Raw genomic sequence first — 72,089 nt, 5'->3', positions numbered from 1 at the left:
TTATGAGATGGCTTTTGTTTATGTATCCGTGTCTCTCATGACTAGCACCCCCTACTCTCTCCCTCTTCTATCTATCTCTATAAATGTTTCATTCTCTCAATTACTGCTTAATTAAAACCCCCTTCAACTCTCTTTCTCTCCCCCTTAGTCTCTCTTCGTTCATTACCCCATCTCTCTTTCTCTCTACACACACATCTTCTTTTATCTCTCCCTCTATCTCCCCTAGGATCTCTCTCTCTCTCTCTCTCTCTCTCTCTCTCTCTCTCTCTCTCTCTCTCTTTGTGTCGCTCCCTCCCCCCTCTTCATGTATGTCTCTCGCTCTTCTCCCTATCTCTTCCCCTATATCTCCCATCTCCATCCTTGTCTCTATATCCCTTTCCTTCTAATGTATCCCCCTCACTCTCTCTCACCTTTCCATCTCTCTCTCCCTCCTCCAACTGTCTCTCTCTCACCTTTCCATCTCTCACTCCCCATCCAACTCTATCTCTATCTCCCTCTATATTTACTTCTTTCTCTCCCCTATGAGTTCCTCTATCTCTCTCTATCATTCTATAACCTCCTCTCCCCAATCTTTTATTTCTCTATCCATCTCTCCCTCCCTCATCTCGTGCTTCACAAAAAATACTCGCCAACTCTCTCTCTCTCTCTCTCTCTCTCTCTCTCTCTCGCTCGCTCTCTCTCTCTCCTACTCTATATTTATTTCCCTCATTCTCTATCTCTCTATGACTCCCTCCCCCTCTCTCATCCCCCCCAACCCCTTGTGTCATCTTTGTATCTCTCACTTGTCCTCTCTCTCCCCACATAACTCTCACTTACACAGTTTCTCAGTCTGCTCCCTCTCTTTCTCTCTTCCTCCTTCACAAAAACACTAAATTTTTTTCTCTCTTTCTCCCTATGTCTCCAACAACTATCTCTCTATGTCTCCCTTCCCCACCCTCTTTCCTTATATCTCTCACTTTTCAAATCTCACTCTCTCTTTCTCCCCTCTCTTTTCCCCTCACTCACCAACTCATTCCTCGACCCTCCCCTCTCTCTTTGTCTATCTATCTCTATTGGGCCCTCTATCATTCCCTTCACCTCCCCCTCCACCTCCAATCTCACCTCAACTATTTCCCATGCATTGGTCCCTATCTAAAGGAATTCACATACATTCCTACCACTACAAATGTACATACATTTTTTTGTCCTAGAGACACAATTTTAGTTTTAGAAATGAGCACACTTTTTTAGTGCTAGGAGGCACCACACACACAACTTTTTTTTTCTAGTTGGAATGGGAAAATGACATGCACGATGAGTTTGATGCTTTGAATATAGGATTGGTACCATAATCATGATGATTTGAGATACAAATACATGAAAAAATAAATTAAAAAAATGTATTATATTTCTATCTTTGATGTTCTTTTTCTATAGGCTCGACAAACTTTTTGTCCACAAAATACATACACATATAAAGTTCTGGTATGGGGAGGGGAGAGAAGCCTATGGGATATATTATCACAAAACCTGTACTAGGGGCTGCAACCAAGCAAGATTTCATGTAACTGTTTCAGACCAGACTTTAGATTAGGAATTAGCCTTCCTAATCAGAGAGGGCTCTCTCACAGGCTTTTGATAGAGAATTAATCACAACAACAGAGGGCTAACTCTTCACACACTTATGAAAATATAGCTGGTTGGACACACATCAAATTGGTCTTCATTGGGCTATGGAGTCTCTCACATTTAATAGACAAAATCACAGTCATCTCATGGAAGTCAAGGCTCTCTGCATCAGATGTTCAAACATATTTTACCTAAACCAAAGCTTGCTAAACATACAGGAAGTCAGAGCATTAAAAATGAATTCTGAGTGATGTTCAGACGTGCTTCACCAAAACCCACAGCTTGCCAAACACACAGGAAGTCAGAGCATATAATATGAATTCTGAGTGATTGTGCTATAACAAGGCTGTAAAAAGAACATTAAGAAACTAAACCACTATCACACTTGAACAACATAATCCATAGAGAATCTTGAGAAGAAACAACCTGTTTTATCATTACTGTCACAGTCTTTACATAGGCTCAAAAAACTCTGTTTTTGTATATAGTATCCAACCCTTATTACCTCCTAGTTTTCACCATATATAGGAATACATTCCTCCTCTCTAGAAGGAGCTCGAAAGCCCTATTAACTACTCCTACATGCTACTAACTAATGCATTAATTACAAACATGCTGGGCTGTAATTACATAAAGTCCTAATCAAACTAAAACACTAATTCTTTTCTCCTCGCAGGCTTGATGCTTTCTTGAATGCTGTGACAGCTGTCCTCCTTTAGTTAAGTTGAGATGGTTGAGCTTACAGATGCGATGAATGCTGACTCGGGATGCTTGAAAGCGCTGATGGCTCATTTAATGACCAGAAGGTGTGCTCCTATTTATCGGTTTCTGTCTCCCAACATTCTCCTAAAATATAGCAGCCTGCTCCCAAATCTTTTAATAACCCCAAGTATGGAATGATGCCAGGTTTCTGATGTGTTGTAGGTGGTATTTGATAGACAGCTGTTCCTCTTCCTCAACTCCCGCTCACCGTGTCAAACTAGCTGCTCACAGTATCACACTAGCTGCCCTGCGCTTTAAATCATCACCTACAGCAGTTTCGTAGCGCGCTACGAAACTGCTGTGTGATTTAAAAAACACAGTCCTCCTTTAAATTTCTCACAAAATTGAATAGCTGATGTTGCCAATCTTCGGTTTCACCTTTGCTATGCTGAGATTCAGAATCACATTCCCTGTAACATGAACCTTCATCAGATGAACCAACTGCAATTGATGAGACCACCATGATTTTACCATCTCACTGACTCAACACAGTCCATCAAGCAAAGGATGTAGTCCATTGTTTTCTTTGTTCATCAAAACATGGAAGGTAAGATGCCTGATACTTTTGCTACAGAGCGCAGAACTAGCAGCATTCTTATCAAAAATGTGATAAATGTAATCTCATGTAGCGCAAGTCTTCTGAGAGCCATGGTTCTTGGAATATTTACAATCTCCCTCTGAATTTGACTTGTGCTTTGGTAATTCTCTAAACTCCAAAACTTCTGTGGCTGGAAATCACCAACATCTTCAGCGATCTTATCCAAGGAAATGTCCTTCAAAAAGGACATGGCATCACCTAGCATGTAAACTTTGAGCTCAAATTCTGATGAGGCCTTGCTTACAGCCTGAGAAGTTTCTTGAGAAGAAGATGAGAAAATCTCCTCTTTGCGGTCTGAACACATTGTAGACTTTTAGGTTTCATCAAAGGCCGATGATGAAGTTTTACCACCCTAACCCTGTTCATGTCATCAACTAGAAGCAATTCTGCTTTCCCCAGGAATACACTGCATCCATATTATACTTGTTCTCCCAGAAAACAATTCCAACATAATTTCAACACCTGTTCAATCTATATTCCGGAATGATTCATCAAACCTGTATATTAAAACCTTGGATACTTGTGCGAATAGGATTACTCCCACGCAGAAATGATCCTAGCTTTGGGGACATGTACAAGTTTAGCCAATTACATACTCTGTCATGGATAAAAATTAGTAACTCAACAGATCTCAGAAATGCCGCCTTTTTAATATCTTCTGTCTCAGGATCACAGCACACTATTTCAAATGGATCCGAAAAAGACGGGACAATGCAATGCATGGAATTTGAAATTAATTCATCTAAATCTTTCTTTGACAGCGCATACTCCCTACAGAGAACATCTGTCACAAGATTTCCGGGAGTTTCAGTTCCTTTAACAGCAATAATCATACACGGCAAATGGCGCAACACCACAGCAAAATTTGCGGCTTCTCTTTTCGTTTGATAAACACGTCCTTTTCACAGTGTGTCAAGAGGTCGATTCACAAATTTCAAATACACCTCAGCACAACCCCGCCGCCAACTGTCACCTTGTAATTCAGGTCTCCTGTTACGGTTTCAAGTGGTCAACATGCCTTGCTGATATAGCCACGCACATGGAAATATAATTGAGTTAACATTCCATAAGAACATTCTGGTGTATACATTTAATCAAACAATAGGCATGCGTTCTCCAAAGACGCCACACCTCCTTGAATTTCAATCATTAGGATCCATCATAAACTCTAATAATCCCGAAGACAAATCTTCCAAAATTGATTCAACCTTCATATTGATAAGGTTCTGGCTTTTAGCTTCCTCGACCTTCGACATGAACACTTTCAGAACTGCCTTCTTCATATCTGCCTTCGTCTTCTCCATATGATGCTTGTAATCTAACTTCAGATTGTCGACCTTGTGGCAATCAAATTTTATAGAAACCACTTGACACTTGGCATTTAATCACTTAGGACTGCGTGTGTTTTCTGCAGCATCAACCATATGAAGCTGGTGATCTCCACCATTCAATTGTGGGCCCACCCTCTCTTTCTCTACTGGCCGGCCATCGATCTAGTAGCCAAAAGCCCTGGTGTAGCACCTGTATTTTCACAAACTGATGCCCACCACATCAGGATATTCGCAATGCGCCATTTCGAGCTTTCAATAAATCGCTTTATCATGGCAATAAAAGCAATATCGCCCTAATTACATTAAGAACCAGATTAGAACATGATTGCAGAAATGTATAATGAAGGACTTTCCCACTTGTCACCAAACCAATTCTTGAAAAGTTTGCCAAGACCAATTGGGTTATCATCAAACATACTGCAGCACCCAGTATTAGCAATTGCTATCAAACCAAACAGGAATTCCTGATCATCTTAGAGAATATGCTCACCCACAGCCCTTATTTTCTGGAACTCTAATGCTCTAAAATCTTTCTATGGGTGCAGAGGCTACAGATTGACGAAGAAGCCCTCACACGCTTGTATCTTACTTTAGAGCCCTGTCATTCGGGAAGCATTCCCTTTGTAAAACCTCAAGGATTGAACTCAATGACTAGAAGCCACTATGATGAAATGAAAGAATCTGGACAATTATCCTCGAGTGACCAAACCACTACAAGCAAAGAGGTAGTAGATGGACTGTCAACCTCATAGAAGATACCAATTTTAACAAATAGGTATCATTTCTTTTTGCTGCTATAATGTGATAAAATTATGTACATTTTTTAGAACAATCATTACAAAGAGGCCTGCTGTAATGGGTGTAGGGTAGGATTTATCAGCTATTGGCCACAAGTTTGAATCCCAATTAAAGCACACTGCAGCATCTGACAGTGGAATGCTATCAAACCTGAACCCCAGATCATCATAGGCAATATTCTCACCGCAGTTACCTTGTTCTACTCAGTCATAATAATCTTCTCATCGTGGCTTAGGAAGTCCACCATCTATACTAATAACATCAACAGGTCCATTATTTGAAATACAAGCAGTCTCTGTTTCACCCAGATTTTGCATGTCATAATTAGCTTCTGGGACAATCTTAAAGCCAGCAAACATTGAAGCGGCTTCAACTGCATTCCTTACATTGCCTTTCTCATCAAATGTGCAGCCTTCCAAGAGGCCACGAATTCTATGATTCTGAATATTAAAATAATGCCAAACTGGATTTAACTCGGGCTCCAACTTCAATAACAGTATGATGGTGTTCTCAAGCTAAGATACATCAGATGCAACAGGCCGAGGCTCGTACTGCATTCAAGGGTGCGCAGTCCTTCCCTTAAATATCTGTCATTTCCTAATTTCGCAGCGCAGCCATTGTAAGGTCAGTGTTTTCGCTACGAAATCACTAAAACATATGGCGCTGTGAAACTGTTAACAAGTTTATGCGCTGCGAAAACACCTTGTCTTTTAGATATGCTAAAAAAATTTGACAACAGACTTTTTAGTGATAACAGGATACACATCACAAAGGCCAAGTGTCCCAAGTAAAACCAAGGCTCACAAAACCGACGTAAAGGTGCATGATGATCTCATTGATGAGGTAAATTCCTCTATCTTAGATTGTTTGCCATGTCTAATCCACCATGGGAGTGTTAGCCTCCTGCTACAACAGGTTAATCATCTTTCATGATCGACATTTTTACATGCCAAATATGTCATACTTTGCTTGATGCAATGCTCCATATTTGCTACAGATGGCCAGAGAAGTATCCATGAGAGTGTGCAAGTCTAAATGCCACTGCTGTGTATCATTTTTGATGAGTTTTTCAGCTAAGGGAGGTCCATACAGCTTAATCTTGGTCTCCCTAGGTTTCAATTTCCTGTTGTATAATATAGAGAATGAAAATCTGTCCAAACAGCTTAATCTTGGCAGATTTGTAGATAGGTAGAGAAACAAGGGTGCTCAACAGCTTAATCTGAGCCCCTGGATGCAATAAGTATAGAGTTAGATAGGAGGACAGCAAGAAGAAAAGAACAAAAAGCTAGGTATGCTAGTTCAAGTAAACCCAAACCAAAAAGAAGAGAAAATGCTAGGTGAATAGGCCGGGTAGCTAGCTTTGTGGTTGCAGAATCATGACTTTTGATCCATTTCAGATTTTCAAGTGTCATATCTATTCATATCACAAGTTTGAGGCAGTTTTCCATTTGAAGGACTTCAAGCGAGGCATGTCTGACTTCCCCTTCCTCCTCTGTCCCAAAGTCACTCACTAACTTCCCCTAAAGAGGTCAAGATCTGCTTGATACCTTTTAGATTCATCATGTTCCATATCATCTGCCTTGGTGAAGATCTGCTTCACTAAAGGAATGTTCACACTTCTTATATCAACCATTTTCCCCCATTGATAGCCTAAGACTTCATTCTTAGTGCTTTTTCTCATCATTATCATATTAACTACTAACTTTATTATGTAACTCCCTATCTCTTTTCCCTTTCCCTACTAAAACCATCTCTATAACTCCCCTATATACTTATCCCCTCCCCTTGGTTGAAAAATAACCATATACATCCTTGGGAATTGCTAAGTTTATCTGAAACTCAGCAAGAACCCTCATTGACCCCTTTGACCATCTTCCAAATGCATAAGGACTCATTCCTTTGCATAGTTTCCCTTCATATGTATAAAAATAATCTCTTTGGCCTTGGTTTGCCTTTATAAGGCATGAAACCCTCTTTGGCCACTAAACCCCTCTCAAAACCACATCACTTTACCCGTAAGTGCCTTGGGACTCCTTCCAAGGCATAAGAATACAAAAACCATGAAAAACCTTCAAAAAAAGATAAAATCCTCCCTTTTTTGGCTATCGGACCCCTTCTGATGCCTTAGAATCCATGCCAAACTATAAAGGAACCCCTCCGAATTCATTTGCCTTGCCTTTTCATAAAAAGTGTGCTCCGATGAGATAAAGGTCTGTTGATCCCCCTCCGATGCGATATTGCTATCGGGAGGGGGCAGTGGCATATATAAGTGAAAATGGCTAAGTCTCAAGGCATGGGGTATAGTTCCGATGGGCCGGACTCGAAAACATATAAAGTGGACCGGTAATAGAATATCGGGTCCGTGCAGTTCGGCGATTCCATATGTGTCGCCCTCTGGTCCCTCCGACTGCCGATTCGCCGACGGATCCAGGACCGTTGGATTGGGCCCCAGATCTGACGGCCCAGATCTTGTCGCGCGGCCCCCCACTTCGCATCGCCCCATATACTGCTCCGATTTGGCGAAGCCGATGATTTATCAAATGCAGTGTTAGAGGGTTTTCGAGTCCGCGGACCCATTCCACTGTTAAAACCGCCAATTTGGGTTCCGCCGATGGGTCAGACCCAAAATAAAATAAAGAGGGCATGTATAACTTATCGGGTCCGATGGGTTTCAGCATTTATTTGTTGTGGCAACCCCATGACCCTACCGATAGCGAATTGCCGAATTAATCTCAGCCGCCCATTGAGGCCCACAGATCAACGACCCATATTTAATCGCATCACTCCTATATGGCTCTGACTAGCGGAGCCGAAAAGTAATAAAGCGCGGCATAAAGGGTCCACGCTGTGTGCTCCTATATCCCGGAGCCAAAAAATATTAAAGGGCAGTTTTAAAGGTTTTCGGGTCCACATATTGATTTTGTTAAAATCCGCCGATATGAAATCGCCGACGGACCAGACCCGATCTCCATAAAGAAAGGGCATATAAGCTTTTCGGGTCCACCAGGTTCATCGCTATTCGGAGGTTTTATGTTTTGGGACCAATGGTCCGCCCCGATGCGAGTTAGCACCAGCCGTTGGATCTGCCTTCACGCGATCCAACGGCCAGGATTTAATCTCCGCTACAGTGCCGCTCCTGCCTATGTTTTTCACGAATTTTACATAGAAATTGGTCTTTTTTCTGTGTAAAAGAAAAGGCGGCATTTGTTCATATTTTCACATATATGCCCGCGCCCGACTCCCGATATAAGCTTTCCGAGATCGCTCCAAGGCCCAGTTTTGGTTCAGATAGCCAGTCACGGCCTCGGCACAGTTGGAAACACTTTTTCCTCCTGTTTGCACCATTTTTCAAAAAGTTTAAGGCTAGTTTTGATCGGCCAAGCGCCGATTGCACCCAAAGGCCACAGAGGACATTAGCAGCAGTTATTTTTGCATTAAAAGGAAGAAAGGGGGCGATGGGACAGTCTAAAGAGTATCAGCGGTGAGAAAAGGCCCAGATTCAGTGCCAAAGTGTATCAGGATGCGGCAAAGAGTATCAGTCCAGTTTTTCAAAGCAGATGAAAGCAAAGCAAGCCCAGCAAAGTCAACAAAGCATCATTCGGCCATTAAGGCTCACCAACACTCCTTTTGTTGCTTTAAAGCCACCTAAAGGCATAGATGAAGGCTTTCAAGGCAGAGTTATTGCAGAAACATTGTTCCCAGTCATATTTTTGGAGCAGCGCTGCTTCCTTAAATGCACAGTTATCACACAGAGGACAGCGCGTGGCTCAAGGAACTCTTTTGATCCATTTTTGAGGCAGCTACCCTAGCGCAGCACTTAGATAAATGTTTTAAGCATTTACTTCAAGATAAAATAGATTAAAGCACTCATTTTCCTCAGATCTGCCTAAGATCTGCTGTAATAGATATTTTGAGATGCCAGTTACCCTAGCGCAGCCGTTAGATAGATATTTCTGCCATTTACTTCTGTACAAATTAGGTTAAAGGCATTTATTTGAGGAGATCTATCTCAGATCTGATGTTTTTAAATATTTTCTATTTAAACCACCCTCTACACTATTTTAAGGGTTGGTTGGTCGATAACTTCCTCTAGACTTGCATTGTTTTTTCTGAGAGTCTCTATAATCAAAGATCGCTGGAATGTTTGGGAGATGAACTGACTGTTGTGTTTTAATGTCTGAAGAGTGACTATGGAATCCTAACGCTTCTATATAGCCCAATAAGTGTTTCTTATCTCTTTTTACAGTTTATATGTTTTATGCCATCATGGTTTCACTATCTAAATAGCAGAAAGAAAGAATAGTTCAGAGCTCACTTAGTTGTATTCTGTTCTCAATTTCTGTGATCTATCTATGTTTTCCTCTGAATTAGTCCTAAATATGAATACTGATTTTCTCATATTTACACTAGTTCCTTGATATATGAATTTTGTTTAGGAATCCTTGATTGCTCCTATATAAATGTTCATTCACCTTCCCTTTGTTAGCATAATGAGAGCTACTTAGTTGCCTTTCATTCACTGACCTTCTTTCCATCTTTATTCTAGCTAGATATTGTTTTATGTGTAGCTATCCTGCTCTGTATTCCTCTTGTGACCAAGAAAACGCAACAGCAAGCCTAATACACGACTCCATGCCCAATGGTTTGAACTTCTCACACTATGCATCCCAACTCTGTTTGAAAGAATCCTCCATCCCACCAAAATCAAAACAAAACCCAAGAAAATCATAACTAGCCTAAAATCAACCCAAAACAAAGCTAAATTATAAAGAGAGAGCCCTCTCTGATTGTAGGTAGGCTAGGACCTGCAGTCCAAAGATTGGTTTGTGGTTACCTCGGTCGTATCCTTTAAGGAGCTTTAAGGACAACCTGAGTGATAACATAATGGCGACTCGACTGGGGGACATCCTTAGATAATTTCACAAATCAAGGTGGAAAGATCCACTGGAAAGGAACCAGACCTTCAAAAGTTTCTTTCCAACCCTTATATTCTTAGAAAAATCCCCAAAAAACAGGCTAGAAGCTGGCTCCCAAAAAGAATTCACGTTATACAAGGTCAAATCTAGACCCAAATCCCCCAGCAGCTTTTGAAAATCCCAATATAATCCCAAGGAACCTGAGGAAGCTAGAGTGAAGAGAGGATTTTGCTGATAATAGTCCTGAACCAGTTCACCCACGCTGTGGCCCAACCCCTGTCAAAGTTTTATTTCGTTCAAGCCCTAGTTCCCCTTGTTCTTCATCCACCTCTCAAAGCACTCCTTCCACACCTCCATTCACTGCACATACTACCACTACTACTCCTATTATCCCAGTTGTTCCTATTGTCCCTCTTATCCCTATGAATATGGCTAACGGATATGCACCTTTACAGCTGCCTGCAAATCCCGGGGCTATGCCTCAGGATTACCAAACTAAAATCACATATTTTGATGGCACAAGTGCTTGCACAGCCCTTCAACATACAAAGAAAATGCAGGATTACTTTGAAAGCTATGAGATTGACGATGATGGTGTGAGAATGAAGATTTTTGTCCAAATTTTGAAAGGCGATGTCAGGACTTGGTTTAGAGCACTCCCAGCCAATTCCATAGCAGACCCAGAAGCATTATACCAGTCATTTATCAACAGATGGGAGAAAAATAAAGATCCCTTGCACATACTAGCTGAATACGATAGAATCAAAAGAGGTCCACAAGAAACAGTCTTGGACTATTGTGCAAGGTTCCATAGCGTTTATAATGCTATCCCACAAAACTTAAGGCCCCCACCTGACCTTGCCTTATATAAATTCCTTGATGGATTCAACCCAGATATGGCCTACCAATTAAAATAAAGAGCCCCTAACAACCTTGCGGACATGCAAAATGTGGCTATCACTGTGGAGGCAAATTTAATTGCCAAAAGAAACAGAGCTAGAACTGAGAGAAGAACCACCTTCAAGGAAGAGCCCTCAGCCTTAGATCAAAATCTAGATGCTATTATCAATGGCATGCACAGGCTGGGAGATAGAGTAGAGAGTGTTGAGAGGAAATCATCATGGGAAGGGCAACAGCCCAATACCATAAGGAACCCAAATTTCAGAAAAACTCAAAATCCAAACGCTGGTAGATCTAGTCCAGACTGTGATATAAGGCCTCCTTTCCAAGAAAATTATATAGAAGCATCCACATCTAGTAATGCCATAGAGGACACTCACATGAACTTGGTGGATTTGAAGGGTGAGCAACAAATTTTCCTAACTCAACAAGACCAAGATGACCATGAGATAAATCAATTTCAGACTAAGTCTGGTGAGTCTTTTGACTTTAAACAAGGTTATGATTCAACTGTTTATGAAGTCCACAAACAGTATAAGCTGAGGACAAGAACCATAGATGTGCCCGAAAAAGTTAAACCAAAGGAGGGCAAACAACCCAACCAGATTAGAGGCAAGGCTATTATAACAGAAACAACTGATATAACTGTCCCAAACCCGCACCAAGTGACTGTAGAGGACATAACAGACATACAGCCTTCTGTTGATCAGCCTCTGCCACCTTCTTCCTCGAAAGAGAACTTGAACAGCACTCCTAAAAGCCTTCCCAAAATAGAAATACCACAAGGTATCACTCACCATAACACTGATAATCAAGAGGAAAACGCAGAAAATACACTTGAAAAGGGGAAATCTGCTATTGCCAACACAAATATTCCATTGGAGAAACCATTCAACTTAGAAGCAGAAATAAGCAAACTTAAGATTTCCATCCCTTTATCTGAACTTGCAAAGCATGATGTGTATAGGCAACAAATCCAAAGATCACTGCAAATTCTAGAGGTCAGGGATGATGTGAATGTTTTAGATGATACACCTGAGTTGCTTTTTTGTCCAGAAGTTGATGGCAAATCAGCACATGGAGCTGTTCTACCCTTTTATGTCAGTTTTCACATTCATCACAAAGTCTTGCACAACGCTATGTTTGACTCAGGTGCCTCACACAATATTATGCCCAAAGCTGTAATGGAGAAACTAAACCTTGATATCACAAGACCCTACAAAGATATATTCTCCTTTGACTCAAGTCAAGTCAAGTGTTTAGGCTTAATCAAAGACTTATGTGTCTCCTTAGTCCAATTTCCCAACAAGACAATCCTAATGGACGTGGTGGTTGCTGACATTCCACCAAAGTATGGCATGCTGTTGTCAAGATCTTGGGGGGAAAAACTCCAAGGATCTCTCCAATTAGACCTCTCCTATGCCACTATTTTAGTCTTTGGGCAACCAAAGAGACTGTATATAGAAACACTGATGAAGTATGTGGTAAGTAGTGAGGAAAAGCCCCAGAATTTCCCTATCTATTCAATCCATTCTGATATGGATTCTTTTATTTTGTTTAATGATGAAACAAGTCCTCCAACTAATCAGAGGCCTTTGCCTTTAGAACAAGAAACATGCATCAATCAAGAATCGGTTGCTCATACCCAGGAAACTGTCAAAACAGTCAGCGCAACCAGCATACAAGAAGAACCACATGAAGCACAAAACCTAGGTCTACCCAATCCTAAAATGACTGAAACTCTTAATGTCAACCACAAGCAAGAAATCACATGGTATTTAGAGTTTGATGGTTCTGTTAATAAGCTAGGAGCAGGGGCAGGAATATGGATTCACAATACACATAATAGCCATGCAGAGGGTCATGCTTACAGACTTAACTTTAGATGTACCAAGAACATGGCAGAGTATGAAGCTCTTCTTTTAGGCCTTAAACTACTCAAAGCTCTAGGAGCTGCAAAGGTGTCCATTCTAGGTGACTCCGATTTAATAATACAACAAATGAAGGGCAACTTCGTTACCAATGATAGAAGGCTAAGAGCTTATAGGACTGCTGCCAATGCAATACTTGATACCTTCACTGAATCCAAACTTGCTAAGATTTCTACAAGCAATAACATGCATGCTCACAGCCTAGCTACTTTTGCTAGCACTTGCAAGCTTCCTTTTGAGTCCAATCACCACTTTACTGTTGAGATAAAGCACAGGCCTGTTGTCCCTAACAATGTTAAAGATTGGCAAGTGTTTGAGGATGATGCTCAAATCAACAATTTTCTTACCTTACAGCATGAGTTTTCAGGCCTAAACATTGATATGGATGCTATGGATGATCCACTGCAAGCAATAAACCAAATCCAGCAAACTGTAATAGCTGAAACAGCTAGAAAATTGCTACAGCCAACCACCTTTGATGAAGAAAACATAGAAGAGTTGAAACAGATGCATTTGGAGGAAATAGCCAAAATAGAGGCCGAAATCATTGATCTAAAGGACAATTTTCTCCCGGTTGGCCTCACTCCACTAGAAGACATGTTTGACGCAAATGATGTCCCCAGAAAACCAAAATTGCAACCCATAAACATTGAGATAGAAGAACATAACATTGGGACAACAGAGAACCCGAAAATGATCAAACTGTCCAAAAATTTACCAGCTGATCAAAAGCCCAAGTACGTGGATTTGTTCAAAGAATTCCAAGATGTATTTGCTTGGAGTTATGAGGACTTGAAGTCCTATGACACCTCAATTATTCAACATACCATTCCCTTAAAGCCAAATCAAAAGCCCTTCAAACAGAAACTGAGGAGAATCAATCATGTGCTTCTCCCTTTGATTGAGACAGAAGTGCAAAGAATGTTTGAAGCAGGTATCATAGCACCCATTAGATTTTCTGAATGGGTATCCAATCTTGTTCCCACAAGAAAGAAAACAGGTGAGATTAGGCTTTGTGTAGATTTGAGAAACTTAAACCAAGTCTCCCTTAAAGACCACTACCCATTGCCCAAAATGGACCACATCCTACAAAGAGTAGTGGGGTCATCTAGAATCTCTTTGCTAGATGGCTTTTCAGGTTTTAATCAAATACTGGTTCACCCGGATGACCAAGACAAGACAGCCTTTACCACACCGTGGGGAACATTTAAGTATGTTAAAATGCCTTTCGGCCTAAAGAACGCAGGTGCCACCTTTCAAAGAGCCATGGACATTACTTTTTCCAAGGAAATCCATGATTTCTTGGTTGTCTATCTTGATGATCTTACCCCTTTCTCCAAATCTGATCAAGAGCACCTAAGACATTTGAGACAAGTGTTCCTAACATGTAGGAAATATGGCATTTCCTTGAACCCCAAGAAGTCTTTATTTGGCCTTGAAGAAGGAAAATTACTTGGACATATCATTTCAAAAGACGGGATTAGAATTGATCCGCAAAGGATCCAAGCCATTCTCCAAATCCCATATCCAAGAAACATAAAATAGCTGCAAGCATTCCTAGGAAAGATCAATTTCCTAAGGAGATTTATCCCAAATCTAGCCAAGCTGATAAGACTGTTGAGCAACATTTTAAAGAAGGATGACCAAGGAAATGAAAAGAAAATTGCTTTTTTCAGTCGAGCCTTAAGAGATGCACCCCTGAAGTACCAAATCATGGAGAAGCAGGCCTATGCCCTTGTTAAAGCAATCAAAGACTTCAGAATATACATTTTATATTCACACGTGATTGCCTATGTCCCAAATGTTGTTGTGAAAGACATATTAACCCAAGAAGGATTAGAAGGCAAAAGAGGCAAGTGGATTGCTAACATTCTTGAGTATGACATATAAATAAAACCAAACAAGCTAATAAAGGGACAAGGTTTAGCCAAACTGATGTCCGAAACAAAATTTCAAGTGTTAGACATCAACCAACTGGACAATGAACAGGAGCTGGCGACTCCACAGATCAGTGACACCTTTCTGCAATCCCCATGGTATGCTGATATTTGCTTTGTATTGTTAAACCTGTGTGCTCCCCCAGGATTGTCCGGGACCAAGAAGAGATTTTTAAGAATGAAGGTTGTGAAATTTTGTGTCTTAGATGGTGCTTTATTTTGGAAGAATCATGAAGGCATATTGCTTAATTGTTTGACCATGAATGAAACTAATAATGTCATGAAAGAATTCCATGCAGGGGACTGTGGAGGACATCTATATTGGAAGTCCACTGATGATAAAATTTTAAGGGTTGGTTTCTATTGGCCCTCTTTGTTTGCAGATGTAAAGAAGTTTTCTATCTCATGTCACAAATGCCAAATCTTTGAGGGCAAAAGAAAGCTGCTCCCCTTTCCTCTGAAACCCATCTCAACCGAAAAGCCTTTTCAACAATGGGGTCTTGACTTCATTGGAGAAATCCATCCCTCTTCCTCAGGCCAGCATAAGTGGATTCTAACTGCCACCGACTATTTCACCAAGTGGATTGAAGCCATTCCATGCAGGCAGGCCAATGACACCACCATTATCCAATTCCTTGAGTGCAATATCCTTTCTAGATTTGACTGCCCTGAGAAGATCATCACTGGCAATGCTGCTGCTTTCAAATCCAAAAAGATGATCAATTTTTTCCATAAATTCCATATCACTTTCGGCCATTCCACAGCCTATTACCCTCAAGGTAATGGCTTAGCCGAGTCATCTAACAAGAGCCTGATCAGTATTATCAAGAAGATCTTAGAAGAAAACAAGAAGAACTGGCATAGAAAGCTCACAAATGCCCTATGGGCAGACAGATTGTCAACCAAGAAATCCATTGGGGTGAGCCCTTATGAGCTAGTATATGGCATGGAGGCCAGATTTCCTTCATCACTGGGCATTCCTATTATCAAGCTGCTGCAAGAGATTCAAGCTGAGCCAAATGATATACAAAGGAGGATAAACCAAACAATTCATTTGCAGCAGATAAGAGAGCAAGTATATGACAGAGCTCGAATTATGCAAGAGAAGCTCAAAAGGATGTTTGATAAGAGGACTAACGCTGAGAATTTCTGTGTTGGCAACAAAGTTCTAAGGTGGGACTCATGAAGAGAAGACAAGGGAAAACACGCAAAATTTGATTTCCTTTGGAGAGGGCCATTCGTTATTTCTGTTGTTCAGGGAAATAACACATATTTCCTCAAATCTGTAGAGGGCAGCACTGCTAAAGAAGGCCCTATAAATGGCCGCATGCTGAAGCATTATCATGATCCCTTTTGTTGAACATAACACAACTTTGTAAATATCTCTTTGTACATTGATATTTGTATATATCAACACTTTTGTTTTTATTTTGTATAAACAGTCTGATTGTTAGAGGAGCAGCAACAAAGTTTGTGAAGACATAGCCGATGCAAGTCCTCTATTTTTAATCTCTGTCTCTGCAGTAATCTCAACAAAACAGCAAGAGTAGCGCTATCATATCACAGTGATTTATGTTAAAGAGAAGTTGTTTGCAGCTTGTAGTCTTCAAGTCAACAGTATCAAAAATAAAGGAGGATTTGTAGTTTATTTTAGCACCCTTTCAAAGACAAGAAAAGAAGAGCTCCAGTTTTATTCTCTTTTTTGTGTTTATTTCAGAAGGCAGTGCTCAAGCAAAAGTGTATGTAATATCAAGCACGCAGAAGAAAGCAGGCGATGCTTTATTTTTCACAGTGTTTCAGATAAGGGGGAGTGCTGCATTCAGAAGTTAAAGTTCTAGTCATTCAGAAATTAGCACAGAAGAAATTTTCAATTAACAGCAACTACAAAGAATCAAGGCATTCTGACCTGCTGTTCTTGGCTTGTCACAAGGAAAAGCCATCTCCAAGTGGAGCCACTGTTAGCCTCCTGCTACAGCAGGTTAATCATCTTTCATGATCGACATTTTTACATGCCAAATATGTCATACTTTGCTTGCTGCAATGCTCCATATTTGCTACAGATGGCCAGAGAAGTATCCATGAGAGTGTGCTAGTCTAAATGCCACTGCTGTGTATCATTTTTGATGAGTTGATCCATTTTTGATGAGCTTTTTAGCTAAGGGAGGTCCAAACAGCTTAATCTTGGTCTCCCTAGGTTTCAATTTCCTATTGTAGAATATAGAGAATGAACATTTGTCCAAACATCTTAATCTTGGCAGATTTGTAGATAGGTAGAGAAACAAGGGTGCTCAACAGCTTAATCTGAGCCCCTGGATGCAATAAGTATAGAGTTAGATAGGAGGACAGCAAGAAGAAAATAACAAAAAGCTGGGTATGCTAGTTCAAGTGCACCCAAACCAAAAAGAAGAGAAAATTCTAGGTGAATAGGCCGGGTAGGTAGCTTTGTGGTTGCAGAATCATGACTTGTGATCCATTTCAGATTTTCAAGTGTCATATCTATTCATATCACAAGTTTGAGGCAGTTTTCCATTTGAAGGACTTCAAGCGAGGCATGTCTGACTTCCCCTTCCTCCTCTATCCCAAAGTCACTCACTAACTTCCCCTAAAGAGGTCAAGATCTGCTTGATACCTTTTAGATTCATCATGTTCCATATCATCTGCCTTGGTGAAGATCTGCTTCACTAAAGGAATGTTCACAATTCTTCTATCAGTCATTTTCCCCCATTGATAGCCTAAGACTTCATTCTTAGCACTTTTTCTCATCATTATCATATTAACTACTAACTTTATTATGTAACTCCCTATCTCTTTTCCCTTCCCCTACTAAAACCATCTCTATAACTCCCCTATATACTTATCCCCTCCCCTTGGTTGAAAAATAACCATATACATCCTCGGGAATTGCTAAGTTTATCTGAAACTCAGCAAGAACCCTCATTGACCCCTCTGACCATCTTCCAAATGCATAAGGACTCATTCCTTTGCATAGTTTCCCTTCATATGTATAAAAATCATCTCTTTGGCCTTGGTTTGCCTTTATAAGGCATGAAACCCTCTTTGGCCACTAAACCCCTCTCAAAACCACATCACTTTACCCTTAAGTGCCTTGGGACTCCTTCCAAGGCATAAGCATACAAAAACCATGCAAAAACCATGAAAAACCTTCAAAAAAGGATAAAATCCTCCCTTTTTTGGCTATCGAACCCCTTCCGATGCCTTAGAATCCATGCCAAACTATAAAGGAACCCCTTCGAATTCATTTGCCTTGCCTTTTCATAAAAAGCGTGCTCCGATGAGATAAAGGTCTGTTTGATCCCCCTCCGATGCGATATCACTATCGAGAGGGGGCAGTGGCATATATAAGCGAAAATCGCTAAGTCTCAAGGCATGGGGTATAGTTCTGATGGGCCAGACCTGAAAACATATAAAGTGGACCGGTAATAGAATATCGGGTCCGCGCAGTTCAGCGATTCCATATGTGCCGCCCTATGGTCCCTCCGACTGCCGATTCGCCGACGGATCCAGGACCGTTGGATCGGGCCCTAGATCTGACGGCCCAGATCTTGTCGCGCAGGCCCCCACTTTGCATCGCCCCATATACTGCTCCGATTTGGCGGAGCCGATGAATTATCAAATGCAGTGTTAAAGGGTTTTCGGGTCCGCGGACCCATTCCACTATTAAAACCGCCGATGGGTCGGACCCAAAATAAAATAAAGAGGGCCTGTATAACTTATCGGGTCCGATGGGTTTCGGTGTTTATTTGTGGCAACCCCATGACCCTGCCGATAGCGAATTGCCGAGTTAATCTTAGGCGCCCATTTAGGCCCACAGATCAACGACCCATATTTAATCGCATCACTCCTATATGGCTCCGACCATCGGAGCCGAAAAGTAATAAAGCGCGGCATAAAGGCATATCGGGTCCGAAAGGGTCCACGCTGTGTGCTCCTATATCCCAGAGCCAAAAAATATTAAAGGGCAGTTTTAAAGGTTTTCAGGTCCGCATATTGATTTTGTTAAAATCTGCTGATATGAAATCACCGACGGACCGGACCCGATCTCCATAAAGAAAGGGCATATAAGCATTTCGGGTCCGCCAGGTTCATCGCTATTCAGAGGTTTTATGTGTTGGGACCAATGGTCCGCCCCGATGCGACTTAGCGCCAGTCGTTGGATCTGCCTTCATGCGATCCAACGGCCAGGATTTAATCTCTGCTACAGTGCCGCTCCCGCCTATGTTTTTCACGAATTTTACATAGAAATTGGTCTTTTTTTCTGTGTAAAAGAAAAGGCGGCATTTGTTCATATTTTCACATATATGCCCGCGCCCCACTCCCGATAGCGCAATTCATGCATCCCTAAGCTTTCCGAGATCGCTCCAAGGCCCAGTTTTGCTTCAGATAGCCAGCGTCGGCCTCGGCACAGTTGGCAACACTTTTTCCTCCTGTTTGCACCATTTTTCAAAAAGTTTAAGGCTAGTTTTGGTCGGCCAAGCGCCGATTGCACCCAAAGGCCACGGAGGACATTAGCAACAGTTATTTTTGCATTAAAAGGCAGAAAGGGGGCGATGGGACAGTCTAAAGAGTATCAGCGGTGAGAAAAGGCCCAGATTCAGTGCCAAAGTGTATCAGGATGCGACAAAGAGTATCAGTCCAGTTTTTCAAAGCAGATGAAAGCAAAGCAAGCCCAGCAAAGTCAACAAAGCATCATTCGGCCATTAAGGCTCACCAACACTTCTTTTGTTGCTTTAAAGCCACCTAAAGGCATAGATGAAGGCTTTCAAGGCAGAGTTATTGCAGAGACATTGTTCCCAGTCATATTTTTGGAGCAGCGTTGCTTCCTTAAATGCACAGTTATCACACAGAGGACAGCGCGTGGCTCAAGGAACTCTTTTGATCCATTTTTGAGGCAGCTGCCCCAGCGCAGCACTTAGATAAATGTTTTAAGCATTTACTTCAATATAAAATATATTAAAGCACTCATTTTCCTAAGATTTGCCTAAGATCTGCTGTAATAGATATTTTGAGATGCCAATTACCCCAGCGCAGCTGTTAGATAGATATTTCTGCCATTTACTTCTGTACAAATTAGGTTAAAGGCATTTATTTGAGGAGATCTATCTCAGATTTGATGTTTGTAAATATTTTCTATTTAAACCACCCTTTGCACTGCTTTAAGGGTTGGTTGGTCGATAATTTCCTCTAGACTTGCATTGTTTTTTCTGAGAGTCTCTATAATCAAAGATCGCTGGAATGTTTGGGAGATGAACTGACTGTTGTGTTTTAATGTCCAAAGAGTGACTATGGAATCCTAACGCTTCTACATAGCCCAATAAGTGTTTCTTATCTCTGTTTATAGTTTATATGTTTTATGCCATCATGTTTTCACTATCTAAATAGCAGAAAGAAAGAATAGTTCAGAGCTCACTTAGTTGTATTCTGTTCTCAATTTCTGTGATTTATCTATGTTTTCCTCTGAATTAGTCCTGAATATGAATACTGATTTACTCATATTTACACTAGTTCCTTCATATATGAATGTTGTTTAGGAATCCTTGATTGCTCCTATATAAATGTTCATTCACCTTCCCTTTGTTAACATAATGAGAGCTACTTAGTTTCCTTTCATTCACTGACCTTCGTTCCATCTTTATTCTAGCTAGATATTGTTTTATGTGTAGCTATCATGCTATGTATTCCTCTTGTGACCAAGAAAACGCAACAACAAGCCTAATCCACGACTCCATGCCCAATGGTTTGAACTTCTCACACTATGCATCCCAACTCTATTTGAAAGAATCCTCCATCCCACCAAAATCAAAACAAAACCCAAGAAAATCATAACTAGCCTAAAATCAACCCAAAACAAAGCTAAATTATAAATAGAGAGCCCTCTCTGATTGCAGGTAGGCTAGGACCTGCAGTCCAAAGATTGGTTTGTGGTTACCTCGGCCGTATCCTTTAAGGAGCTTTAAGGACAACCTGAGTGATAACAGGGAGGAGGTCTCCATATCCGCAAAGGGAGAAGGAATAATCTGAGCGATGATCCGGAAGCGTATGAACACACAATAAGTGAAGGATGCGAATTTAATAGGGAGTCATCTTTAGTGCGACTTTTTGAATTTTCCGCTGCCGGAATCTGGCAGTAAAATTTGTGGTAAGATCTTGATTTGTGTTATTTAAACTAAATTTTTTCACTGTATATATGGATTCAACACCCCGAAAAACCTCTAGGACACTTCTATTGTGCAGAGTTTACTCATCAAATTTGTGATTTCAATGAATTATTGCTGGATTTTAGAGAAATTAGGCCTAAAAAATCCACCAAAAAAACTTCCAAAAAATTACACCAAAAACAACTCAATTTAATAAAAGGTGCCCTCACGAAGTGATCCTTTGTACTGTAATCTAATACATGCCACGGAGTTGCCATCCAAGGGTAAGGAGAGGGCCCGGTTCAAATATCACGAACCGCCAAGGGTTTTGGCATGGGAGGGGCACACGCGTGTCTTAAAAACATGTTGATTAATAATGATATGGTTAACCATGTTTCCCGAGAAAAGGTTATCTCTGTTGTTTGAAAGCGGTCAACGACAAAATACCCCCATCAAGGAGATCTTCTTGTAATTAAATAACCGATGGTTAAGGAACCTTTACATTTTAATCTTTGCATCTCTAGCTTGTTTGTGGTTGCTTTTCGTATACTTTGAAAATGGTAATTAACTTAAAAACAATGTATGGATACGTCCAAATCTCTATTACAAAGTTTTTCATTAATGTATTGCGAAGTTGTATACAACGACTAAATATCATACAACCCGTTACAATGTTTTTCACTAATGTATTGTGAAGCACTGTGTGCAATAGCTAAATATTATACAAGCCATTACAATCTTCCACACCATATTTATTATCTAATATTAAATTTACTTTGCATTTCTAGTTTTAATATTTAAGGTATATTTATATAACAATATATAATATTTTGTTTTGTTAATAAATAATATATTTTTATAATTTAAATTTAAATTAAAAATATTATTAAAATTAAAAAATTTATTATAAATATATGAATTAATTTTGTTTTATATTTATAATTTCTTATTATTATAAGATCAATAATTTAATAAATAATATTAAAGTATGTTCATTGCTTTTATTTATAAAAATTGTTTAATATATAAATGATGAAAAATAATCCTTTTAACCTATATCATGCACATTTATCAATATAATTATACTACTAATATATATTATTACTTGAAATCACAACGTTACACTTTGACATCACAATTTCCAAAATATTATAATAAATATCAATAACCAAAGAGAAACAATATGACAGTTCTACATTTTTTTTTTCAAAAACATATATGAAATTAATCATACACTTTGTCACTATGTATCTAGACATTGTAATCACAAGCTCCAAAACATTATTTTAATAATTCCTAAAGATTTACTTTTAACTTTTTTTTTGCACTCCACTAGCGTTCTAGGGTGTATAGATATGGTTGGTTCTAAAATGATATAGTTATCAAGCTATTTACGGTTGTTATTTTTTAATAGTAATTTAGATTAAATTAATTAATTATTATTATAATTTAAAAATATATTTAATAGTTTTCAAATAAGATATACTAATAATAAATGAATTAGTAAATGTGAGAGAAACACACTCAATTTAATTTTCTAATCTAATAACAATAAATTAAATATCTCATAAAAAAATTAAAATAGAATAAAAAAATACACTATAAAATCACATTTTATAAAATATAAAAATACAAATATATGGTGTTTCATGATATAAAAATGTAGAAATTTATAAAACTAATATATTAAAGTTATTAATTTAATCTAAACATCTAAGACAAAATTCATTAAGTGAAACTACCATATAACACATTCATTCATAGGATATATTGAAAATTACTTATAAAAAGTTTGTTGCTAGTTTTCTTCGCAATATATATTTTCAATTTAAAAACATCTCATTTTTACTACATATCTTACATATCTATTTTTTCCATGGCATTTTTAATACTTTTTTTATTTCTATCCCTAATAACTCTTAAAAGATACAAAAATAACTAAAAAATAAGAAACCATGTTGTTAAGTGATATGCCACTATAATAAGATAGCATTGGGTTCAAGAGCATGATGTTATATTACTTTTATCCCTCTCTTTAGCTTAATACACGGTCACACATTACTTAAAAAGAGGCTCAACTATACGGATATCTATTTGCAGATTTAGAACCATGAGGTGCCTCAAATTGTAAGTTTTCATTTTTTAGATGTAGGGTATGATAGACACTGCAAAAAATGTTATCTATCCTTATATCTATGAAGACTATATTTGTACCTTAGTTAAGTTATCTATTTGATAGATCATTCAAGTTTTCTTATCATTCAAATTCAAAGGCACCTTTATTAGGAGAGCTATAAGAGATTATAATCATATAGCTCAATATATCCTAAGGTCATTCTTGTTGTCCTTCGGGTATAAGCCCTTTTTTCCTTCTACTTTATCACTTTATTATGTTTCCTCATCTATTAATATACACACTATTTTCCCGAACAACCAAAACATACATTATGTTGTAAGAGAGACATATAGATCTTTATGGGTTAGTCTGAAAATATAAGGAATGCATTAGAATAAATCAAAGATGGATTTAATTGATATTAGAAATTTTTAAGGTTTATCTTAAAACTTAGTAGTTCCAATTAATCCTCAATTTCAATATATAAATTTTCCTCATACTTTTATTATTCCCTTGCAAAGTGCCAATCAACTTTGTAACTTAGCCTTTACTACAGAGTTGATCTTTTCTTACATGGTCCAAGTAAAATATCTTATAGTGGACAAGAAGTTCGATGTCCATATTGACAATAAAATTCTCCAATGCAATGATATTAAGTATATTTACATTGATATATGTCATAGATTGACTAACCTAGCCCATAAAAACAATTGCATTATAAATCCAATAAAAAATTATATTATAAATCCAAAAGGGTAAAGAAAGAAAATTTGCACATATCACTAATGACAAATTAGTAATCTCAATTCCTTTTCTAATCTACACTAAGTCATGGGACTTCATTAATTCTATTCTCACCTAGCATTCCTTCATTGGACACTTATTGGATGGTAACAATGAACTACCATTCCTCAGATGTGAGCTAGTAGATGTAGAGGTTGTAATAATAAATTCCACCACAAAGACATTGAAACCATTCCACAACAAAGACAATGAAACCTTGTGATTGCGTCAAGAGGCACATTCTACAACCCACTATGACCCAGATATGTAAGCATGTCACACCCTAAAAAAATAATAAAAGTAATTTTCGCTAATGTCGGTCAATCTTAAATTATATATAATTTTTTAATCATATTAATAGAATAAGATTAATTATTAAAATATAACTATGTATTTGAATGGATAGTAAATTAGCTCATGCTTTTAATAGTTCCTTTGTCATAGATGTGATTTTGAATGAATCAAAAATTTACCTTTAACAATTTTTTTACCACATTAAAATTCCACATTAAGTAAAATTTTAAACATTTTTACTCTTTACTAAAGTCAATGTCATTTCTTAAATTAAAGGAAAAATGTTACTCCAAAATATTTTAGTATTTCTTTTAATTAAACATTTGTAAAATGGATCTTTAAAAGGAAAATCCATATCCTAGGGATATATTAAAAACTTTAGAGACATAAATATTTCCATATCATAGTTGTAATATTTGAAAATATTAATTTGATGTAGTTTTATTATAAATTTTATTATTGTGCCATGTAAAAAACATCATTAAATCTAATATTGATATTAAAATATTACTATTATATTTAATATTAATATTATTATATTATTATATTATTATATTAGTATGAATAAATTTAATAACTTTTGATTAATTCAATATTAAATTTAATATAATATTCAATTTGTTATATTATAACATATATTAATATATCATGATATACATTAACTCTAGATATATATGGAGGGAAGAACAAAGACATAGAGTGATAAAGGTGGAGAGATAGGGGAAGTGACAAAGGAGATGAGGCGATACAATGAAGGAGAGGAAAGAGGAGGAATGAAGAGAGAGAGAAAGAAGAGTGAGTGTTGGCTTGAAGGGGGCCTGACCCAGGTTCAACATTATTTAGCCAAACAAATCCCTACACTACTGCCCCTTTCGGCATCAGCCCACGGAACGTGGACTGAAGTCTCCCCTGAAGCAGTATGGGGGAATACTAGAACCAAGCTTCTGCACCCTTGAGATGGTTGTGATGTCATTGATCTCTTCTATCCCTGCCTTCACGCAGGTGATCTCACTCTAGGTCTTGTCAGGCAAACCCTCTGTTCCAGCCTTTAATAACTTCGCGAAAGTATATGATCAACCTTTACGCAACCCTAATATGGGGCTTAGGTACTTTCGCGCTGTTATGGCAGCAAGTCGCGCAGATTCCTTAATTATTCTAAGTATTTCACTTATCTTATTAACTGATCTTAGTTAGCTTCGCGTAAATAGATGTTCTTACTTACGTTCACTTAACCAACTCATTTACATATATTTGTGCATCATATAAGCATTATAAGTGAATTTCATACCCAATATAATAAGATGGATAAACAGGAAGTAAAGACACAAGAATTGTAGAATACTTCTCTTTATTGATAATTCTGGATAATTACAGACTCGACCCGCCCAACGCACTCAACTGTAGGGGTCCGCTCACTCAGCTGCGGACTTCTACTCTAGGCCTTTTCACACTCAACTGCAAAGCCTCTACCTACACTACGACCCAAGACTTAGACTTCCTGCTCTAGACAATGACTTTTTTACATGTCTAATGTGTCTAACTACTTAGATTTTCGCTCTATTTATACAATCCCATGGTCCGCAGACCATGGGTAGATATTTTATAGCCGACATTATATTTTAAAATAAGGGTGGACAACCCTATGACTCTTTAACATTTATGCGCTCTGCAACCACAAAATGCGGAGTTTTTACACTTGGATTACAAAATTTTCTCAAAATATAGGCTTTTAGCCCCAAAACTCTCCTTGGGGGATCCCACGCCCAACAAGCCCCCAACAAAAACATCATGGCTCGCCCTCGAGTCATTATGCAAATGCGGAGACCTTAGCGCGAAGACCTCCCAACTTCGTTTAGATGTTCACAACCTCGGCAACGCACTAAGTGGCTGCCTGCTGGACTTCCTCCACTCTCTGCTCGGTGACTGTCGTTGAACTACCGCCTTGAAACTTCTACTGAGTTGCCTATAGTGTCGCGAGATTCCGTTCAATGGAGGTTGTGATCGTATATGGCTCATCTATCCATGGTTGTAGGCACGCTTTGAAGATCGCTTCTTTGTGCCGAGCAGCATCCACCTGCTCCTTAAGCGCATTTGCCTCTTGCATCCATGTGAGCCTCTATGTAAGGGAAACCGTCTGCATGGCCCCTTTGACCTTGTCATACCTTTGTTGTAGCTCATGTGCCTCTGTTTCCTGGCACTCCAAATTCGAGCCGTCCTGCAGGGTGGCCAGGGTCTCGAATGACTATTCGAAAAGTTGCATGCAATCTACTACTGCATTATCGACTACTGTTATTGCTGTTGCAACAATGGTGGCACATTGTTCCCTGACTTCTGGAAGAGTTGAAGGCGAGCCCTCAACTGCAATTCTACGATCTATAGATTTAGCTCCAGCTGAATCCTAGCCATCTCTGCTTGAGCGTCGCGCACCCCTGTGGCTAACTTGCGGACGCGTCTCTCAACTGGTTCTTTTTCCTGAAAGTCCAACTCCAATAACATTTGGCAGGCTTCCTCCACTACCTGTATGAGCTTCTTGTGCTTCTCTACTGCCTCATTGCACTGCAGGTCCAACTGCTCGATGTTGATGCACTGCTCACTCATCACCCAAAGAGCGTGACTCTCTCGGGCCCTAAGTTCCATGGTGACTCCATCCTGCAAGAGGTGGAGTGTCTCTCGAGGGAGCATGACCATATTCAATCACACCCCTTTCAGGCTGCTGACTGTGGGCCTATCGACCTCATTCTATGTAGTAAGTGCCCCATCTGGTAACACTATCAGGTTGGTCACCTTTGTGCACAACATCTCGGCGGCAGCTGAAGTGCCGATCGCGAGGCTGAGGGACACTGTACCATCCTATGGATTACGAGCCTACAACTCCTGCAGCTCTGTCCAGAGAGCTCCTAATACCAATTTTTTCTTCTCTTCAAACTATTGGAAGGCCTTCGCAGTGACATCCCTCACCATTTCTCCAATGTCGTGCAAATCCCCCTCAGTGCGGGTGATTGGGTTGAATGATGTCTTTGAGGCCTTGGTTTTCTTCTGTGGCACTGTCTTTTCTTGCGGGCATTGACGCTTGAGTTGGTTGGACGTTGTCTGCGGGTCCGTGCCACCTTGTTCTGTTGGCTCCACTATTTCTACTTTAGTCCTGGGTGAAGTTGACTTCTTTCCTTCGCGCTCTTCTCCCCATGTTTTCTGTTGTTCTGTCAGTTTCACGGCATCGCGCACTGCCTGGGCCTTAGCCTTCGCTTCCTCTTTTCTACGCTTCTTAGCCAACTATGCCATTCATAGTTTTGTTTCTTCCTTCTTACGCTGCATGGCGGACTTGTCTGTTTCCACTGTGGAGCCTATTGCAGCGTGCCACTCCGGCAGCCAAGACTCGAGGACTGCAAAAATAACATGATCAGTCACTAGATATGGTAAGTTATGCCATGTCTTTATAGGGTCCCTCCGTGCCCTGATAAAGACATGGTGTAAATCACCTTTGAACTCTGCAGAGCTTTTCAAACTGGCGTAGACTGTGGGCGACAACCATGGCTTGTGATTGATCCCCATCTAGATACTCATCTCCATCAAGACGTAAAAGATATTGCTTTATTTTATGTGTTGTTCATCCTTGGTCGCCCACAACGAAGCGTACTTCATTGCTTCTAGAAGGTTTGGTGCGATCGAAGGGAATTGGTTGTCCTCAGGTAGCTCCCATGCCACTAGCACAATCAAGAGCAAGAGCCACGTGTAGTGGAATGTCTTGCCCTGCTCCTCTACCTCATGACAGTTAACAAGGAACTCGTCGCATAAATAATTTGCCTAGTTGAACTGGACTCCCTAAGCACATTGGGCTGATAATGCAATCACAAGCGCAGGTAGCTCATCCGTGTGACACTTCTGCACCACCTTACCTACTAATATTTGTGTTGCTACCTTGACTACAGGGTTGTTAATGCTAGAGATAAAATATCCCCACTTCTTCTTTTCCAACTTGAATTTCGCCTTCATAGCCTTTGCGAGGGCCAACTCACCACCTTTTCCTTATGATATATTGGCTAGATTCTCCCCTGAGTAGGGCAGTCATGTGATGTGATGAATCAAGTGGTCTATGATGGAAATGGGCTCCTCCAGCCACAAACACCCATCATGCATCAAGCAGAGCAGTTGCCTAATGACGAAGATGGTTACTAGGGCACGGTGGTAATGTGGTACCCATAGAAGTTTGAGTAACCCAGATTTCTCTACACCCTTGAGCCATCTCCGTGGCTCTAATTCAATCGTTCCAGCAACTATATCAAATCTTTGGCACATTAACTCCTCAGTTGCTAAATGCAGGAACTTCTCGTGATCCGTGAGGTCCCAATCTTTGAATTTTAGTATAGGAACCCACTCGAAGCAAGGTTGCTCAAAAATAGTTTTGTCTAGGAGAAACGGAGTATGCAGGGAGCTCTTGCTCTCATCTATGTCCTTGGGCACCTTGGCTTCGCCCTTGAGTGGTGGAACATATTTTGGTAAGCTAGTAATAGGGTCCGCACTCTGGGTTTCAACTTCCATTTCCACGTCCTCCTCATCCACTAGGATTTCTTCAGATTCTTCCTCGTCAGCCTCCAGATTAATGGCCTTCCCCTTTTCCTGCAAAGTGAGCTTGGTCCTTTGTGGGTTTCTTGGTGAGACATGCACCGGGATCATAGTCTGTTTATCCTTCTTTGGTCTCGGTGTCCTGGGTGATTTAGGGACTTCAACTACCGCTCCGGCATTGGGGCTTCTACTACCGCAATTTCCTATACGGCTTCCTCAGGTGTCGACATCATTCTAGTTAGGAGGTCCTGCGTCTCCTTCGACAATCTCTCAAACACTGAACTTGCTCTCAAAGCCTCAAAATTCGCAAGGTCCATACACACCTAATAGCGCAACAACTGAATTTTCAAAATGCCAAGTGTTTTTCATTGGACAACCACTTGTAATTTATAGGGCCTTTTGAATTCAAATCTGACTGTTCCCCCCACATTTGACCCATTAATGCTAGATTGGCGACATATTTTCAAAAATCTAACCCATAAATTTCGCCTTAAATGCCTGTTGCCTGCTCCATTTGGACTCAATCTGACCATCAAATTGTGAACAGTGACTTTAACGGTCACTTTCTGGTAGACATGTGCATTATTTCCACATGTAACATAGCTGCCTTCACTTTTTCGCAGACACTGTGACACTTCCCTACTTCGCGTAGTCATGGAATCGCGCAACTCCCTATCTCGGGCAATGTATTTTATAGTCACGCGCCTCCTTTCAACTACCTGGAGCGCTAAGACTGTGCTTCCTTACATTACTCAGATGGTTGGGTCACCAGTGTATGGCTTCAATTTACAGTCATTCACCTTTCCTGGGAAGGGATCTCCATTCAACTTAACCAATTAGACCGCGCCACCATCAGTAATCACCTTAACAACATAAGGCCCCATCCAATGCATTCGAAATTTCCCTGGAAATTTGTCAAACTTATTATCATACAACAGCACTAAGTCATTCACCTTAAAGGTGTGCAACCTAATACGTCGATCATGCCATGCTTTTTCGTGCTACTTTTGGACCTGTTGATGAAATCCAACCAAAAATCTCTCTTCTTCAAACTCATCCAACTATGTGAGCCTCCCTTATAGGGCTCCATGATTTGTCATACCTATGATCCCCACTATGTACAAACTAGGCATAATTTACTCCATGGGCATCACCGATTCAACACCGTATACCAACCTAAAGGGTCTCTATCTCGTTAACTTTTTTCACGTCGTCCGATAAGCCCATAGTACTGTAGGTATGTGTAGGTCCCAATCACTTCGCTGAGCATTGCAAACCTTCGTCAGCACATTTTCAAGCACTTTGTTGAATGCCTCCACTATCCCGTTAGCTTGTGGGTGATAAGGAGTGATTTTCTGGTGATATACCTAAATTTCTTCTGTCAACACACTAATCGTTTCATTCAGAAAGTACGTACCCTAATCACTCATCAAAATATTTTCACATCCAAATCAGGTCAATACATGCTCAAGTAGAAATTTTGTAGCCGTTGTGCCTATGCAATGTTTCACAGGTTGCGCCTCCACCCATCGTGTCAAATACTCCATCGTAGTGATGATATATCTCGCCTTGGTCTTCCCTTGTGGCTGAATGGGTCCTACAAAATCTATTCTCCACTTCTCAAAAGGTTGCAACGTTATTTGTGGATTCAAAGGCATTTCATCCGTCCACAATGGCCTGCCTATTCGCTGACATACATCACATGCCCTGCAATATGCTTTTGAATCTTGATGAAGAGTTAGCCACCACAATATTATGCATAGAATCTTATGCGTGGTTGCTCTCCCTCCATAATGTCCTCCCGCGACGCCCCCATGAGCGTCTGAGGATGCCACTTCTCTCAAACTCTGGTACATATCTTCCCAATATCTTATCAGTCCCCATTTTGTATAGATGCCCAACAATGATAGAGAAATCTATCGCGTGCACCACTAATTCCTTCTTTTGCTAGACAAAGTATCCTTCCGGTGCGGTTCCTATTGCTAGGAAGTGTATTATATCCTAAAAATGTCCATCCACGACATGCACTACAAATAGCTTCGCATCACGTAATCCTTCCTCCAAATTAGTGGGTTCCTCCCCTGTCTCGATGCGTGACAGGTGGTCAGGTCCTGCATTCAATCGTCTAGGCTTCACAACAACTTCAAACTCATACTCTTGGAACAATAAGAGCCATCTGCAGATTCACCTCCCCAATACAGGCTTATTAACCAGGCACTTTAGTGCGGAGTGATCTATATACATTTTAAAATGGCCTCCTAGTAAGTAGTGCTAGTACTTCTGGAGCACATACACCATAGCTAGCCCATCACGTTCAGTGGTAGAATATTTCTTCTCTCCTTTGGATAATCTATGGCTCGCAAATGCGATAAGGTGGTCCAAGCCTTCGCCTTCCTCCTATGTTAGTACTGCCCCCAGTGCTATACATGACACATCGACATGTACATGAAACTCTTTCTTCCATTTTGGGAAGATTAAAATCAGCGCGGTAACCATCTTATCTTTTAATATATATAATATTTTCTTACAGTCATCGTTCCAGCAGAATGTAACTTCCTTCTTCAATAGTTTTTCCATCGGTGCAGTGATTTGGGCGTAGCCTTTGATAGACTTTCTGTAATATCCCATATGTCCCATAGTAGCGCGCAACTGTTTCACACTCCTCGACGCTTCCAAGTTTAGTATCACCGCGATCTTCATGGGGTCTACCATCAGTCTTTGTCTGCAAACCACATGCCCCAATAGATTTCCAAAAGGAATGCAAAATAAACACTTCTTGAGGTTGAGCACAATCTAGTATCTTCGACAGGTATCCAACATTAAGAACAAGCTCACTCCATGGTGCTTAACCAACCCAAATTCGGTCCAGTCATCAAAATATACCTCCAGGAACTTATGAGTAAATTCCTTGAATGTCGAAACAACCAATCGTGAAAAGATTGCATGCACATTCTTTAATCCAAACAGCATTATGATGTATTCAAAACAACCCCACTCAGTTGCGAATGTTGTCTTGCTCCTATCCTCTGGCGCGATTTTGATTTGGTGGTACCCAGAGAACCCATCAGTGAAGGAATATGCTTCCTGGCCACCTACATTGTCCAACACTTCATTCCTGAACGGAGTCGGGAAATGATCATGCACACACGCATCATTTAGTTTTCTAAGATCCATGCATATCCTTCTCTCATCCTTCTGCTTCTTCTCTTGCACCACCATTGGTCTTACCTAATCAGATTCTTCCATAGGCTTAATGATGTCTACCGCTAGCATCTTGTCCAGCTCTAAGTGGACCTTTTCCTTGTATTTTGGACTGAGGCAGTAAGGTCTCTGCTTAACTAGCTTCGCATTGGGCTTTAACGTGATCTTCATCACTCTTAGGTCTCCGATTAGTCCTTTCATATATTTAAACTTGGTCAGGAATAAGTCCTGGTATTCACGGAGTAATTCAGTGACCATATCCACTGTCGTGTCATCCTAGCAGTCTCCAATCTTCGTGAATTTGGGTTTTGCCTCCGTACCAATGTTCACTCGTCTTGTTTTCACCAGTGCAGTTATATTAGGGTTCTCAATCTGTGGTCCTTGAACCTCACAGTGGCCTTCTATTTCTGGAATGTTAATCTTCTGTAGATCCTCATCCTCATCTTCAGCAGTTACATTATAACATTCAAGCGTGTGACTCAGCTAAGCATCCCATTCAAGCTGAATTAGGTCTAAAGGATCCCATGGTATCCTAAAGATGGTTGTTTTCACCTCTTGTAGCGCTTCATCAATACTATCAAACATGTCCTCAAAACTGAATGTCATCCCGAATCGTTCGCGTAGGATATCCTAGTCCCCTGTCCCATGGTGGATCTCTGTTTCCATATACAAATTCATTTGGATAACATGCAAGGTATGATAGAACAGGTGCACCCACTCAAGATGGGGATTTTCTCCATAATCCCGCGTCAATATGGCTAGATGCACGCGAATCATTATTCCCATCATACTTGTCTGTCGTCGCATCTTAGGCTTCCCAAATTGTGTTCTCATCATTCTCCTAAATTCACGCCAATCATCAAATCTTCCTTTGTGCATAACCCACCATCTTGCGTGCGTAGCGCGTAGTGCCCAGTCCAAGGCTTGGAAGCGCTACTTTTCTAGTACCTCCATTTCAAATGCATCCAAAAGGATATCTAACTCATTCAGTTCATCATAATTAGGCAGATTTCTTACCTATGACGACACATAGTGCAGCGACTGGGTCATCATGTTGCAATTCAGCATAGTTACTTCATGTAACTGATTCTGCCAACGTTCTATTTCTTCATCGGATTCCGAGGTGTAGGAACTCTCATGATCCCATGTAATTTGTCCATTCGTGGTGGGATTCACCTAGTCTTGGCCTTGTGCTATTATCTTATAGATGCAGTCTAGATCATCATCACTCTCATAATCGCGGACTGGTTCTGTATAATGCAATCCTTCAGCAGGATCTAGGGGTATTATTATGCACAATGATTTATTCTCAAAGATCATCTTGCACTTCTTCAGATTGATTACCCCATTCATATTAGTAGCCCAGCCAATTCCCAGGAGCACAGGGTAGGGATTTCTATCATCCACTATCTCTATTACTTCAAAATGTGCTAGCCCACTAGCTCCTTCAATGCCCATGGTCACCCACAACAGCCACCCCATGGGGATGATTTTCTGCTGATTCTTCATCCTTAGCTAGATCAAGGACCATTGCAGCGCAGGTCTCCCCATTCGCTCCCATGTCTGTTTTGGTAGGACATTCGCGTCCGACACCAAATCCAGAATGACTTGATCCATTTTGTATTCTCTGATCTGCGCAGTGAGTCTCATTTCATGCCCCATCCTTGTCTTATGATTACCGATCTTCGGACTACACGTGGTCCACCTGGCGTGGTCCCAACACATCTATTAATGAGTTCTTGTAACCCTTTCATAGCCTTACTACCGCATAGTAACTTCATACGAGTTTCCAGGAAAGTTGTGAGCATAGAGGGGTCCATTTCTAGCTCAGGCTTATCCTTGCTTCCTGAGGTGGAGACCTCAACGAAGCTCTTCTTAGCTTCCATGAAGGTTTCATGAGAGCTCTCCAAATCAAACTAAACCTCTTTTTTCAAAGCTTTGCAAACCCATGTACTATTTTCTGGCTGTTTTCCCTTGTCATCCCTTGTCGTGATCCCACTCCCGAGCACTATATTTACATTTGGATTTTCCTTGTGTGGCTCAAACCTCATCATCTGAAGGTTCTGAATCAATGGAGGTGGTAGTGTCCCTTTGTCTTATATCCTAGCTATCAGCATAGGACAGTCTTCTGTTTCATGATCAAACAACGTGCAATACTTGCACGATAGATGCGTTGGATTAGTGCAATCGCATGCATAGTGTCCTAGTCCTCCATAATTGTAGCAAATCAACTGTCTACGACCTCTACTAGGTCCTCCTTCACCTTGGCCTCGTCCGTGCCTCTGAAATCCGGTTCGTGCCATTCCTGCATTTTAGTCAAGGGGTCGCATTTCGACCCGAACCCTGTAGGTGGGACTTCTATCCATCATCAATTCATAGCTCCATCATGTCTTACCAACCTACAAAAGTTGTAGAACAATTGTTGCGCTGCTTGTACATACTTCTGTAGCAAGTGACATTTATACATGGCATGTTTTCCGGCTACCTGATAGATAGCGCACCATAATACAGGCCCCATGCTAGGTCTTGCTTGAGCTTCCAACCTTAAAGGCATCAGTCCTCCCCTTGCAAGGTAATTTTCAAAGACTGTGCACTGGTATTTGTCATGAACTTGACTCTTGCATTTCAATCACCATACCTCCTCGCGTACCTCTGGTTGAACCATTCTGTCCTGCTTCAGACTTTGCATCTCTAGGCACAGGTTTTGTAGCTGCGTGAACTCCTAGATTAGGATATTGCATCGGAGTCTCATGTAGTCTCCTAAGGCCTTGGCTTGAGTTGTTATCTTCTGTTGCGACAATGCGCTCCTTAAGTGGGGTAGTAGCGAAGTCACAAACCACTCACGATGTTGTCCATCTGTCAAATTCATATTCGCTTTGCAAATTTGACACTTCAATCTTTGATCCAATTCCCAAGGTGTCTCGCCTAGTCGCATCGCGATCTCTTTGAATCCCACGATCGACTGCGCCTTAGATTTAGGCCTTCTAAATTCCTTATTTAGTGTTGCCTAGATGTCTGCTACTCCAACATTCGTGTTATGGTTAGAGTACTTAATATACCAGGTTAGCGCGTGATCTTGCGGAGCACTAAATAGTGTTGCCTTATTTATGTGATCATCTGTAACACCTTTAGCTTCCCATACAACCCTCACAACAAACCAGAATTGGTCTAGGTCCTCATTTCCCAAGCCTTTGAACAAAGGAAACTTCATTGTATTTTCCATACTCAACTGCAGTGGAGGTGGAGGTGGTACGGGCGAAGTTGGAGGTGATGGCGGTGAAGTTGGAGGTGGAGTGTGTGGAGGTGGTATTCATGGGAATCCTTGTTTTATTAATTGAATAGAGCTTCGTGGAGAGACCTTCGCTATTGCTTCTTCGTCCCTTCATGGAGAGACCTTCGCTATTGCTTCTTCGTCCCTTCGTGGAGGTGAAATCAAGTGGATATACTATGGACCCTTATTTCCTTCGTTTCTGTAAATTTTTCTATTTCACATAGTCCCAAACCTTAAGGTAGCTACATAACCCGTTTTTTGCACAACAACATTTTAATCCAAGTATTCAAAGTTTTTACATACTTACCTCATGGTTCTTTGAAAAGCATTGCTCTGCCTCGCTATAGTTAACTGAGGTGTCAACCACAAATTCAATAACAAATCCTCCTATGATGCGATTGAGCCAATGATCAACAACACGCACAATCTTATCCTCTGATGCTTCCAACCTTTGCACTAGCTCTGGGGTCCACACAATATTACCATCAATTTCCCACCTCCATTGGCTATCTGCTAGTTTCACGATCCACTAGTATAGCTCAAATGGAAAGGAGGTGAAAAATATTTCGTGGATCTCCATATACAAGTACATGTCCAGCCAGTGTTCTTTTGTTAGTCATGGATTTTTGTTTTCTTGTGCCGTGAACTCATGGATCCTTCTGCCCTTCTGTGGATCTTTCTTATTTGGATTCCAGTGATACGACATCACACATCTCTTATGCATATTCTGGTCCTAACAGCGGAACCATTTGTTGGCTTGAAGGGGGCCTGAATAAGGTTTAACGTTATTTAGCCAAACAAATCCCTACACTACTGGCCCTTTCGGCATCAACCCATGGAGCGTGGACTGAAGTCTCACCTGAAGTAGTATGGGGGGATGCTGGAACCAAGTTTCCACACCCTTGAGATGGTTGTGATGTCATTGATCTCTTCTATCCCTACCTTCGCGCAGGTGATCTCGCTCTAGGGCTTGTCGGACAAACCCTCTATTCCAGCCTTTAATACCTTCACAAAAGTATATGATCAACCTTCACGCAACCCTAATCTGGGGCTTAGGTACTTTTGCGCTGCTATGGCAGTGAGTTGTGCAAATTCCTTAATTATCCTAAGTGTTTCACTTATCTTATTAACCGATCTTAGTTAGCTTCATGTAAACAGATGTTCTTACTTGCATTCACTTAACCAACACATTTACATATATTCGTGCATCATATAAGCATTATAAGTGAATTTCATACCCAATATAACAAGATGCATAAACATGAAGTAAAGACACAAGAATTGTAGAATACTTCTCTTTATTGATAATTCTAGATAACTACAGACTCGACCGGCCCTGTGCACTCAGCTGCAGGGGTTCGCGTACTCAGCTGTAGGGGTCCGCGCACTCAACTATGGACTTCTACTCTAGGCCTTTGCGCACTCAGCTGCAGAGACTCTACCTACGCTATGACCCAAGGCTTAGACTTCCTGCTCTAGACAATGATTTTCTTACATGTCCGATGTGTCTAACTACTTAGAGCTTCGCTCTATTTATACAATCCCATGGTTTGCGGACCATGGGTAGATCTTTTACAATTGACATTACATTTTAAAATAAGGGCAGACAACCCTATGACTCTTTAACATCTATGCGCACCGTGACCAAAAAATGTGGTTTCTTTACACTTGGATTACAAAATTTGCTCAAAATATGGGCTTTTAGCGCTAAAACTCTCATTTGGGGATCTTGCGCCCAACAGTGAAATAGGGAGATAAGGGTAAGAGAGAGAGGGGGGGAGACACAAAGATGGAGGGGGGAGAGATAGTGACAAGGTTGGAGGGCAGATAGAGAGGGAGAGAGAGGGGGAGAGAGATAGTGACAAGGTTAGAGGGCAGAGAGAGAGAGAGAGAGAGAGAGAGAGAGAGAGAGAGAGATGGGGGGATAGAGAGGGAGGTAGGAGAGAATGGGAGAAAGGAGGAGAGAGGGAGGGACAAAGAGATGGAGTTGGAGGGGGAGGGAAGGAGTGAAGAAGAAAGACATTGAGAGAGGAAAGTGGAGAGAGAGATATGGAGCGACAAGGGAGATATGGAGAGAGTGTGTGTATGTTTCGAGGTGAGATAGAGAGACAAAGACGGAGAGGTGGAAGGGGAGAGATAAGGAGTAAGGGGAGAGGGAGGGAGATAGTGACAAATTTAGAGGGAGAAGAGAGAGAAGGGGGGTGGGTAAGGGGAAGATAGAGTGAGGTGGGAGAGAAAGTGACAAAGAGGAAGGAAGAGAGAGAGGACATGAGAAAGAGGAGAGAGGGAGTTGGAGAGGGAGAGACAAGTAGGTAAGAAGAAATACATAAAGACAGAAAAGCGGAGAGAGGGAGAGAGGGAGTGATAAGGTAGAGAGAGAGATAGAGAGGAAGAGAGGAGAGTAGGAGGGAATATAAATAGAACAGGGAGAGAGGGAGAGGGAGAGTAAGAGGGAGGGAGGGATAGTGTTATAGACATTTTTGTGCCTTACAGCATTGAGCATGAAATGTCCATAATCTAAGGGATCCAAAGTCCCTAAACATGTTGTTCCTACCCCTAGAGGAACAAGGCCAACTAACCACAGCAATTCACAGAAGTTCTCCACCTGAAACTGCTCAAAAACAAGTCAATTCAGGATCATGTCAACAGCTCCACTGACCATCTGCGCTGAATGTCAAGGGGTACACTAGCTACCTGCGCTGAATGTCAACTGCAACACTGGCTACCTGCGCTGAGCGAGATTGGACAAGTGGCAGACTCATTCCTCAAGGTGTCAATGCTCAGGAAGCTTCCAAAATGACACTTGCCTCAGGGAATTCGACTGGTGATGAGTAAGAGGTTCCAAATCTCCAAGTGGAAGCAAGAACCTCCAAGTGGAAGCAAGAACCTCCAAGTGGAATCAAGAACTGAAAGTGGGAGAGGACACTAGTCAGATCTCAAGCTGACTCATCCTCTCTCCAATTATCTATATATGGATCTCTCCTCCATGAGATCCAGGAGGCTGGAATTTTGTTATTGCAAAGAATTGCTGTTGGTTTGAGATTAGAGCTATTGGGTGATTTGCTTTCAAGGAGGTGAAGAGGAGATTCCTTTCTGTTGGGAAGGTGATGCTGGATTGGGCCTCATTTGGTTGTATCACTTCCTGAACTTTACTTCTTCATCAATAAAGCCATTTGAATTTCTTCTATATGCATGTATCTCAATGATGTTTTGTTGTACTTGTATATTTAGTTTATTCTAATCCTTAAACTAGTTATGAATGTATGCTTCTTGTAGTTTCCCTCTCTTGCCATTTTGCAGGAACTTGGTGTAGCTGGGCCAGTGAAGGAGCAAGCAGCGGGGAGCAAGCAGAAGGAGTGAGATTGGATCAACAAACTAGCGGAAGACATCGGTTGGTTACATCCTTCTCCTCTATTTACATTTCATAAAGAAGAATACTTAGATAGTTTTGTCTTGTTTGTTGCTGAGGTACTATCACCCTTAGAGTGGGATAGGGGCATTCCGTATTGGATACTTTTCCCTACAACAAATTGGCGACTCCGCTGGGGATCGTATCTTGTTGGTTTAGTTGTGTTTTTGCTATTCATTTCATAAACTCATAGAGTGCCGAATCGAACTGCATTTGTTTCTTTCAAATGCAAAGTAGAGAGCAGCTACTCTTGTCCATGCACTGGGCCTGTTTATGATCTGAAAAGCTGATCCACAAGTGCTCTAATAGCTCTTAATGATAGATCTTCATCCTCCTTTGAATCATCCCTTAGTTTATACCTGATTGATAGCTTTGATTTGGCCTGAAACTGCTGATTTTTGAGCAATTTGTCACCCAGAACCCAGGAGAAACAAGAGTTTCTCCTTCAGCGCAACTGCTGTGAAGGCAGTCTGCATTTCAACATAGGTCCCGTGAAGGCTACCTACGCTGAATGTCAAACCCACAGTGTTGAGGGTGCGCTGAACCAGTTTGGCCTTGTGCAGCTGGGGTTCTCTGCTTTCTGTTGCCCTGTTTTGATCTCTGTTTTTGCAGCCTGTTATCAGTCAGTGTTCTTATCTGAAACCACCTTTCTTTGCCTCAATTCCGCCCCGGTTGTATAAAGAAACTGTATTTGTTCTTTGTGTATTTCTTACATCATTTGCAGTTTCCCATTACGAAAGTAAACTAGTCTTACTGTGACCCTTAGATCTAGACCTGTCATAAGTGTCGTTTTGATCTTAGGAGTGAATTTGTTTGCTGTTCACAGTTGATTTAGCTTTTACTTCCGTCGTTTGGTTTGAATTTATGCATTTCTAGTGTCGAAACAAGTAAATCATAAGGTGTCTTTTGATTTTGGAAAGAACTTGTTTGTGTTTTCACTTGAAATCAAATTCAAAGTTATACAACATCTTTCTTTATATAAACATCAATATTAAGAAAGAGAAAAGAAATACCTGCATTTGTGCATTTGCATTTTGACAGCTTGCATGTTGATTTAGGAAAAAGTGCATTACTGTGTGCTCTATGCTCTGTGAGAAAAGATGATGTCTTTCTTTTCCCTTAGTAGCTAGGATTTTCAAAGTTGAAAAGATAATAAAGCTTGCTTATCATCTTAGACTGCATTTAGGAATTGTACCATACATCTCGTGGTGATCCTGAAAGACAAACTTTTAAACAAGATCAACCTAAAATAAATTGAATGAACTTAACAACGCTTTGTAACATAACGCACAACATAGAGGTCTAGGCTAGAGACGTGTTCCGGCGTCGTTAAGCCTAGTGACTGTCGATCTCGTGGAAGGTGGGTGATTCCTCCTGAGGGACGATAGCGCTAGTACGGATTGTGCTCCCACGTACCGTCGCGTATATATTGGGAGACCCCTATAGGCATATATCCTTTATCCTTAGGAAACCGTGTTGGCCGCCCTACTGATCGCAATGCAGTGAACACAGCATTCACGAAGATCGACCACCCGTACCCTAAAAAGTATTCTGCGGTTTTGCGAAAAGTTTGGCACACCCTCTGCCTAGAACTCCAGAGCAGTTTCTTTTGGCCTTTTTCAGACTCTATAACAGAAAAAGTCCATCCGAGCGTTTGTTACTTCGGGCTCGTTAAAACATCGAAGGAGACTAGAGTCATCTTTAGCTTTTTCTTGACTCTTTAAAAGTGAAAAAGCAGGTTGTGTCTAAGCGTCGTTAAAATTTATTTTAAACGAAACAAAATCACCCTCTATTCCTGCGTTGATCTTTAGGTTGAAAAGATGGAGCCCACCAACCAAGGAATTCCCCTTGGTGGAAATCCTAGTCCTTTCTCCTCTTGGGGAGATGTTGGTGCGCCCCACATGGCCACATTGTCACTTCCAGGACTGACGATTGGCCTACCAGTATGGCTCTTTTCAACCAATGTCGTTCAGAACACCATGGTTCCTGAACAGTCGAGTCAACAGTTAGATCAGACAAGAATTACCCACCAGCCTTCCACTTCATCTTCCTCTCCTCCTTCCTCTTCGCTTGATGGAACTGGTAGAACAAAAAACCGAGTTCCTAAGGAGAAGAAGGAGAAGAAGAAGAAAGAGAAGAAGAAGAAGGAGCCTAAGGCGACTGGGGGCAAACAAGTGTCATCTGACAAAAATCCACACACAGCACCCGCAAGGCCTAAATCGCCATGCGTCATATGCAAGGGAGACCACTTCCATAGAGATTGTCCCTGTATCCCCCGGATACTAAGGGACTGGTCCCCCCGTTTGCACAATTCGGTAGCATCGACCTCTGATAGCCATGTCGACTGCTCACCGTCAACTAGTGGGAGTGAAGCCCCAAGACAGAGCGGGAAAGCTAAATTTCCCTGCAGACTGTGTGAAGGCGATCATGCCATCCACCGTTGTCCCTTCTTAGACGAGGCGAAAAGAGTTCTGGAAGATCGCCCGATTTTACGAGCGCAACTTCCTCCTGGATATCAAAAACTCTTGTCGAGTCCCTCGCTAGTTGAGAACCCGGCTGACCCGCCCAGGTGGTCAGCCGAAGCACCTGTCATTGGAGATGAACCCACTGAATCCATACCTGACGAAAGTCTAAAGGTTGAAACGGCAGTTGACCCGGTTTTGCCTTCAGAGGATTCATCTTCGAATGACACCATCACTGAGGAGGATAAGGATGACACCATCCAGATCCTTTTCATCAACACAGACTCTGACGAGCATGGGGGCAATGTGCCCATTCCTTTATCGCAGGAAGGAACTTCGTCAGGGTCATATCCGGCCGTGTATTCGGTCCCACCACCAAGCAACCTGGTTGTGTCCTTCGACTGGAACCAACTAGGCAGACCCCGCTTGCCAGCTAGCATACCATTCAGAATTATCGTCCAAATATACAGAATGGTAATGGCTGGCACTATCATTGATGAAGGGGCATCTGTGAGTATCCTTTCCTCTATTGCTTGGAAAGCACTGGGTTCCCCAGCGCTTTTGCCTGAGATGAGAAATCTATCAGGCTTTGATAAAGGAACCATTCGACCTTTAGGAATCCTCCCCAATGTGCCCATAACATTGAAAGGGAAGACCGTTCAAATGAACGTGATGGTCGTTCAAGGACCCTTGGATTATAACCTACTCCTTGGACGAGACTATATATATTGCATGGGAGCTGTAGTCTCCTCACTCTTTAGAGTAATGTGTTTTCCACACGAAGGAAGAATGGTCAAGCTCGTAGACCAACTTTCATTTCTGGGATCACGCATCGCAAATAGTCATATACCAACCCTAAATGGTCTGTTCACTCAAGAAATGTCTCCACCCCCAGTCCTTCTTCCTGATGAGTGCGAGTGATTCGGAAGGATGTGACTGGAACCCAGGGGGCATGCATCCTGGTCTGCTTTGGGCAGAGAAAACTCTAGGTATAAGGTAGGTTTCCGCGGGAGAATATGACTAGTCTGTACCCCGTCCGTCTAGGAAGAGGGGTTGTTCTAGAATAAGATTCTTTTGTCAAAGTTATGTGAGTTGGCGGGGATTACGTCATTCACCTTTGTCTATTTCGATAGACATTGCCGAGGAAGTGTTTCGTTTGAAAGATTAACGAGACAATCTTTGGGTAACCTGAAAGAGGTAAGCCTCTCTCGTTAAAACAAATGTTTTGGCGGAAGTGAAGTAGAGGTAACCTTGAAATCGTACTTTATGCCTGGGGGCATGCAAACCTTTTGGAGTGCAAGCAAAGAGCAGTTATTTATCTATTTTTTGGATTAGTCGTTTCCTAACTTGCATAAAGAAAGGATTCGGAGCAAAGCTTAGTGAGATGAAGCTCCATAAAAAATAGAATCTTGAGGAGACACTCTTATCATATGACTGGTATAACCGAGCAGTTTTAGCACATAGTTCATGCTCGTTAAAAAATAAACATAAGATCGAGCAGTTTTAACGTGGAATTTATGCTCGTTAAAAAATAGAAAAGCGATTGTGAGCAAGCTTTCCCCTAGAGTTCAAGCTCATCCAGAAAAAATGAACCGGTAAATAACCACTGCGATCGTAGATTCATCAGCCATTAAAAGCCTTGGTCGTGTTTGCACCGTCACCTCCACTTTTCATTTGGCCGATCATTCACCTCCATTTGATTGTTTACCCATTTTGAGGAACAGCTGCGAAGAGTGATTTCACCTAACCATCCTTGTGACACTGCCGTGATTGGGAAATTCCAACCTGTACCTGGAATCAGCTGCTAACCCTGTTCATCACTCGTTCCTCAAAAGACGAGTCTTCTTTAAGCTCTTTTCATCTGACTCGTAAAATATGAAAATATTGCCGAGTTTTGGCCTTCCAGCTCGTTAAAGCAACCGGAAGTGCTATCCCTCCTCTAGATTTTAATCTTTTTGGACCTGAGGGATTATTGCACAAAAAGATCGAGCGCTTGTTTTGTTCGGCTCGTTAAAACTATCGAAAACTCATCCCTTCTGTATTGTTTTATACTTTTTCGGACTAAAGGGATTAGATGACGAAAAAGGAACTTTGGAGTTGACTTTACGTACCTTTTCAGACTCTCTAAAAATGAAAAGGACCGAGTTATCCTTGTCGTTAGACTCGTTAAAATCATTAAATAGCGACAAACTGGTCTTTAGACGAGAACGAGTTTCGCTATCGCTAGGCTCGTTAAAACATAGCGATGGGCTTGCCCGAAGGGCAAGTTATAGAACAAGCATATGTTATCCTCCTCAAGCTTGACAAAAATAAAGAGGTACAGGTCAGCAATGACTGGGGAAAAATTGGGAGAAACTCAAAGAAAGCTTTGATGGTAGCAAGTCGCTCTTGAACATGACACTTTTCCTCCGTACCACAATCGGATTGGGTTGTTTCATTCACCGGCCACATCACCATGGTCTCGCCATACCATCCATAATTGGGGTAATGCTACCGATCCATCGCATCAGTGTCGCCATATGTTCAAGAGAAGTCGTTCAGAAAGAGTCAACCGTGTCCCATCCACTGCCATACATTATCCTTCATCCTTTCATGACCGCCACCCTGAATCATATGTCACAGATCGTTTTCACCTCCATCAAAATCATTAGCTCCGTTCCGTGTCACTTATGTGGGATTCATTAAGGCCCTCCTTTGACGGATCGCTTCTTGTCGACATCAGCTCATTATCCAAGAAGTTGATCTAGGAACAACCCCCCTCAGTACTTTGAAGCTTGCATGCCTCAATGGCAAGCTTCTCACTTCCGGCGACAGGTATACATCAATGACCTTCGACCAGAAGATTTTGCGTGGTGTTCGACGCCAAGTCCTTTATTCACACCACGTGAATTGTACTGGAGTACCTTGAGGGTCATTGTCATTATTGGTGATTCCTCTCGCGCTTGTTAACGGTTTTCATCATTGACCGGTAATCAAGCGATGTCTTTCCATGTTCGACTTCAGAGCAATTCTCACATGGATCGACTTGTACTTAGAGTGAAGATCGAACGAGTTTGAAGACCCCAGATCTAGTTTCATCCATCTGGGCTGCGATATATATTCAGGAAAAATAAAGACATTTTGACATGTACATCATTGCAGCAGATGATCATCCTACTCAAAGGATGATAATTTCACCAAAATTATCAGTCTACCATCAGACGATCGTCTGTTCTATGTACAAAAATGAATTTATAAAGTTGAGCAAGGGAATGCCCGCCTCAGCTAGATCATGAAAGCAGTATGAATCATAATGTATTGTATTGTATCTTATTACAGGTCTCCTCCCAGCGATTGGATGAACTTCAGATCCTCCTGGTAAAGCATTTCACCCGATAAACGGCCTCATACTTTAGGGGGCAACTGTCATAGACATTTTTGTGCCTTACAGCATTGAGCATGAAATGTCCATAATCTAAGGGATCCAAAGTCCCTAAACATGTTGTTCCTACCCCTAGAGGAACAAGGCCAACAAACCACAGCAATTCACAGAAGTTCTCCACCTGAAACTGCTCAAAAACAAGTCAATTCAGGATCATGTCAACAGCTCCACTGACCATCTGCGCTGAATATCAAGGGGTACACTAGCTACCCGCGCTGAATGTCAACTGCAACACTGGCTACCTGCGCTGAGCGAGATTGGACAAGTGGCAGACTCATTCCTCAAGGTGTCAATGCTCAGGAAGCTTCCAAAATGACACTTGCCTCAGGGAATTCGACTAGTGATGAGTAAGAGGTTCCAAATCTCCAAGTGGAATCAAGAACTGAAAGTGGGAGAGGACACTAGTCAGATCTCAAGCTGACTCATCCTCTCTCCAATTATCTATATATGGATCTCTCCTCCATGAGATCCAGGAGGCTGGAATTTTGTTATTGCAAAGAATTGCTGTTGGTTTGAGATTAGAGCTATTGGGTGATTTGCTTTCAAGGAGGTGAAGAGGAGATTCCTTTCTGCTGGGAAGGTGATGCTGGATTGGGCCTCATTTGGTTGTATCACTTCCTGAACTTTACTTCTTCATCAATAAAGCCATTTGAGTTTCTTCTATATGCATGTATCTCAATGATGTTTTGTTGTACTTGTATATTTAGTTTATTCTAATCCTTAAACTAGTTATGAATGTATGCTTCTTGTAGTTTCCTTCTCTTGCCATTTTGCAGGAACTTGGTGTAGCTGGGCCAGTGAAGAAGCAAGCAGCGAGGAGCAAGCAGAAGGAGTGAGATTGGATCAGCAAACTAGCGGAAGACATCGGTTGGTTACATCCTTCTCCTCTATTTACATTTCATAAAGAAGAAAACTTAGATAGTTTTGTCTTGTTTGTTGCTGAGGTACTATCACCCTTAGAGTGGGATAAGGGCATTCCATATTGGATACTTTTCCCTACAACAGATAGATAGATATGGAGAAAGAGTGTGTATGCTTTGTCGGTGATATAGAGAGATAAAGGAGAGGTATAGGGAGATAGGGATATAGATGGAAGGTGAAGAGAGGGAAGAAGAGAGAGAGAGAGAAGGAGGGAGGGAGGGATATATATATATATATATATATATATATATATATATATATATATATATATATCTATATATATATATATATATATATATATGGATGGAGAGAAGGAGCATGTGTGTTTGGGCGGTGAGATAGAGAGACAAAGAAGGAGAGATGAAGGGAGATATAGATATAGATGTAGGGGGAGAGAGGGAAGAAGATTTATTGTAGAATATGCATTGGTTTCAGTGTAGATGATGATTTATAATCCTATTTGATTTTTTGCACTAGATGCATTGATTTAACTGTAGATATTGATTTCTAATTATATTTGATTATTTGCACTAGATGCATTGATGTCAGTGTAGACGTTTATTTCTAATCTTATTTGATTGCTTGCTCTAAATGCATTGATTTCAATGTAGATGGTGATTTCTAATCCTATTTTATTACGTCCACTAGATGCATTAATTTTAGTGTAGATGCTGATTTCTAATTATATTTGATTGCTTGCATTAGATGCATTGATTTTAGTGTAGATGTTAATTTCTAATCTTATTTTATTGCTTGCATTAGACACATTAATTTTAGTGTAGATGTTGTTTTCTAATCTTATTTGATTGCTCACATTAGATGGATTGGATGTTGTTAATCTTGAGACTGTAAATTATTAAAAATATTTTTCAAGATTAGATGGAGGGGAGAGAGAGGGAAGAATATTTCTTGCACTAGATGCATTGATTTTAGTGTAGATGATGTTTTCTTAGAATTCTATTCAATTGCTTACACTAGATGCATTGATTTTAGTGTAGATGTTGATTTCTAATCCTATTTGATTGTTTGCTCTAGATGCATTGATTTCAATGTAGATGTTGATTTCTAATCCTTTTTTATTGCTTGCACTAGATGCATTTATTTCAGTGTAGATTTGGATTTCTAATCCTATTTGATTGCTTTCACTAGATGCATTAATTTTAGTGTAGATGTTGATTTCTAATCTCATTTGATTGCTTGCATTAGATGCATTGATTTCAATGTAGATGTTCCTTTTTAATCTTATTTGATTGTTTGCATTAGATGCATTAGATGTTGTTAATCTTAACGTTGTAGATATTATTAATCAAATCGTTGAGCCGAGGTGGGTCCCTTGTCCCACAAATAAGGGGGTTTTATACACCAATTTCGTGTCTAGCTTGGCCGTGACCTTAAAATCAGATAATAATAATAACATTTCCAAGATATACAATAATATGTAAAATGACACTATTAAGAATTAATTAGTTGTTAAAAGTTGTGATACCTAGAATTAAAATGAAATAGATGTGCAGAATCAATCCTCCTGCAAAGTGAAAATTAATGCTTGATAAGATGACCCCATTCTACATCATCAACTAATTATTAATAGACAATTACATATATTCAAAATTACTAATAGATAAATGCATATAATAATGTATTCATAATATTTATAAGAGGAAAATATATATTTATAAACATTCAGAATAAATCAAAATATTCTTCAAGGGGATGTGATAATTGTTTGGAGAAACAAATAATGTAAATATTTTATAATTCTAGCCACTCATTAGAAAAAAAAATCAAAAATACATTATTTCTTGACTTTGTTAATAGATTATAGATAAAAAATCATCAAAATATTCTTGAAGGAAATAAATTATTTCAAACATTAGCAAAGAAAAAAAATATTTCAAGTGTAATCTTGACACAATAAATTATTAAAACTAATATTCAAGATACACTTAGTAATACCTGGAAGGACACTATAGAGAATTAATTAATTGTCATAAGTTGTGATATCTAAAATTAAATGATATCTAAACTAATCTTGAAGATACATTTAGTAATACCTCGAGGGATACTATTGAGAATTAATTAGTTGTCATAAGTTGTGATACCTAAAATTAAATGAAATAGATATCACTCTATACACATATAAAAATATAACACAAGAACTTTAACATTCACAAACATTATCATCCAAATCCACACAGATAAACACACAAACTACTCAAAGCATCCAAACAAAGATGTATAAACCATTCAAGCCAAGCAACAAAGATTAAATTAAAGAAGAGAATGATATAGCCATGCCAAACAAAAAAAACATAATGTAAATTTTGAAGTCAATCTCAAACATATACATAATAATAATAAACTAAAAATGTAACATTGTTGCCCTCAACTAGAACCAACTTAGATCCATCTAACACTAAATCTATTATGCTCAGAGAAAGATCAAATCCCTCTAGATGCAAACTTTCAAACTGAAAAAAAATATATATATATACCTCAAAAAATTTGATCCCCTCAACGCATAAATTTACTCATAATAATAAAATAACCGAGGATCCAACCCTTTTCCATCTATTAAATATCACTTCAATTCTTAAATCCCTATAAGATTCCCTTTCGCGGAATCTATATCCCTTCTTCAATTTTATAGTACCCCTATATTAACCCTTTTTTTATAACAATGGTAAAAGCCCGTGATAAGATGATAAGATATTCCTCTAATCTGGGTTTAAATCTCTATTTAAATATCACTTTTGCTCTTTGTTCTTTATATGGTCCATGATGGCCGAGCCATATAATCCATCTTTCTCATGCCACGAATCTGCAAAAGGAGGTGTGCGATCATATGATGGATGATCACAATGCCCAAAAAAAGCTTCACTTTCTGATGTTTCCATGGTTGGCTCAGGATCACATAAATCCTTTCTTAGAGCTCTCAAAGGCCTTTGCAGTCCATGGCCACAGAATCTCCTTCCTTTCAACGCCTGTTAACATTTCCAGAATGCGGCCTTCGTTACACCTCCAGGAGTGGCCGGGCCGGATCGATCTGCTGGAACTACCGTTACCGCCCACGAGGGCCTCGCACCCGGTGCTGAATGCACCGCAGACATCCCGCCAGAAATGATTTTTCTTCTTTCGAAGGCCATGGACGGGATGGAAAAGTCATTCCGAAGCCTTCTAGGACAGCTCCGGCCGGATTATGTCATCCACGACTTCCTCCAGTATTGGACGCCGAGTGCTGCTGCGGAGTTGAAGATTCCGGCCATTTATTTCTCAGGCTTTTCCACCGCATTCTGTTGCCAGGTTTTCCACCCTTGTAGATTAGGGAACCAGAAAATAACTGCGGAGGAATTGGCGGCTCCACCCCTGGGGTTTCCATCTTCGGCGATCACTTCCAGGCCGTACGAAGCGACGGATATGTTAATTTTGTACAGAGGAATTCCCGGACACATGAGTCCGATGTATCGGTTGGCCAGATGCCTGGAGGGATGCGTGGCCGTAATTGTGAAATCGTGCTTTGAAGAGGAAGACAAGTATATCAATTATTTACATCACGCCATCGGAGTTCCCGTGTTTTCTGTCGGTCCACTCACGCTCGCCGTCCAGTCCGGCGTCGACAGCAGCGAGGGCTCCGATCTGCTGCAATGGCTGGACCGCCAGAGGGCGGCCTCGGCCATTTTTGTGTCATTCGGCAGCGAGGTAGTTTTGTCCGGAGAACAAATCCAAGAGCTGGCACTGGGATTGGAAGCGAGCGGGTTCCCGTTCCTCTGGTGTCTTCGTTTTCCGCAGTATTCGAACGGTGGCGGAGAGGACCCCCTTGGACTCCTTCCTGAGGGATTCGTGATTCGAACCCAGGACCGGGGGCTTGTCGTTCAGGGCTGGGTACCGCAGGCACGGATCCTCTCGCATTCTTCGGTTGGTGGGTTTCTGAGCCATGGAGGATGGAGCTCCACCATGGAATCACTGAGCTTCGGAATACCCCTCATCTTCCTCCCCATTCAATATGATCAGGGTTTCAATGCCCGGCTAATAGCTACGGAATTGAAAGCGGGGATCGAAATCGAAAGGGGAGAGGATGGCTCTTTTCTGAGAGAAAAAATATCCAAAACATTAACAATAGCAATGTCGGGAGTGGAGGGGGAGAAGTTGAGGTCGAAGGCAGCCAAAGCCTGTGATATTATAGCGGCCAGTAAGCAGAGTTACATCCATGATTTCATTCAAAAGCTTGAACAGTTGGGCGAGAACTACAAGAGGAAAAGCATATAATGTAATGATGTTACTTCCAAACGCAATATAGATCAAATATGTGAAAAAATAATAAAAGAGTGAAGCTTGTTGCTGTTTTGTTTTTATTTTTATTTTTTAAATTATGATAAATCACTTGTTGCAGAAATTTGGGGAGGTTCAACATTAAATTTAGCCACTGTTATTATTAATATTCATAATTATTACTGTTTATTTTAAATGGTACTTGCTGTAGAAAATTTAAAGCTACAACATTCGATGTTTTGTTATTCAAATTTTTATCTGGGTTGAGCGCTCAAGTATCGATTTGAGCACTTGTTACTGCAGCACATATTTTTTCAACCAGAAATCATTTTCTCTATAGCGAATGCATTCTCCTCTGTGTATGAACTTCCTGTACAAGCACAGCTGATTTGCTGTATGATCTCAGAACATATTTCCAATATCTGGTGGGCTTTATCTAACCACAAGCAGTCTGTGACAGTTGTTTTCCATGCAGAGGTAAAGTTTCAATTTATTTTGTCTCTGGTATCGTGTAAAATATTATTATATCTGTCCCCATTCATAACACCTATTTCTATATTATATATTTGCACATACTGATGTCATAAAAAATTGTTCATCAATTATATTAAGAAAGAAAGGATATACATGGTTATATAGTTTGAATAGGATTAATGGTTGAGACTGTTTCTTTCTAGGAAGTTACAGGTTTAAAAAACAGAAAAGAGTAGAGTATGTATGCCTTTGTAGGCTTAGCAGCCTTGCATGGAGATGGGTCCCTTGTCCCACAAACAAATAACCTTAAAATTGGATAATAATAATAATAATAATAATTGTCCCTATATTGTTAATACCAATATCATATATTGTTTATTTGTTTATTGTTTTAGTGGTTATAATAGATATTTTGAAATTTGAGTTTTGATTTTGGTGTTAGGGCATTATAGGAGCAAGTGTCTTCTTTCTTCAACCCTGTAAATGTCACAAAGATGACAAATTTTACACCCTATGGTGTTTTGGGAATTTTCCAATGCCTAATTTTACTATTCTTCTCATAACTCATTAAAATTTAGAAGGTATTCAAATTGAAAAATTAATGAGAGCAGGTATCATCTTAAGACTCATGATAGTATTTTATTTAGTGAGACTTATAATAGTGTTTTATTTAGTCATCAATAACTATGTTTTGAGTTTTGAGTCCCACCATTTCTTTTATGAATGTATTTTTTTTTTAATTAGCCAATTTTTGTGAACAAGGGAGTTATGATAAATTTCAACGAAAAGATGTAAAATATTTATACGTCGACTGTGTACTTAATAGTCTATATTTTGGCCTTTTGAAGTAGAGGTTGGTGGAGTTGGATAATAACATTGGGAGCAAAGAATCATTGTTATGAAAAACAGGAGGAAGTAAACTATCAACACTTCCACTAATCATTGAAGGAAACAAAGGTGACATTGGGTTCCTTTGTTATTGCAAGAAGCAATGCATCCTTTTTTTTCATCGAAGAATCATTGCACGAATCGTAGTTTCCACATAATCTTTCTTCTATCAACTGGAAAAGGTAGCATAGGATCACTGATGCCTAATGTAGGTGAAATCCCATGAGAAACACATGCCTATGTTATGAGGGAAATGGTCAAGCGATGAATCATAGAGGATGGTTCTGGTTTTGCTCAACAAAATCAACATATAAAAAGGGTCAAGAGTCACATCAAAACATAATATGCACTAGGGAAACACCCTACAATGTAATAAATTCACATTATAAGTTAAACATATTGCATTAGAAAATAATAAATTTATTATTTAGCTTTACAATTAACTTATTAGTTACAAAAGAGAGGAATCCTTTCAATACTTAAAGCAAAACAAAGCATGAAATATGGTTATAGAGGAAAGCTTCAAATCATAGGCACAAAAAGAAGCAATGATAATGCATAAACTACATAATAAAAAATGATACAATTTACAAAATTTATTAATAAAAACATGAGAAAATATTGAAGAGAAATAATATTGAGTATTTGCACATAGGACATTTTAAAATTGTCCTTATTGATATCCTTATTACTTTCATAAACATCTATTGCCTTGAGAAAATACACTTCTTCTTCTTATTCTAAAATACGAATTTAGAAGGTGCATGGGATACACTCAAGAGGAAGTAGCATTGAATGGAATTGTGAAATAGAATCTAATTGAAACTATGTCCATGTTTGGTGCATGTATCTACAATGATTTGAAATGAGAAAAAGAAGGATGCTAAAGATAAAATGTAAATATTTAACCTTGCCAACAAATATCAACAAAGTCTATTAATAACATCTAGATTAAATCTCCATGCTAGCATATTTGATACCTAAACATCATCTTTCAGCAAAATGAGTTATTATCAATGAATAAATTATTTGAAAAGTCACATCATCATAGTATCCCACACGTATAGCAAGGATATAGGTCATTTCATATCTTATCCATTCATATAATCAATAAAAACCCTATAATAAAGAATTAACTATGGGATGAGGTCATGCATACATACATGGGTTTAGATTTGAAATAATTCAAATCTAACAATATACACATAAACCATGAAAGATTTAATGTTGCATTGTAAATTGTTTATTAATTATTCTTAATCAAACCATCCACAAATAAGAAAAAAAGTACACTATCAATAATTGATCACATGCCAACCCATGAGACTTTATATTGACAATGAATGCATGTGCTGTTAAGGAACTCCTTGCGATAGGTCACCAATTCAAATCCCCATAAATATAGCCTAAACAAAAAAATAAATAAATAAACAATAATCATCTGCCAAAAAAATATAACTCACCATTTTATATATATACTAAATAATATTAATGATACATTGTTATACAAAGTAAGCTTAATTTAAGTAAACGCAAGGATTCCATACAAATGTCATATATTACTAACCAATGAGATACAAAGTAAAATTAATTTAAGTAAAAGAAAGGATTCCATACAAATGGCATATATTACTAACCAATAACAAATAATACAACTACTATATAATTTTCTTTTATGAAAGTGTTGATGGTGCTGGAAATATGTCAACCAAGGGGATCTCCCTAATATGAAGTCCCAACTAGACCTCACACTGTTTGATGTAGGAGTACCATCTGGTATAAAGGTCGAGGTCCCATATACTTAGAGATATGTCTTGGCTCTAGCTGTTAGCACATGAGAGTGTTACACTGGTATCTTCAAACAACAAGGTAAGCATGTCTGGGGAGTGTGTAACGTAACTGTGTCAAGGTTCTCTTACTGCAAAAGGGGGGAGAAAAGTGTGCCTCTAAGTGGTAAGTAATAGTACCACCCAGGAAGAGAGACACACGAACCAGGAAGGTATGTTCAACATCCAGCGAAATAGATCATATTGGATGTGACAATTGTTGAAACCAAAGTACAAGGGAAGACTCTTCCACCATCCAGCGAAGTAGTCCACAACGGACGCAATGATCGTTATAACCAGTAAGCAAGGAATATTTTTCTAGTGTCCTACAAAGTAGTCCACAAGGATGAGACAATAGTGATAACCAATAAACACATTCCTAGCAAGGTAAGTACTAAAACAACCAAAATAGTTCAAATATCTTAGTACATGTGGAACAAACATGAATTACAAATGCCAAAAGAATAGTCTTATAAAAATCCACAAGACATGCATGAAAACATGTTGACCTGAACATGCTTCTATATTAACCAAAAGTTCCAAGACACATATGTACATCATACATCACCAACCCAAATAGCGGGACATTGGAGCCACTCCTCGCTCCTCAAACAACTGACTGAAAACTCTCTATGCTTTATGGGAGGAGCCAAAGTGAAAATTCCTTGCTCATACAATGGGAGGGGTATATATAGCCAAAGGTGATGCATGACTCTTTTGACTTTTGGAATACCCTCATAACCGTTCAACTTCCTATAAATTTTCAATTGACATGAATCTTCATATTCATTGTGTGTCCACTGAACTTTCACTTTACATTATATTATGTTACAAAAAATATGACCCATGGTAGTGATGTTGCCTTAACAACTCATGACACAATTGGACATGACACTGCTGACATGGACTAGCTGGCTGTGGTGAAAATGTCAAGATGTTGTTGCTATTCAGTGATGAATGTGTTCTTGGATGTGCTTTGTCTTTCCCTCCACCTAGCTTGATGTTGTAGGGTCTTCAATGATCTTGGTCTTGTAAGATGGTTACATGCATGTGTTCCTTTCACTTTCTCTTTGATGAGCTTCTTTCGTCCATCCAACTGCAAGTGAGTCTTATAGCATGTTTTCTCCTTCTTCATCTCGTTCATCATCTCGCCATGATCTATCAATGTACCTGTTCCTGCAATTCACTCATGATGGGATGAAATCAAATCTAAAACCTCCTAGTCTAAGATAATGCATTGTTTTCCATGTTCCGGGCCTGGGACAGACGACAGGTTGGGAAGAGGGACCAGTAACTGCACACACGCAGTTCTAGGTGATAGGGAGGGAGACTGGTCACTCAGACTGCATAGAGGGTAGCTCAGGCTTGGATGAGGAACTCCAGGTCACAGTCTTCACTGTCGAGGAAAACTACGCAGTGGCCATTGGGAGGTAGGATTGCGTAGTTGAGGTCACCAGTGGCAGCTGCAAGGTGGGACCCTGGGAGGCACCTCTGCGCAGTTTTCTGAGGGAAGACAAGACAAGGGAGCAGAGGGACCAGAGAGGATAGTTCTATGTAGTTTCTGGGAGCATTGAGTCCCGAATGATACATTGATCGATGGACATGTTTTAAAAGTGGATTTATCCCTAGTTGAGAGGGGTTGTTAAAAATATGAAACTCTGCTCAAATTCCACTTTTGACTACTCATTCCTTGGCGATGATGATGGCATTGCGTTCCTCTTTCCGAGAGGACAAAATTGACCTAAATCTCACCTCGTTCAGACAAGCAGAAGTTGGTTTTTGATTTTGTGCACTTAGTCATGGATATTGGATCAGGTCGGCTTCACTCTCATGCACACTTGGATAGGTTGGCCTCAACATAAAATGGAACATTAGGGGATTTTTTAGGTCTAAAATGGGCCTCCGAAGGAAATTATAAAATAATAATGGAAATAATAAAATAAGATTACATTACATCATCAAATTTTAGAGGAAAAAAAAGAAAAAACTAACTTTTCAACTCGTATTTTCAACTTATCTCCTGATGAGTTTACTCAATTTTCGAGAAAAAAACACTCATTGGATGCTAAATTTGATTCCTCATCCAAGGAGTACCCATATTGCATACTTTCGATGGACCCTGCTATATGAAAATTGAAAAATACATGAAAACACATGATTGCAATCACGTTTTTCATGTATTTCTCATTTTTTGTGTAGTAAAGTCCATCAAAAGTATGCAACATGGGTACTCCTTGGATGAGGAATTAAATTTTTCATCCAACGAGTACTCCCACTCGAAATTTGAGTAAAAACTTAGGGAGATAAGTTGAAAATGGGAGTTGAAAAAGTAGTTTTATTATTTTTTAATGTTTTTAGTTTTTTACTCCAAAAATGGTTAATCATCCCCCATGGTTGACATCATCATCTTGAATCCTATTGGTTCTTATAAAGTTTATTTTGGTTGTACGTTTTTCATAGGAGGCCCATTTTAGACCTCAAAATTCCCTTGATGATTGGAAACCCCTAGAAGCCTGCAAATACAAGTGACCTAGAAGCTTATTTGATCATCACAACAACAAACATCTTCTTCTCTTCTATCTGATTTGGTATGGTACATTGGCGAAGGAAAAGGTTGTACAAAGGTCCAAAGTCTTAGATCCGAAGCTCACATAAAATTATGGTTTTTGTTTTGGACGCTAGCACAACGCTAGGAAATTTCATCCCTAAACACATGCATACTATGGGAAATACAATGTACAGGAAGCTATAGTCTCTCACATGCTAGCTTGAATGGAGCATCCAGGGGTTTGGCTACAGTTAACCATCCCTTGAATTTTTCTGAAGTTGTTTGAAGTGTGAATCCAGTTATATTTGATATATTCTGTCCCTGTAAACTAGTTTCTAAAGTTGTTGGGTTGTATTACTGATCATATTGTATTGGAATCATTGTACTCTCTGCCAGGATGATTTCCTGAGGAAGAATTCAAAAGCATGAAGAAGGAGATTCCTTTGCATTATTTACTCAAGATAAGAAGGGGAAAGGAAGAGGGAGAATGTTTGGTTAAAGAATGCCTCCCCCTGAATCGAAGGAATCTAATAGAATATTAAGGGATATTGAATGCTTCAATTTCCATAAACATGGTCACTATGCCCAAGACTACCTGAAGAAGAGAGATGCTACAACGTCCAATTACAACAACAAGATGTTCAATAATAGAAAAATAAGTGATGATTTAAGAAGAGGATATGATATAAGAAGAGGGGATGAGAGAAGAAGAACAGATACTCTCGATGATCTTGAAGAAGAATATCATCCTCAAAAGAGGTCGAGGAACTCGAGGTAAGAAAATAATGCAGCTGCTAGTCAATTTGAATACATTATTATTTCTACTATTTATAGTTTTTTTCCTTCATATTTGTATGATAGTTAGTTTCTAGATAGTGGGTATTTTGGACATTTCTCTGGAAAAAGAAAGTCCTTTCTAACTTGGTTGACAGGGAGACAAATTTGCCCAAATCATCCTTGGAGACAACACTACTCACCTTGTTAAGGGTTATGGTTGTATCAAATTTCATTTGGACTCTGGTGAATCCATTCTTCTTCATGATGTGATGTACATTCCAATATTGAAGAATATATTGGTGTCTATTTCTTCCTTGGAAGACCAGTGTATGAGATAGCTTTCATTAGAGGAAAATTCCTCAACTGGCCTATGGAATCTCACTCGAGGGATGATTTTACCTTGATATCTAGAGTTGAACGACTCTATAAAGTCTTTTGGGTCCTTATAGTACTAGTGTAGCCCCTATTGTTATTGGTGAAACCCCTTTATTGTATTATTGTGCCCCATAGAAGCCCACTATTGTTATTGTTGTGCACTTACAATATTATTTTTATGTAGGCTCTCATTATATTGTGACCCCTTAGACTCCTATATATAGAAAGGAGGCATTGTCATTTGTATCATCCAATAATTGTTCATTTGTGTAATGAAAAGGAGGTTTCCCCCTCGAAGAGGCTAATTTTGAAGTCGTTTATCTATTTCTTCTTCTATTTTGTGAGCTGGTTGCATAACATTTGGTATCAGAGCTTTGGATTCTAGGGTGTCGCTGCTTCAAATAGCTCATCGTGGAATTTTGGCTATAAATTTCTTTATACAAAGCTTTAGAAGATGAAATTCAAGCCCATTTGAGACGAAATCATGGTGAACCTTGTGTATGAATTTAAAGTCTTGTTGCTCTATATTTTTAGAGATATGATTTGAGGAAGTTAGGGTTTTTGCAGGCTCCTGAATTCTGTCTCAAACAGGTGACCTTGGGAAAATCGTCATAAATTTATCTCTGAGCATCAGATTCAAATTTCGTAAAAAGTGACAGAAGGAGGACAAAATTTAGATTTTGGGGTATCCTTTTTAGGGCCAAAGGTCAAAACAATGACACATGGCATGTTGTAAAATTTCACACTACTGAACCCATATATAATCAGGTCATCATGGGCGATTTGGAATAACACTTTCTTGGAGAATTCAATCTCGATAAAACTTGTGGGGTTGGAAAGAGGACTCATAGGGATACTACCAGAAAAAAATTGATACCTTGGAGATTTGAAATTATACAGATACATCTGATTCAATATTGATTTCTTACAATGTGAAAAAAAAACGTTGTGTAGTGTTCTTTAAAATTTGCATAAGTTTTGTTTGAAAAAATAGTTTGAAGTGATTCAAAGGGAATAGTGAAGAATAATTATTACTAATTGATGCCCCAAAGAAATAAAATGGAAAGACCTAGTAAGAAACCCACAATCTCTCCTATGGAACATGAAAAATAGGAAGAAATGCAACATGATATATCAAAATTGCGTACTAAGTACAATAAATTTCGCTCTTGCAAAAAGTAACAAAAAATGAATTTGAAGCCATGATGAATGTTAAGCTGGATGGTATAAAAAGGGGCATGGTAGTTTTGAATGATAGTTTAAAAGAATACATGGAAGCAATGGTGAATGTCAAGATAGAGGGGTTGAAGGAAGGTTTGGCAAAGTTGCTAGAAGAATGGCGTCCCGGTGGTCACAAGCAAATCCATGAAAATCATGATGAAGACAAAAGGAATATCAATTAAGATTTTAGAGACTCCAATGTGGATTTTAAGATACACCATATTCCAAATATAGGCATGAGGAAGTTTGATGGCAAGGATTCGGTAACTTGCATACTACAGATGGAGCAATATTTTGATCTACATGATGTGAAACCCTCACAAAAGGTATGTATTGCATCTTTATATTTAGAAGAAAATAAGTTTTTATGGTATAGATGGATTCGTTCTCGCAAAACACTTGTCACCTGGTCAATTTTTATGGAGGAAATGATAGCACATTATGAAGATACAAAGACCAGTGGCCTACAAACTTTCACTACTGCCAACAATGAAATTTCATGATATTTTCCATGTCCTATTGCTTAAGAGATATGTGCAGGATGCTAATCATGTGATTGATTGGTTTCTATTGCATGTGGAACAAAAGGAAGAGTTCCAGTCAGAACCTGAATGCATATTGCAGTAGAAACAACTCATGCTCTGGAATCGAGTAATAAAGAAATTTAAAGTGTAGTGGAAGTACTTTGGCCCCGATGAAGCTACATGGGAGATGACTTATCAAATGTGGGCTTTGTATCATTCATTATTCGTTGGTTCAAGCAAATGCGTGTATATATATATATATATATATATATATATCTATATCTATATCTATATCTATATCTATATCTATATCTATATCTATATATATATATATATATATATATATATATAGATATACACATATATATATGGTTGTAAATACTGCAACGAGTTGTGTTATAAATCTTCAATAAGCAGTGTGTTTATTTGTTTTTTAGCAGGATGTCATTATAAATATTGCATTGAGCTATGTTGTAAATCTCCATAGGTAGTATGTTTTCAATGATTTTTTGATCATAGTTGTCACATAACACCGAGGATAGTGTTCCCCTAAGGGGGAGGGGTCTGTGACAACCTCAGGTTAAAGTTCCATGTAATATATGATAATAAAAGAAAAATAAGACCAAGGTCGTGGAACATGTATTCCAAGATGAATTTTGGGAAAACATCATAGTGGGAATTACTTGTGGTTTATTAATGGCTATGGAAATTGACAAAGGCATTGGAAAAGGAAAAAAGGCTATACATGGCATTTAATTAGGAAAATAAAGGAAAATAGGAGAAAAGGAAGTTGCAGAGACACAAATTTTCATGCAAGGGAAATTAGAGGAAAATGAAAGAAAAAGAAGACCTCAATGATAAAAAGGCATCAAAGAAACAATTCACAACTTTTGGGTTCATCTTTTGTCAGTTCATTTTTTGATGTCTCCTTTCATTCTCTCTCTCTCATACACTCTTGCACAATTAGAGCATCGTTGGACCACTTTAGCATTCACTTGGATTTGGAGAAAGGAAAAAAAGAAAGCAAAGGAATGAAAAAAAAAGAAAAGGAAAGCAAGGAGAAAGTTAGATCAACAAATTTAGCAGGAAGATATTACAACTAATAGGTTGCATGTGTAATTCCCTTGCTGGGATGTGAATGCATGGTTCACACATTTGTTTATTTGGTTAATTTGTTGTCATTGGCATGGGTTTTTCTTAGTTTGATAGTGGTTTTAGCCTTGCCTTGCCATCTCTTGGATAGCCATGGTGTGATGGGATTCATTCTTGGTTGAGATTTGGACATGGAAAATTTTAGGGGCTAATATTCGCAGGTGGGCTAATTTTCCATGATTTTTCAAAAGAAAAAGATTCGCCAATTTCCATTTTTTATAAAAATGATTCACCCAAATTTTATAATATAAAACTATTTTACCTTAAAAATTGCCAACGTTATACAGGGAGTATATATAAAATAATCATAAATTTGAATACATTTACAAATACATCAATAAACATTTTATAGTTTTCATATTAGGGACTAGTGAGATTCACTAATTTTTTAAACTCAAAGATAATTTTCCATCCTTAAAATTTTCCCTGGCTTTGGATTGATTGAAGGTTTTGGAATTGGGTGAGGTGGACTTAGGAAAGTCCAAAAGGTTTGGGGTGGAGATGGATTTCTCGAGGAAGCCCTTGATAGTTGGGCGAAGAAATGAAAATTCCTCAAGTTATGGTGAAGGAATTATGAGGAATGCAAGCTTCGTTTGGTTTTGTGATCTTGGGACTAGTTTAGTTGAGATAACGGTAGCTTGAGGGTGGAGGTTGTTTAACGTATGGAGTCCTTGTTTGGTTACATCTTGGTTTATCCCCTAGGATCCCGCATTCATGCTTGGAATATGGCACATGGGTGTTTGGCTGAAAGAGATATTTTTTTCAACCCAATCTATGGTCGAGTGGTACATGGAAGGCCCTCACTTGGTTGGATTTTGCATATGTTAACACAAGTTATTTTCCTCATTATTATTTATGAGCACATGTGTTGGTTATTAAGTGATCTTATGGCAGAATTTCTATTGTCACTATTTTTTTATATGTCGGTTATATACCTAGTTATATGATGTGCTCTAGCTATGGCTCTTGTTCATTATTTGAAAAGTATTTGAATGGTTGATGAATGCATGGCCTAACAAGTGTTTTTGCAACTAGCTTGAGAGGGCATTGAGCCTTCTTGGCAATTCTCAGATGAAGTTCAAACGTTTATGACTAGATATGCATTCCTGACCTATAACTCATATGTTTACCTTATGTTTGACAAAATTTATATCATGTACTTGGGCTATTTCGGTCAATATATTCAACTTTTGAATGGTTAGCCTTGTTATCATGTTATTTATGATTTTGGAAAGTTACAGGTAGTTCTGGGTAGTGGTGTGGAGGCATGTTGAAAAAAGTGGCATAGATCTCATGACTACATGCACTGAACTAAGGAATTTGGGTCATAACCATGATAAGGAAGTGCCCATGATATATTTCACATAAATTTATTTTCTATGGGTTTTCCACAATATTTTGAGGCCTTTTTTTAGCAAATATAATTATCTCTTCTGGATTTCTTAAGGCTTGATTCTCATGGTACAATAAATAAACAAATAATGGTGGAATCATTACTCTATTCATAATGATTGAGTGATCCTTATCTTGAATATGTTAAGATAAAACTTTATATGTGCAATATTCTCATTTCTTACTTTAGGGATTCATGTGGTCAAGCTAGAAAATATTGGAAAATAATTTTGAAGTGGAAGATACCAGAATTTCAGAGAATGCACATGCTTACATTGAAGAACTTTTCCAAAAAGAGACAATTGAATCCAAAAACTCAGATAGTTTGAAGGGATACCTCTCTTACCCACAATAAACATTGCTCAAATAGTATTATTGGTCATGAACCATATCAAACAAACTCTCAAAAATTCAATGAGCTAGAAGAAATTGATTCTAAAGAATCATAATATCTACTAGAGATACATCTCTATCAAAACTTCTAGCACATAAGTGTTTTGATCTTCCTATCACACTATTTTCAACATTAATATAGTCAAAGGGAAATATTTGTTATAGGACATGACCTGGAGAACAATTCCTAGAATTGACTAGGTTTGAGGAGATGTTGGAAGATATTCAGGGAACAACTTCAACAAAATCAGATTTAAATGCAAAATATCATTATTTAAAGGATCATTACCAGATTTGGGGGCATAAGTATTTGTATCAGTTTTATATTTCTTGCAAACAAATTATAGAATGTTTTTACTTTTGGTATATTGTTATATTTTTATTGCTGAATATTGTAAAAATTAGAGGATTGTAGTTTTTTTAATATATTGTTTCATTTCTAATGAGTAGGGGTTGGGGTTTTTAGCGAAAATCCTCATATTTTTGTAACAGACTGCATATTTTAGAATTTTAATTAAAGGTCTCTAGTTTTAGCTAATGACAGACCTTGCGTCTTATGTAAGTAATTACTTTGATACATAACCTTTTGATAATATATTTTACAATTGTGTCAAATATTCAGAAGGACTATGTCGAGATTTGACCTCCCTGACATCCCCAACAAGGTTATGTTCAATATGGTGGTTTTAACCCTGTACAGAAATTACCTGCAAACGAATTCTTAAAAAACAGAAAATACACAATGGCGAGAAACACAAAACAAATACACATAGATTTTCCCCTGGATCCCAAAGGCAGGACTACCAAATTGATTTTTCATTATATTCCTTTCAATGTTACAACACATATATATACATGCTGAAGCATTTATAAACCCCAATCCATTAAACCTGTATTAGAAGATAATTGTAGTTTCCTTGACCGAATCTACAAGATACCATGGGAAGAAAACCATCATGCCCAAAACCATGTGCAAAACCCACGCACAAAACCATAGGTAGGTCTGCCCACCTAATATAGGGTCCAAAAAAAATTCCTAGGGTGTTGCCTTGGACCCGATGCAGGGAGTCTACCACCCCTTGCAAACCCCATGACATGGGGGGATACCACCCCGCCTATGACCCCTCGCTGCACCTAGGGAAATGAAGGGCGGTTTTCCTCCCCCCCTCTTACCCCTCGCTTTGATGATGAGGAAAGCCGTGGAAAGAATATAACACACACCCAACACAAATACTAGGCAGATCAAGTAAACAAAGTGTTAACTTTGATCTCCTCTACATAATTATATTATTGTTATTGTGAAATTGAGATTTATATATTGTTCATAATATTGAGAGTCACTCTTCACACTCCCTAATATTATTATTTGATATAAGTATTCAATCTAAGTATAAATTTTAGCTAATAGGATCCAAGTCTTCTACCCAAGCCTTCAAGTTGTTGATTGTTCTGTCATAGTTAGATGATGGAACTTTGATTGGGTCCCTAAAGGAGAGGGATTTATTTGTTAAGAAAGGATTTGAGACTTAGTAGAAGTCACCCATCAAAAAACCCCTAAGTCTGGCCATTGTGATTCATAGGTTGTTGTTCAATGAAAGTGAATAATAAAAATCCTTGTTACGTTGAGGGAGCCCCCTCTCGTTAAAGTGTCAACTTAAGCCTAAAGTGGGTGAGTTGGTTTCTTGGTGAAATTTCCATCTCATAAATTTTCTTCGAGAAACGCATACACCATTTGGTGTTGCTTCTAGGGAGCACATTAAGAAATAAATATATCCCTGAATGAAAGACAATTGATTAGATCTATTCCTTGATGGTGAATAAGGATTAGTCATTTGATATTGGCTGCATTTCTTTCACCTGGTGGCTCCAATTTGCCTATTTTTTGTGATTCCATGACTTGCAAACTCCATTGGTTTGATATGTTATATGACTTTTCTAATTTGTATGCTCAAGGCTTAGTGATGGTTGCATTTAACAATATATCTTTCTCTCTCTTGAAAGTGATCAAAAGTTTCAGACATCAACATAGGATAGAATATTTAGAGTTATCCATTGTTTCCTCTTTATGCAACTTACTGATTTGTTGTTGTAAGTATAAGCTTCTCATGAATTTTGATTTTCATATTGTATATTCCTTTCATATCTTTAGTTGCATGCAAGGTGTTATGTCAAATAATTCACTTCTCACTTGGCTACACTGGAAGTTTGATTATACTTAATCAGGAAGAGTCCCAGTTAAATAGAGCAGGGGTGAGTGTGGTTGAATAAGTTGCTTTTCTAAGCATTTGGTATGCAATATATGGACTTTTTTAGTTTCATTAGTCTTAGTTTGCAGTGTGTGGTTTCCGGAATAGAATAGTTACAGGTTGTAGTAATGGGTTAGGAATTGCTAAGATTTATTTTCAATTGTAGTAGTTGGTTGTTTACTGTATGTCTTGGTGATGAGAATGAATGATTTCAGATCATAGAAAGTTAAAATATCAATTCATTCACGAAACCAAGATTAAAGAGTATGTGGAACGAAATCAATCATAATATGGTTTTCAAATTTCAAAATCTTGTAGCAGTATGTTTAAAAAAAAAAATAGATTTCCCAATTGTTTCCCATATCTTTTACTGTAGTAGGTTGCCGTATACTATTAAAGCTAGAATTCATTGGAATATTGGCATGAGTGGATAAGGAATTGTTGCTAATATTTCTTCCTTTTTATATAAATCAATTGAGTGCTTAATGAATTTTTGAGTTTGAGTTTGCAGAATATGGATTTGATATGACATGTTTTCAGAGTCGTTTACAACGAAATATGATTTTATATGATTTTGTTTCAGTGACATGACTCCATTTCCAATGGAAAAGTTACATGGCCCACAAATTCTCTACATCCCATAGGAGGAAGTAGTTTGTAGTTGACATCTTTGTTGTGACATATTCTTGGCAGAATGTCACAAAAAAAAAATATTGAGCTTTGCCAAAAATATTGCTAGCTTTCTAAAGTGTTATTACATGAAAGTTTTTTATAAATACTATAAAAAACAATTATAACTACGCGAAGAAATTCAGATCTTTCAATATTTTTCATGATCTTGGGATACACATTGTTCTTGGTTATTTTTCTGTAAATTTTTATTGGGCTCAGAATCCAATCTCCCTATAATTTTTTTTCAAGGATCATGTCCACACAAAATGATCCAAAATGGATCTTGTATAAAACCTCTAAGTCTAAAGTCTTCATATATATTAAACAACACAAACGAAAGAATGGAAGAAAACCCAAATCCAAAGGAAATCAGAGAAGCACAACCTTAATGCCCCAGAGCCGTTGGATCTACGGGATGAACAGACAAGATTGAATCGCATCGGAGGAAGCCAGTAGCGTATTGACCTCTGCCTTAAGAGATTTGCAATCAACGATGAATTATGGGCCGTTGATCGAGCACACAAATAAATAGTGGAGCTTGATCATATCGCATCGAAAAGAACCAAAGGGGAGGACTTACTGCAGGCCGAGGACTCAGAGATATGCGATTGCGATTTATCGCATTGCAATATCGCTTCGCACATAACAAAAGGGAAGGGACCAAGACTCGTGATCATGCAGTATGCTATGCGACTATAGGTCAGATTCAATATAATTTGAAGTACGGCTTGGTGGAAATTTACATTGTTTTGTTGTATTTCACTGTGTAAATAGAGAAGTGTATTCCCGGGGATTTCACCTGTGCCAGTGGTCCTTTCCATTGTAAACAGGTGGCCTTGATGATTCAAGCATTTTACAATGATTGTTTAAACGCTCAGGAAGGAGATGAAGGGACAACACAGAGAGCCAGAGAGCCCGAAAAGGAATGCAAACTGACAACACTGATAGGCTTAAAAAGCCATCAAACATGGGATAGAGAGGGGGGTTTCTCAGTTGAAGACAGTCACAGAAAGACAATTAGTCAGTCAGATTGAGGTAGATTGAATAGAGGAACAGGATAGAGGGAGAGTCTATGCACTCTTTTAGACTCGAGGTTTTCGAGTAGATCCCTCTTTGATGTCACTATTGGCTGAGACTCTATTTTGAGCTCACTCTTGTAATAATATGTTCTTAAAGACTTAATATAGAGTTCGACACTGAAATTTGGACCAGGAGACGTAGCCAGGAAGTTTGGTGAACTCCTTGATTATTTGGTTGTGTTGATGTGTGTGTTCGTTATGTTTTCTGACTGTTAATTGTCTATATTATTTGCAATCTTTTCAATCCATTGCACTAAGTAATATAGGCATTATCCTGCACATGAGTCTGTAATACCTTTTCTTCTTGATTTAGCATCAATTACAGATCAAGTGGTATAAGAGAATTTGGTTTTGGTTTTATTAAGGTTAGACAAGCTTGTGCTAGATTTTGAATGCTAACTAGATTAAAGCTCAGACTAGGAGAAGGAGAACTTGCTAAGGCTAATCTAGAGATTGGAAGAGTCTATTCTTAGAGGAGAATGGCAAAAGAAGCTCTATTGGGATTAGAAACTCAATTTATAGAAAGTTTTAAGACACTCCAAGCCATGGTGGAAGAGATGTATCTGGAGTTTAAGAACGGTTGAGGTGAAAGCACTGCAACACCCAAACTAGACAAAGGAGCAGAGGAACCTTTCCTAGTTTCCTCTCCAAAAGGCAAATGAAAAGGAAGAATGAATCCTCCACCATCTCCCCCATCATCATCCTCGTCATCATCATCTTCTAGCTCTTCTAAGAAGAAGAAGAAAACTTCCTTAATCAAATTAGATGTGAAGTTATATTTGCCAATTTATGATGGAGAACTTAATGCAGAAAAGCTAGATAATTGGATAAGACAAATTGATGTATATTGTAGGGTACAGAATGTTGATTTAGAAAGGAAGAAGATTCATATGGCTAGCCTTCCACTTGGAGGAACTGCACTAGTATGGTGGGAAGGCAAGACCCAAGCTGATCTGCAAAAACATGGTAAAATCATTTCTACCTGGAATGAATTTGTTTCTGCTATCAAAAAGCAATTCTATTCGTCAGTTGAAGGGTCAAAGTGTACATAGTTATACTCAGGAATTCAGAAAGAGAGCTTTAACTCTAGGTATATCATTAGACTCATCTGAGACTTTATTGAAGTATATAGGTGGTCTTCATAGCTATTTAAAGCATACTATTCTCATGTTTAACCCCACTAGCTTAGATGATGTATCAGTTCAAGCCATACATCTAGAAGCTAGAGGTAAGAATGTAAACCCAGAGGTTGGGGGATCATCTAAATATTCTGTAAGCAAGAATAAGGAAAAGAAGAAACTGAAATGGAAGGAGAGGAAAGAAAACATTGCAAAGAAGAATAAACCTTCATGCACTCACTGTCAGAAAGAAGGACACGATGAGGCACACTGTTGGTCTTTGCATCCAGAATGGAGACCTGAGAAGTTCAGTGGTAAGAAGAGAAAGAATGCTGCTGCTATTCATAAGGACTTGGGGATCAGATTCAGGCGATGAAACAACCGTTATAGCCACAGGTATTAAAGGTAAAGATTCTGAAGCATCCACAAGTAATTCTACACAATATGATGATAATGAAAATAATGAGAGGGAAAGAAATGAGCTTTTTCATATTAGAGTAATTTCCAAGCACAATAAGATTGATACTTTGTTTGATAGTGGATCACAAGTAAACTTGATTTCTGAAACAATTGTAAAGAAGTTGGGATTACAAACAAAACCTCATGAGAAGCCATATCCATTAGGTTGGGTGTGTGATAAAACAAAGCTACAAGTAACGAGACAATGTAAACTTAGTTACTATTGGATCAACATTTGTAGATGAGGTTGAATTAGATATAATTCCATTGGATATATGTGGTATTGTTTTGGGAAGTCCATACATGTATTATAGGAAAGCTATTTTCTATCGAGCTGAGAATAAGTATAAACTCACTAAAAATGGAATAGAATACATTGTAAGAGCTCATAAACTCAAAGATAACTATTCTCTCATAAACTCAGGGCATATGAAAAGAATTGTGAATTCAAGTAAGAAATTTTTACTAATGGTTGTAAAGGCAAAGGATCCTGAAAAATCCAATGCATTTGAAGGCTATGATTCTAAAAAAAAAGTTGATTTAGTTAAATTTGTTTTAGAGTATGATGTTCTATTTCAAGAACCAAAAGGTCTGCCACCCAAGCGAGAAATAGTACATGATATTTATCTGCAGCAAGATGCTCCATTACCTAACATTGGAATGTACATGTTGTCAGCTTTAGAGAATGCAGAGATAAAGAAGCAGGTACAGGAGTTAATCGATAAAGGGTTTATACGACCAAGCACATCACCATGTGGATCTCCAATCGTGCTTGTGAGAAAGAAAGATGGTTCGTGGAGAATGTGCATTGATTATAGAGAACTAAATAAAATAACGATTAAGAATCATTATCCTCTTCCTCGTATTGATGATTTATTAGATCAATTGAAAGAAGCAATTTACTTTTCTAAGATAGACTTGCGAAATGGTTATCATCAAGTCAGAGTTGCAGAACATGATGCATGGAAGACTACTTCCAAGAAAAAGCAAGGACTTTATGAATGGTTGGTTATGCATTTTGGCTTAACTAATGCTCCTGCTACATTTATGAGAGTCATGAATGATGTACTCAAACCATTTATTGATGACTTTGCAATTGTTTATTTAGATGACATTCTTGTTTTTAGTAAGACATGGGAAGACCATGTAAAGCATGTAAAGTAGACTTTAGATGTTTTAAAAAGAGAAAATCTCTATGTAAAACTGCCAAAATGTGAGTTTGGCAAAAAATCTTTAAATTATTTGGGTTATATTGTAGGGGGTGGTGAATTGAAGATAGATCCCTCTAAGGTTGAAGTCATTGTGAACTGGCCTAAACCCAAATCTGCTACAGAGGTTAGGAGTTTCCTAGGGGCAGCACAATACTGGAGAAATTTTATTGCTAAATTTTCTTTGATTGCAGCTCCATTACATGCTTTAACAGGATTGAAACAGGTGTTTAAGTGGTGAGGAAAACAACAGAAAGCCTTCGACACCTTAAAAGAGAAAATTAGTATAGCACCAGTACTAGCACTGCCAGATCTTCAACGCCCATTTGAGATTGAGACATATGCTAGTGACTATGCCATGGGAGCAGTGTTGATGCAACACGGAAAACCCATATGCTATCATTCCGAGACATTTACTTTTGCAGTAGTTAATTATCCCACATATGATAAAGAATTGTATGCATTAGTACAAAGTGTGAAAAAGTGGAAACATTACCTAATGGGTAAAGAAACAATCATACATACAGATCATCAACCACTTCAATATTTGCACTCACAAACTAAATTGCAGCAATCAAGACATTATAGGTGGATGGGTTTTCTACAAAAATTTCATCTTGTGATTAGATATAAGAAGGGCATACACAATAAGGTTGCAGACATGTTATCAAGACCAATCATAAATGCATCTACTGTACTTAAGCATAACTCAGTAATGCATGAAAGTTACATTGAACAATATGCTCAAGATGTGGATTTTAAAGATGTGTATGCAACTTTAAGTCATGGCAAGCAAGTAAAAGAATTGGATTATTATGTAAAGGACCAACTCTTATATCGTTTGGGAAAGTTATGCATTCCACAAACTGAAAGAGTTAACATAATCCGAGAAGCATATACTTCTCTCATATTAGGTCATTTTGGTGTAAGTAAAACAGTTGCACAATTGCAAAGGTTCTGTTATTGGCCAAGAATTCATGAGACGGTTTCTAGATATATCAAAGGGTTTACTATGTGTGCTACAAGCAAGCCCAATAATCGGAAATTAGGCTTGTACACTCCACTTCGAATTCCTTCTTGTCCTTGGGAAAGTGTTTCCATGGATTTTGTTGGGGGATTGCCAAAATCTAGGAAAGGTCATGATTATTTGTATGTTGTTGTGGATAGGTTCAGTAAAATGTGTATTTTGATACCATGTAAAGTTTTTCTTTCATAATATATGGGTTCATTTTGGGTTACCAACTTTTATTGTATCTGATCGAGATTCTCTATTTGTTGGGAAGTTTTGGTCAAGTTTATGGGAGTTGATGGACACCAGGTTGAAGAAGAGCACAACATTCCATCCAAAAACAGATGGCCAGACAGAAGTGGTCAACAAGACAGTGATCCAGTTGCTCAGAGGCTAGCATCCCAAGCTTTGGGATGAGCATTTGCATTATGTGCAGCATGATTACAACCGTGCCAAGCATTCTTCTACTCAGAGATCTCCTTTTGAGACTTGTTTTGGTTTTATCCCAAAGTATCCATTGGATTTTGTCTTTGGCAAAGACATAGTAGTTGACAGACACAATGATGTGGACAAAGCAACCAAGTTCATTGAGCAAATCCAGGAAATTCATCAAGCAGTATAGGAATAGCTGGAAATAATTCAAGCCAAGTACAAGGAAAGACATGACAAGCATCAAGCTGAACATAGTTTTCAAGTTGGTGATCAAGTTTGGCTGTATATCAGCAAAGACAAAATGCAAGGTGAAGGTAAGAATCTAAAACCAATAAGGTATGGACCTTTCAAGATACTTGATAAAATTGGTGAAAATTCTTTTCGCCTTGAAATTGCCAGCTTATACATATATCTATTCAGTCGTTAATGCAGAAAACTTGAGATTGTATGAACCTTCATTGATTGAAGATCCTGAAGAGCAAAGTCAATTGCCTTCTATTGGGGATTTGTTGCCTCAGTATCTCCATGAGTTACAGGAGGACACAGTTCTGGACGGGAAGGTAAGAACTATGCGTCAATGGGATGTTGAGTACCTGAGAGTAGGACTCAAAGGTTCAAATCCAAGCAAAGCATGATGGATAGAAATTGGACAGGTGAGGGAGCAGTATCCTCACTTGCTCGAATGCTAAAAACCAACTTTTGGTGGTCCAAAATATTTTTAGTGGGAAGGCGTGATCCAAAAAGGGTCTTGTATAAAACCTCTAAGTCTAAAGTCTTCATATATATTAAACAGCGCAAACGAAAGAATGGCGGAAAACTCAAATCCAATTGAAAGAAGAGAAGCGCAGCCTTAATTCCCTAGAGCTGTTGGATCTATGGGATCAACGGACAAGATTTAATCGCATCGGAGGAAGCCAGCGGTGTATTGACCTCTGCCTCAAGTGATTTGCGATCAACGATGAATTATGGGCCATTGATCGAGTGCGCAGATCAACGGTGGAGCTTGATTGTATCGCATCACAAAGAACCAAAGGGGAGGACTTACCGCAAGCCGAGGACTCAGCGATATGCGATTGAGATTTATCGCATCACAATATCACATCGCACATAACCAAAGGGAAGGGACCAAGACCCACGATCATGCAATATGCAATGCGCCGATAGCACTAATATCAGCGATTGGTGATCGACGAATGGGATCACAACCATGTAAAGGGGTCATGCCATGCGACATGCAATAAGGTGGACCCAAAAGGGTTTATAGATGCGGCTGCATATTATTTGAGTTCTGATATAAAGCTTTTGTCGGGTTTTTTTGTGTTTTAGTGTATTTCCGTTATAAAACTGAAATACAAAGGAGACCATGGCATATGGGTGCTGCGACTGGCAACAACAATATAACACAGCCTGATAGGATTATAGGTCGGATTCAATATCATTTGAAGTCCGGCTTGGCGGAAATTTTCACTGTTTTGTTGTATTTCCTGTGTATTTCACTGTGTAAACAGAGAAGTGTATTCTGGGGATTTCACCTGCACCATTGGTCCTTTCTATTGTAAACAAGTGGCCTTGATGATTCAAGCATTTTACAATGATTGTTTAAACACTCATGAAGGAGATGAAGGGACAGCATCGGGAGCCAGAGAGCCCGAAAAGGAATGCAAACCGACAACATTAATAGGCTTAAAAAGCCATCAAACAGAGGACAGAGAGGGGGGTTGCTCAGTTGAAGTCAGTTAAAGACAGTCAGTCAGTCAGATTGAGGTAGATTGAATAGAGGAACAGGACAGAGGGAGAGTCTATGCACTCTTTTAAACTCGAGGTCTTCGAACAGATACCTCTTTGATGTCACTGTTGGTTGAGACTCTGTTTTGAGCTCACTCTTGTAATAATATGTTCTTAAAGACTTAATATATAGGTTGACACTGAAAGCTAGACCAGGAGACGTAGCTAGGAAGTCTGGTGAACTCCTTGATTATTTGGCTATGTTTATGTGTGTGTCTGTTATGTTTTCTGACTGTTAATTGTCTATGTTATTCAGAATTTTTTCGATCTGTTGCACTAAGTAATATAGGCATTATCCCGCACATGAGTCTGTAATACCTTTTCTTCTTGATTTAGTATCCATTTCAAATCACACAAGCGCCAAGCCGAGGAGGATTCCACATGGGGGAATCCCATAATGTAAGTACACTATTCATCAACAATGATGAGATGCACATAACCTTATAAACAAAGCCATATCATTTCATTTGGATAATATGGGAAATATCCTTGAATACCGAAAAAACCATTCCGGATAACTTCAAATCAAATACCATGCAATTAAAGACAATTATCAGGTTTTGAGTGTGAATAGAAGTCAAGAATTCAAGCTCCAAATGATACCCTAACACTGATGGGATTTACATTGAAGAGCCAACGCAAATTAGTAAATCAAGGTCAATAACTAAGCACCAAAGGTTATAGTCATATCTCATTTGGAAACTTTTCAAGGTTTTTTCCAAACTTGAATGGAACTCCCACTTCATTTCCAGTAAGAACATGAAAAACATATGGGAACATTAAGGATTGGATCATCTAGTTGTAAAATCAAGAATCACAATTGTGAACATTTGTGCTCCAAAGTGTTAACCAACATGATTATTGAATA

The 72,089-nt window shown here is 39.0% G+C and overlaps 1 pseudogene; it reads left to right on the top strand.

Annotated features, from left to right (window-relative positions):
* Positions 1–48,133: 48,133 nt before the first annotated feature.
* Positions 48,134–49,726, top strand: LOC149212308 (putative UDP-rhamnose:rhamnosyltransferase 1; annotated as a pseudogene).
* The last annotated feature ends 22,363 nt before the right edge of the window (positions 49,727–72,089 follow it).

The sequence above is a fragment of the Pinus tabuliformis genome, chromosome 1_1 (genome assembly GCF_031772625.1).
Source record: "Pinus tabuliformis cultivar Carrire ecotype Pingquan chromosome 1_1, CPIR1, whole genome shotgun sequence".
Taxonomy (NCBI): Eukaryota; Viridiplantae; Streptophyta; class Pinopsida; order Pinales; family Pinaceae; genus Pinus; species Pinus tabuliformis.
Note: the sequence above shows the minus strand (reverse complement) of the source record. Positions and strands in the feature narration are given on the sequence as shown.